We start from the raw sequence: 64307 nt of genomic DNA, 5'->3' as shown, positions 1-64307 counted from the left end.
TCATTGTGCCGTGATATTTGCTTGCGTTGGGATGTGCATTGTGCTAGCCTGGACATTGTGTTCTGGAGATAGCAGTGTATGTTGTGTTGCCAGTCAGGCTGTTCATGTTTTTTTTTTCAAATAGCTACATGTTAAATAAAATATTGTTACTGTGGAGGCATTTTTCATTTGATATTCGATATTCGATTCGATATTCGAAGGTGGATATTGGTATTCGATTCGTATTCGAAAAATTTGATATTCGCACGCCCCTAATGAATTGTAAAAATGGTTGGTGTGGCATGTCGGAATACCAACTTTATGACGATGGTAGATGTGGACAGATACGTAAGAAGTAGGGGTTATAAATTTATTCTTGAGGATCGGGCTGTCGTAATATACCATGTGGAACAGGCAGAGGCGAGATATTTTCCTACGTTCTGAAAGCAGAGGTAACGATAAACTTGTTTTCATGGAAGTGACGCTGGAGGTGCGATGATATTTAAGAAAGAATGAAACGAGCAGCCCGGTTCCGGATAGATTCAAGCAGTTCTTCGGTGACGTACGCTGCACTGTTGCGTAGTGTCTTTGAGCTCGTGACGTATGCACGATTTGGGCTTTCGAATTGAATAGCAACGAAAAAATGGCATTTGCTAACGCTAGCTGTGGAAGGCTTCAGCGTCTGAGATAGACATTGCGGTTTATAAAATAGCTGAATAATACCGTGCACGTAGGCCGCAACAGCGGCGTTGGTAGCGCCATCGTGTCTATTTTTGTTCAATGACGAAGTGTTATAAGCTTGTGCTGCTTGTTTTATTTTGGCTGCAAGCCTTTTTTTTTTCTTGACGAAGAAAAATAGAAGAGCCGTCACACATGCACATACACGTTGCTTTGCGGCAGAAGCTAAGCAGCAAAAAATCTGGTCATTTGAAAATTAGCGCTTATCTTTAGCACTAAGAGTACTCAGAATCAGAGCTGGCGCGACCGGCACTGGTTCTTACGTCTACGCCGCCAGTATTGCGAAAAGAGTCGCTGACAGGCTAGCGCTCTCTTAGGGGATGGAACTTGTGAGGGGAGTGTAGATTGTCACGTAACACCGACGTATCGGAACATTTTGTTAGCTTTCTAAGGTAGCTTGGCAAGGAAGGCCTCTACTCTAGACAAATATAATTCGGTTAGATATCGTGAGATATCTCTGTCGTGCTGTGTTACGAAAAGTGGTCGGATGGGCCCTAAGATGACATGTACTTCATTTAGGCGAATGAGTAGGGTAACACACCGCTTCTTATCAAGAGTGTTTTAGTATATTTATCTTGCGAGACACGTGACATTTGCTTCTTCTTACGTTTTCAGTCAGCTGAACTAGCGGAGAAGACGCTGGTAGAAGAGGCGACGGAGTTTTTCACCCGGAAGTGGACCAAGGAAGTGGCCCCAGGTAGCGCTAGGGAAACGATGGACAAGGAGGCAAAGGAAGCTCGTCGCTCTTCCGCCGTCGACTCCGGAGAAATCACGTCCGAAGGCGCGACACCTGACGTCAACGAGAATTCACGCGAAGCGGATGAAGACGGTGAGTTTAATGACAGCAGAGTGCTTAGGCAGGCAGCGTTACTAAGGCGAAAGCCTCGGATGCCTCATCAAACGCGAAAATTGCCCGTCGGCGTCAACGCAAGTGATGCAAAAGATCATCCTCACGCGATGACGTCACCGTATGACGTCATCATGACGTCACAGATCACAACATTTTTTTCATCATCGTGACGTCATCACGACCTCACTATAACGTCGCACAGCGGGACACCACATGATTACGTCATCACGTGACGTCTCTTGGTCAAAGGTGGGCCGATCCCGGAGGCACTGAGAAACCGCGTGAGATGTAGAAAGCTAGCAATGCCCCCGATCCTGGAGGCAGTGCAAAACTACATTAGGTGCAGAAAGAGTTCGGGGGAGGGGGATCAGTAACATCGACTGCGAAGAAAAATTCGGCAGATACCACGTACCGTGGGAGTCGATGTTATGCGAAGCATGCGGCGGGTAGGTGACTGTGGCGTAACTTTTTTTTACTGAGCGACACGTTACAAAATGACGCTGAAGATAATTTTATACGCACACTTATATATGTTGAAGAGCCGCATATGTGTTATATAACCAGTTGTGTACGGTTGGCTAACGCTGCCAATGGCAGCGTGGGTATTACCAACACCAGAAGCGGTAAGCTGATATGTAGTGCTTATGCGAGTCCCGAGAGAACGCCCGCACGTTTCACGAACACGTGTGCATGTGTGCAAGAAGTTCTTGACAGTTCTTGAACAAGGGCATCATCACTGTGATCAGTGAGCACCAGCAGCTGGTCATGGCTTGTTATAGGATCCGGTCGTGGTCGTGGTGACGAGGGGTCCATGTGTAGTGAAATATGTGGTATAATAGAGCTGTTGGAATTCATGGATACCTCGGTCATTTCGTCGACAAATTGTCTGTCGACAGAGCCGGCGACATGCCGGAACCTGAAGCCACCCCTCGTGTTGGTGAGGTATAGGCCGTCGAGGCTGGTAGACCTGGATAGTGCTACGTAGACCAACATTAGTGGATGGTTTTTGTCGTATTTGTAGACTACCTGGGCGTATGTGGCCTACGTAACCTAGTCTACAAAGCGGCTGTCAATCAATCTGGCATCATCCTCGGTAAGCATGAGGCCATCGCCCAGCCTCGTAAGAAGTAAAGAGGACACTGCGTCGTTCTGGCGGACTAAGCGCACTTTACGGTGTGGTGATGTGGATATCATATGTAACTTTCGGTAATGTATTCCTCGGGGGTCGAGCAATGCTTCAATATAGCTTGCTGAATCATAGGAATACAAACCTAATGTTTATTAGACTGCTATAAAAGCGGAGCCAACACTGGAACTACAGACTTTAATCTGGTATGACGCCTGTATCGTAGGAGTAGACATCGTAGGAGTATCATAGTGTTTATTACTTTCTTGTAAAATTAGATAGCCAGCACCACAACCACAATTGACGTTGCACCGCTATTACGCCTGCGTAGGCTGTTTTTTAAACCAATTTATAGACCTGGCGTGGCTCAGTGGTAGAATACCTGATTGCCACGCAGAATGCTTGGGTTCGATTCCTGCTGGGATCCTAATTTTCATTCTTTTCATTCATTGAGTCAACGCTGCCGATATTGGTTTTCCTTAACGCTCTAGCGTTTAGGTTAACAATGTCTGTTCTCGCCGTTGCTGGGTAGATATAAACTGTCAATCACCTGTGGCGCATACCCGTACACCGCGGCCCGTGGTAAACGGGTATGTGCCACATGTATCTAGTGGAAAGGGTTTGACGACGTACGCGACAAGATTTTAACGTTCTTCATGTCATGACCCGGCAGTCATATTCGTCAAATCCTCTTACCCTCCCATGCATATTTTGGTCTACACCAAGTTAAAGAGGCGATCATGAGAGCACCCACACGTAGGCGGCTAGATAGATAGATAGATAGATACGTAGATAGAAACGCCCAAAGTGCCAGAGGTTCGCTAAGAAATGCTTCGCATTTAAAAAGAAGATGGCTTTTGCTTTCGAGTCTTCTTGAGCAAATAATGCATAAGGAACTGTGAGTTTTTGTTACACCGTTGCGACTACGGCGTCCACCGCACTGCGCATGCGTGGTAATGACCGCTCATGCGCAGGGTGATGCTGACTTTTCGAACACTGGTGAGCTCTGAGTAACTACTAAGGGGACCAACTGCAATCGCGACCAACGTCGGTCACCTGTATTGCCTGTAAAGCGTGCACCACCCTTAATTACAGTGCAATAGGTGAAGCGCACTTTAAGGGAAGCGAGTGAAAACGTGCGGAATTAGTAGAAAGGTTTGCTCGAGCGACGTTACCATATGATTCGTAAATTATCAAGCGAATCTTCTTGGTGTGCGCAAGAATGTTAACGGATGAGTTGCTTTTACACTGGGATAAATATAAGAATAAAGACTGAAGGTATAGTAGAGGAATGAAAGAAAGACGCAAATAATTAAAAAAAAAAGAACAACTGAGGACGCAGGGTTCTGGGCTTGTCGTAGCTTCGCTAACACGTTAGTTAAGCGTGTGAAATGTAGGAAATATGGTAAAACGCTCAAATATCCGTAACGGTTCTACGGGAGCATTTTTCCTGACGTACTCTAATAATTTCTGTTACTTTGCGTCGCAGGGCTACATAACATTTGCTTTACAAGATAGGTCAAAGCGGAATATTTTATTGGCGGAGCTTGCTTTGTTTGCAGTTACTGATCTAAAACGAACGAAAATAATACCAGAATTTTATTCTTTCTTGCGGTGAGTAGTTGACTTACTTTTGCGCGCTCCAGTGAAACATTCCCGCGTGAGGCTAAATTGACGTGATCATTCCTAACGTGAAAATAGTTGGTACGATGTTGCGAGATGTAAGCGAAGCGACATTCATGTGATGATCTCTATTTCAACACTGCCTGGCTCTAAGTAAATATTGGGACCAACTACAATACGCACAAAAATTGTTGCCCTAGTTTATCCTGTAAAGCGTGCACCACCTTTGGTTCAATAGCATTAGGTGAAGCAGACTTTCAAAGACACAAACTAACGCGTTAGCTGGATGTTGACATAAAGGGCGCAAATTTGGCGTCTGCACGTCGTGCGTTACTCTATATTTGTTCTTGTGTTTTATGTGTTTTAAGAGTTGCTTTTCTTTCTGCGATAGATTTTTCAATCACGTGCTTCTTCTGTATGCGCCATATGTTGTCATTCGCGGTGTATGAAAAACAATGACGACTGTGCTTCGAGAACAAGCGCAAGAAATCTTTTGAGGATGTATGCTAATCAAACAACTAATTCATCAACAACATCAAAGTTATATAAGAAAGTTACTGTTTAAAAGTCCTAGTCTCATTGCCTTAAATCTACGATAGACATTGCAAACGTGTCACTGAATATTTAAGCTTTCTGAGTGTTCTTTCGTTTTTCATTTTAAGTCATGTATAAAAGGAAAAGGAACTGCGCAGAACAAACGCGGTAGCAGGGCAGGGGCGTAGCAAGGGGGGGGGGGTGTTAACCCCCCCCCCCCCCCTTACCCGAAAATTTTCAGTTTTGCTTGCGTATATATACACGCACACATACAAACGCACGCACGAACATACATAAAGTATGGTTGAACCCCCCCCCCCCCTTCCGAAAAAATATTTCTGGCTACGCCCCTGTAGCAGGGTACTAAAATTGATTTGAGACAAATGATTCCCGACTGCATAAAAATGATATGATAAGGAATAATCTTGATCTGGAAGGTTTGCAAAGAAAGTTTCTTTGTTGCCTGAGTGTACGTTGCTGACGGCTTGCTCGCGTTGTTTCTCATTAGTTTGTTTGATCGACGCTGTTGTCCGTGGTCGATTTCGCTGCTTTTCAGTCGCCGAATTAGTCCCGTAATCGTTCAGGTGCAACACAGTCTTGTTGACAGTGATGCAGTTCACGGAACCACTGAATACGTATTCGGTCTTTTGTTTCCCACCGACTCAGAGGAGAACCTTCTGACGTCAGACGATTACGTTCCCGACGAGCAGCTCGCTTGCAAGATTGTCAAGGCGGAGTACAAACCCAGCGTTGACAGCAACCTGCACTTCCCTTCATCTTCGAAAGGTGTGTTATTTTTGTGCGGTAAGAAGCGAGCGAAAGGGAATTTGTGATGTCTGAACGATATGTCATAAGTACTGTCAATAATGTGGAGAAACATTTCTGAAGCGCGGAATGTGTCGTGCGCTTTTACTGTTTGAGCACTCAATATAATTTCGGATAAAAAAAAGCCGGTAAACATTGGGCACTGTAGCTCCGACGTAGCTGCTTGGACTCATCTTTTGCATGCGGGGCGCAGCTGCACTGGACCGATGGGTCGTTGTAAAGCGTGAGAGGAATGCCATGAAGCAGGTATAAAGAGTTTGAATGAATGAATGAATGAATGAATGAATGAATGAATGAATGAATGATGCAACTAGTATGATAGAAACGCTTGCTTGAACCAAATGTGGTTACGATTGACCACAGTAGCTGAAATAACGATTCCATAGGAAATTTAAAGGAAGTTTTCGATTTTCTATAGAAATTTGTTCGCGTTTAGATCTTTGCTGCTTATTAACAGTTCTTGAAACCTGCCAGGGGTAGCGTTTGCCTTTTATCAGAACACAATTGAGTCGATAATTACCGATGAAAAATTAACTAAATGCGAGCAGAGGCCGTAAATATCTATGACTACATGGGAACTTAGCGGCAGCTAGAATGCGGCAATTTCCGCCCACAGTTCTTGCATTTTCGCATTTTTTTATGGCTTGCCGGGGCTCTTGCTACAGTAAAAGTAAAAATTTTTGGTATTAATGTATTTTAATTTAACGAACGCGGTTCGAATATTTTTTGCCCCTAGTGCTACGTTACTGTGACGAAGACAACTTGAGATCTTGATCTTGGGTTTAATGAATTAACGCGAACGGTTAGTGTGTTGCATCATAGAGGAGAGGGATATCGAGCGCCGCACTTCGATCAAAACAGACTGCGACGCCACGTTAAGATATGTGACGTGCCAGCTTCGAGTTGATGTAAAGTCAGTGAAGTTGGTATATAGTGAGAACTTGACATGTTTTTTTTTCGCAGTGCCTTTGTCTGCAAAAGTGAGAGACGCACATGGAAACGAGGATGACTCGAGTGATCGCACTAGGCCAGGTTCGCTGATAAGGAATAATCTATGTCGCTTCGCGATGAACCAGATGGAACACCGGTTGATAAATCAAGGCGTGAGTCATAGTATCGACTTTCATGAACAAAACCAATTTGGCCTCGCGTTTATAGACACTCTTCCGTGTTACTACTTACTTTTGTTCCCGTCTATGTTGTTTGTTTAATTTCCCATTTTCTTTCCTCCTATCTTTATTCCCTCTATGTTAACCCTCTCCGAAGGAGTGGGCAGGCGTGGTGCCCCATTAGGTGGTAGTTGTCAGCCTGCTCCTTCCATATATACTCCGCGCCATTGTGATTTTGTTTGTTCAAATCAAATAATAATAATCATAACGCCGTATTTGACGGCTTTCCCAACAGATTCGTAGCAATCGGCAGCCCTTCGTTTGCTCGAAAACGAAACAGTCTTCGTTTGCTGTGTTTTAGGAACTGCAGTGGTTCAACAGTGATGGGACCACGGATACGTCGCCGATTACGATTGCTGATAAGCCATACCGCCTTCGGAGTTACGACGATAATGCCGGAGCTTTCGACCCGAAATACACGAAGGTGGGATTTTTTTTAACAACATCTTCCAACAAAATCAGTACATTACGTTGCGTTGGTGATCTGTGATAGCGCCAATAAAACTTTTTACAAAGCTTTTGCCATTCAGGCGCACGTGAAACGTAAAGTGCTGAGGCAACTGCCTAGTCAATATAAATGAAGTTCTCTGTATGTAGGAAAGAAGTAAACGCCCCTGACAACGACATCTAATTCCACCTGTGTTTCGTCGAAAAATGACTTCATCATATATACCTGCGAATCTCCTAATCTAACACCTATCTCTTTTCCCTCATACACGGCACTCCCTCTCTTTTTGCACAGATTCCTTGAGACTACCGGACCACCTGCTATCTGTTCTACACACTACATGACCTGCAAGGTTTAGCTAGATTATCAGCCGTACTTGTTCAAAGGGGTACTGACACGATCATTTTTAGTTTTTTTTTTCGTCAAATGAAAGGCCAGGCCTTCAATAGACTAGAAATTGTACTGGTAAGCGTGAGCGCGTGCTGAGAAAATGAATTACAGCATGCTTTTAAAAGCTAGTTTCGCGTTTTACTGTACCCTGGCGTCACGACATGGTATGAGCTTCTCGTCTTGCGCTCGCTCAAAATATCGTGACTTTTCCACGGCTGCTCCGCTCCATGGCTGCGTTGGCGACGCACATGGGGACATTTTGAATGTCTTGGTACCTGAAGTCATCACAACTAGCCATACCGGTGCGTGAATTCACAAGAATTGACACTGTAGCCTGCCTTCACGCAAGTGCCGATGTCAGTAGGGGCGCCATGCGAAAATCGACTTTAATGTCGAAATAAAATATCTTATCAGCATTTACTGAGCTTTATACTTGCTCAGAGCTGTCTTGTATGCAAGAGGTCTGTATGATGTAGTAAACTCTGCTTCGAAACTTAGTGTCAGTAACCCTTTAATCCCTAATCTACGCCTCCTAGTGCTCTATTACTGGTATCTTTAATGTCCTTTAATGCACCGTCTACGGCGCAGGCGATGCACTGCGTTCCGTACCGGTGCGACTCCGAGCCGGAGCTGGAACTGGAGCTGGACGTGTCCTCGCTGAAGTTCCAGCATCACCCGTTGTTCAGCTCGGAGCATGTGCTGGCCGCACAGCTGACCAGTCTGTACGACGCGTACGCCACGCTTGCGCTTTCCGGAGACCAGTCGCCTCCATCCTGTAAAGAGAAGGCGAGTGATATATTATAGCTGCTTGCGCATTTGGCTGCTTTTGGCAGAACTCGTCTTTGAAGAAAGAAATAGTAGACTCCTTGGTAGCAGAATATAGTGCGGAAGCTCAGTGTCTGCTATGATTTGATCGACAGTACGAAGTTTGCTTCCTCGTTTATTTTAGCCAAAACGCCCCCTCTTGTGCGGGCATTATGGTCCCCTAAGTAACACCGTACTCATCCCGACGGCACAGTACTAAGATTGCCGTCGTAGCGTCGGTGCATCATGCAGAATTTTTACAAACTCACTAACTAATACTAACTGTATACGCATGAATAGACCATTCCATGTTGCAAACAAATATATTCAACAACCAGCGTAGATATATTGACTGGTCATTCCCATTTGATAAAATTAGAAACATTAGTGAATGTTACATCAACGACCTCGCTTTTTATATTAAACTGCTGAATCAGTGAATAATGATGAAATGAGCTACGTGCAACTTGTGTGATTGACCCTTTGAATGAATGCAGCTAATTGACGAAGACTTACATTAGTAGTAAAGCTCTCATTTGGGCTAGTTGGTGCACAGGTGAACACATAGCGTAGGGTTGTTCTTTCGCGCAACCCTACGCTATGTGTTCACTTACATTAGCTTCACTAACACACACGCTTCTGTACCGATGGTGATAATGCTCCCGCAGAGGTAAATATTACAGTACTGTATATGGTATTGATGATAATGATTGTTAACTCCGTTAGTCTCTCGTTTGGTTTACATTGAGCGAAGCTCTCCTTTATGTCGAGATTCTGTCCCCATTCTGACAGCACGCGAGTGCCTGTTCTTAGGCTTTATTATCATTCATTCGGGAGACGAGTACCGGCCTAAGGAGTTGGCGTCCACCGAGCACTGCATCCGTCCACGGCCTAACGTTAAATATACTATTAAATTATGTAGGGGTTCTCGTCGTCCGGCCAAATGACGGGATACAGCGCTGCCTCACAACTCAAAAAAACATTTATTAGTGAAAGAAACGGCCAAAAGTTAATCTAACAACTGAACGTCCTCGCGGCCACAACACATGCCATCAACGGTTCAGTTCAGCCTTCGCCACGCCGGCCGTCCACCACTCGCGCGCATACACTTCGCCAGTCCGTCGCCAACTGCCTGCCCTTCGGGTCGGCTCGCGCTTTTCTAGGCAATCTGTAGGATGCGCGCATCCCCACTGCGCAGCACGTGTTATCGGGTGGTGATGCGCTCGATTCCCACAATTAATAGAGAGGGAGTTGAAGTGGGTGAGATAGCATGTGAAGTTTCTAATCTGCTTTCGCGAATACGCCTTATGTCGCCAATTCAGACACAATATCTCACCTACCTTTAATAGGTGAGATATTGTCCTTTGGCCTTGAGGGTACTAATAAATGAAATGAAATGAATTGTTGCAGATGAATTCACTCAGGGAGGACTTGGACAAGCTCAACGAGGAGGCCAGCGAGCGTGAATTTTCTCAAATAAGGCGTAAAATTATGGACGTTATGTAAGAACTTTTTCTTTCACTTTCGATAATTTGTTTCTATAAAGATGGCGAGTACGAAAGTGCACTTCTGGTTAAGTAGAAGCAAGTGAAATGTAATGAGACATGGGACGTTCTGGCCTAAACTTATGATCTGAGTCTTTTACGGCTTACACGACTAGATCGTGAATGATCTTGAACGTGCCGGTGAGGATGGGCTATCGTTTACAAATATATTGGTTATTCAAGTAAACTGTCGACTTTGTCAGCTGCGCTGCATACCGCTGTCTGTTTCAACGGAAAAAAGTTATTCTAAAAAGCTTAACACGTCGTAAATTTAGTTACATTATTTGAAGCGTTACTGTTATATTTCTTTACTAATATTATTGACGATGCGTATCTTATGAACCTGCCATGGATCGCTATAAATAAAATGAGTCATTCGAAACTTTTTAAAAAGTCGGTCAGCACAGGAGGTGACGTATATATGAACTAAACGCAGTAAAATTTACTTAAGCCAAATTAACTCAAGATAATTAACTCCTGCTCTATTTAACTCAAGAGAGCCCGGGTAGCACTTTCCTTAATTTATGGTAATATCACCAAGGCAGAAAAATGCCACACATTCTTGACACTTACTGACTGATGCGGCTTCGCTAAATGTATAAGATGGCGCAGACGACTGCAAAAGGCATTCATACTCGTCCGCATTAAAATGAAAGCGTGCTTTGGCATAGTATCCTATATGTTATATTGGAGGCCATGGTTTGGAAATGCTGTCACACATACCGATTCAACCTATAAAGCATGACGTGTGTTCACTGTGACTCGTGTTACGTCCAGAGAACAGCGGCAGAAAGCGGACGCTCAGACGGACACCTTGAAAGCAGTCGTGGAGAAAATGAAACGCGTCTGGGAGGACGTGGAGCAGTTGAGGAGGACGCAGGGATACACCAGCACCGCTCTGACCCTCAAGTTCCGCAGGTAACTATGGATTAACTAAGCTTACTTAACTGTATTGAACTTAACTGTATTGTCAGTAAATGCGTCGGGTTCGCGCGCCGTGTATTGCGTACTTTTGGAATATGCATGCAAAAGAGGCAGAGCGGAGTTTCAGAAGACAAAAGTGTGCTGATAGGGACAATAACGACTGTAGATACTTATGAGACCGTTTGCTTACGTCGTAAGTCTATAGGAGGTGACCCAGAAATTAAGTGCGGAAAAAAAATATATTCAATAACTTGAAATGTGTAAAACACCACTATATAAGCAGCTTTTTTTACAAATGCATAAATACGATGGGAGTTGTTTTTATTAGAACTAAAGGACTTAAGGCGGATATGAACCATACTGGCGTCATTTCAAAGCGACAAATAGGACTCTTTCAGGTGTAGGATTTTTTTTTATTACATTCGTGAAACACTTTCAAGTTTTTCTTTTTGTACTTACGTTAACTCCGCATGTTTACGTGCGGCGATTACTCAGAGCTATACGTGAAGAACTTTATTGTTAGACCAGAAAATGTCGCAAGTAGTAGAGCGGAGTAATATCGTAAACAAAGTGCGCAGTTTTTTGAGCGGAGCGAGCGTAGATAGCCGGGAGGTCGATACAATGCTATCACGTAATCTCCAAAGCCCATACCCAGCAGATCATGCAGATCTTCAGAAATTTCTATTAAACGTTTACACAAAACTGCTGAAGTAGCTTTGTGTGCGTGTTTTGAGAGAATCAGTCATGTAATTCAGCATGACATAGCAGTCAGCCGTAACTGTTGTTAGGTCAAGTTGCTTAAGCTAGTACTTTTTGAAATAAAAATAAAAAAGTACACATAATAAGGCTTTCCGGCTGCGTTGATACCTGGCAACTGTTCAAATTATGGTTTTTTTTACGCGGACGTATTTATGCCGGTAATGCGACAGGACGATGAAAGTAGCATTTGATCATAATTTGTTTGCGCCCACTATTGCTGATAGCTTTTCTTTCCCGTTGTTTTTAGAAGGTATAAAGCGACGGAGAGTGAAGGGGCGGCGGAAGATATACCTCCTCAGGATGCCCCAGTCGAAGAGGGACTGTTTTCCGAAGAAGTCGAACTAAGGAGGTTGCTCCAACAGGTTGAATGGATGGAATACGAAAGGAAACTGCACCTCTGGCACCAACACAAGCGGCTCAAGGTATACGCACGAATTCGCTAACTGAATTTGTGTTTGATGATAATAATCACAGCTAAGGGAGCCATATTAAAAACAACCTTGTACGGTAGCCTACAGGTCGAGTGGGTTTCATGCACGAGTGCTTCTCGACTCCACCTCTGGCGCATGCCTTATATCTAAAGTTCCTTACTGCTCTGTGATAAGAAATTGTTGAACAGCGAACGCCGCTGCATGAGTCAACGACGTTTCGACAAGTGGACTTGTCTTCGTCAGGGCTTACTTAAGATAACTCCTCTTGTCGAAACTTTGGCTCCAGCGACATTTCCTGTAGAACGAAATGTCATTCCTTGGAGCCTTCATATTTACCTGAACTACTGTATTGTTTACTGCTCAGCGGAAAGACGCGGTCCAAAAGTACTTCCCATTTTAAAGTAGGTACCCACTTACTTAAAGTGGCAAGCATACGCACGTATGAACCGTCCGATTTGTCTCCCGTCGGACAACGCATCGCTCAGATTGTCGGTACGGCTGTGGCAACATGGAATATAATCTGTTTGAAACTTGTTGGGGCTTTCTGAAAAATTCTTGAAAGTGTTACTGGTATCGACCAGTTTAGAAGTGATTGAATGTTTCAATTTTTTTGTGTGCATGCGTATTTCTATCTTTTCCGCGTGACTACTTATTCGTGTCCCCATCTGTGTCATTTCCTTTTCTTTCCTCTTTTTTTCCCTTCTATCTTCTTTTCCTCTGTCTCCCCCCTTCCCGAAGGAGCAGGCAGGCGTTGTGCCCCTTTAGGTGGCAGTTATCATCCTGTTCCCTCCTTACTTCTGTGTCCTTGTGTGTTTTGTGTATACAGACCAAGTGATGATGATAATAATAATAATAATAATAATAATAATAATAATAATAATAATAATAATAATAATAATAATAATAATAATAATAATAATAATAATAATAATAATAATAATAATAAGAAGCTTCACTCCTCGTTATATTTAACAGCAGGGGGAAGGCGTTGATGGCGAGGAAGCGGAAATGAACAAGCCGGAACCTCCGGCGGACATCGTCGAATCGGAAATCGCCGATCTCGTTCGTCGAAGGATCGAAAAACAGAGAGAGGCGACAGGTACGCCGAGTTCTCAGTCAGTGAAACGGTGCTGCCTGGTTGCAGTAGAGAAGCGCTCGTTCGCCAAAAAAAGAAACAAAGAAAGAAAAGTCGACGTTGACCTCTCGTGAATCTAGTGATCACGAAAGAAAGGCATGTTTGGCTTGGTACTGCAAAGGCTACGCACACGTGCAGCGGCTGCACTAGCTTCGATTGGAACGCTTTCGCGCTTGGTAAGCTTCTCTATAACGTGCTCGTCTGGCCTCCCTTTACTACGGTGTTTAACTTTGCCTTGATTTGAGATTTCATAGCTTGCCGTCTAGTTATATCTACTGGATGAACCTCCGCCTTGCCACGTGTTACCACAGCAACGAGGCTGCGAGCGAGGCCAGCTGCGATGCCTCATCCCCAGCGATTCACGTGGCGTGACGTCACAGCTGCTAAACTTGCGCTCCAGCTGCTCAAGGTCATTGCGACGCGATGAATGACCTTGGGGGACATGGCGTAGTAGAGCTTTCGCTCTAAGAGCTGAAACCTTACCACGCGATTTCTGTTCGTCTCAGTCACTCTAGTGGACGTCGTGCGGGGAGCAGTTTAAATTTCCGGTTGTAGTGGTGTCGCGCCTCCAGCAACGGTTACTGATACGGCTTTATAACTATGAGTTCCACTGGCTGATTTAAAGGCTTCGCTAAATATCGATGAAGTTGCGGTCACTTTACCCAGTCATGGTTACAAAAGCACAACGACAAAAAACGTGCTGAGATATTTCTGGAACTATACGGGCCCCAGCGATCAGGGAATAACGAGATGAACCTTTATCGACTGCTGACGTGTGAATCTTAGTCACGAAGTGTAAGGACGGCGAATTCTTCGTTACGAATGGCTCCCAGAAATTATTTCAGTGAGTGTAACTTCAGAACATTCATCTCGTAGCTGTAATATCTCGTGATGAAACTCCCTAACATGTCGGACTGGAAGTAACATGACTCATTTTTGTTGTTCATTTTTTCTTCTTCGGGATACGATGCTGTTAGAGTGCGTATTCTACCTGACCCGAGGAAAAACCACACCGGCTCACCAGTGCCCCAGGTAAAATCTTTCATGGCATGCATGTATTGTTTTTTTTTCGCGTAGAAAGTACTTCTTTTTGTCATAACTAGGTTCTGTACACGTTTTGTATTGAATACACAATTCTTGTATCAATCAATCAATCAATCAATCAATCAATCAATCAATCAATCAATCAATCAATCAATCAATCAATCAATCAATCAATCAATCAATCAATCAATCAATCAATCAATCAATCAATCAATCAATCAATCAATCAATTTTACATATCTAATGTATCTATATATATAGTCTATTTCGTGTTTTCTGTTTTTGGCAGCGAGGAGCAACAGAGAAGACAAGACGTTGCGAAAACAAGCGTTCATCTCAGAATAATGTTCAACGAGAAGGAGGTCTGCAAGACAGACACGAGGTTCGTGACGTCACCGTACAGCGCGTAAAATGAACGCGATCCGATCCGTGTCATGCATTTCAGACCACTCGGCGAAGAGTTCATGGTGGTTTGGGGTCAGATATTTGCTCTGCGAATCCTTCAGTTCCCGAGGACAATCAGCCTTGAGGTAAGACGTTGTCACAAGGCGTTATTTTGTTGCGGAACGTGCGCGTGTGTAAGAAAGGCACGGGGTATATTAACAGCGGCATATCAGCAGCAAGCACATCCGTGCTTGAGCAATTCCCGGCGCGGCCACTTTCTCTCCAGGTGTACGAGACGAGGGGAGTGCTGTCCCAGAAGCTGGCCGACGTGCTCGTGCCGGTCCCGGAAGCCGAACAGACCACGTCGAACACGCACCTCGCGGCAATCCACTTTGCCAGCGAGAAGACCGTATCCACGTCGCACGCTGGGGTCGGCTGTGGTATGCATGATATGACCTTACACTTGGCCACACTCACTCACTCGCTTGCTCGCTCTCGTGCTCTTGTCTCACCAAGGCGTCCGCCTTGAAGTAGGCCGCGGCGGTCCTCTTTGGCTTAGCCTCAACGGCGAGCTCACCTGCAGTCTAGCCTGGGCGGACAGCGCCGCTGGCCGAAACGTCGTCATCAGGACTGGTACCGCCATGAACGCTCGGTACGTGTTCAACAGAGAACCACGTAAACTCGGTAGCAAAATTTAACAATCAATCGAGAATTATCCATCTTCGACAAGGAAATAGTATTTGAGTTATTAAGGCTTATTAAAGCATCTCGGGGCATTAAATTCAGTGTAACATACATATATGATACATATGACAAAAAGATTTATGCAGTTTAACCTTTTAACCGCCACCGCGAACGCAGAGCGCGTGTCACACAAAGGAGGGCCGGGAAAGGAAGGCTCGGTACCATCCTCAACCGGTCCAAGCTCAGAGCACTCTCGCAGGAGCCTCAGGAAAATCTAAGGGGCAGCGCAGTAAGCCTTGCGTTATTTTTTTCGTTGCATGTCTTTTGCACAACGAACCTGCATGCTCCTTGTTCTTTGTCTACTTAAGGATACTTAAACATGTCTCAATCCTAGAATATTACGCTCCAACGAGTCGAACATTCCAGATGCTCCCACCGAAAGACAAAGGCAGCGGCGGTGGTCTGGAGTTCTGCGACAAGGCCGAACTGGAGAGGAACCCGCGGTTCTCGCTGCTCCTGCTTCGAAACTCGGGCGTCGCGGAATTCCGAGACTTCGCCATGGTGCCCCTTATGACGAACGAGTACACCGTCCCGCTCATGGAGGTGAGGAAGCGTGGCTATCGCACTTGCGTACGCGCCAAGGCAGTCCACATGGTGTGGACGGTAATTCCGCTGAATCACGAAGATTTAACGGCCTAGTTCTCGAATGATAGGTTTCTTTATCATGGGTTACACAAAGCTTCACATTGCGCAGGCGTCATACGCTAACTCTTCGGTACGCGAAGCCGAAATTGAGTGACGAAATGAAGAATATCGAAGGCGTAAGTGGAATCAGCTCTCGCAAGACAGGGTCAATTGGAGATCCATTGGCCGAAGCCTTCGTCCCTATAATGATAGGCTGAGGACGATTGTGCTGAGCGGCTGTCGCGAGCTGCTTTATGGTGTTTGATGTTGAGCGTCGTGTTTTGTCGCAGAAAATCTACGCGAAGGAAGCCCGCACGGAAAGCCTCCCAGGCCACCACGATCCAATCGAAGCTCGGCAGGCGAGGATGTCGCACGCCATCAAGGAGGCCAGTCTCTCTTTCTTGTTTCAAAACGGACAAGACTTTGTAGTTGTAGCAGCTGAACTTCTCACGCGCCTGTGGTCGTCCGTAAAATTATAGGACAAAAAACCGAGCGTCCTTTTTCGTTTTTTGTTTTTTGTTTGTGCAGATGCGGGAGCAGGTCTTGAGACAAGTGTACGAGTCTCAGACGCACAAGGTCTTGGAAGACGTTGTGATCGAAGAGAAAATGCCGTTCATTGGGTGAGGATCGATGTTTGTGCCGCTTGACCGTTGTATTGAAGGGGGTTTGCGTTTTCCCCTTCGTATGTTTTTTTTTCTTGTTTTCATCTCAGAGCGGACAGGCTTAGGCAAGCCTAATGTCCACAGGTGCGAAATGAGCGATTCAGCGAAAAAATGATTGACTCGAAGAGATAGAGGCGAAATTACGAACGAATGATTTAGAGAGCAAACGCATGCTCCACTTATGTTCTGTAGTTAGTATGAAGATGAAGAGGAGCAGACGGACAGGTCACGTGATGCATAGAGCAGACAACCGGCGGTATGTTAGAGGCGGCGGGATTGGTGCCAAGGGAAAAGACGTGCAGCTGTAAATGGCAGATAACTAAGTAGAGTGATGAGGAAGTTTGCAGGCGTAGGGCGATGCCAGCTGTGGCAAAACAGGCGTAACTGGACGTCTGCTGAAAGAGGCCTTCGTCCTGACGTGGACAAGTCAGTACCACGCTTACGCGGCATCTCTGATCAGAGATGTCGCGTATATACATCTCTGACCAGAACAGAAATTCTTGCGAAAAAGTACTACGATGAAATCTTTACCAGCAGTCATGGAACAAGACATGCCACTGTAGCCAACGTTTTGACGAAGTCACTCGTCTTATTGCCAGGGAATGTCGAAAGACAAGAGCCAAGTTCTTGCGTTATGAACGTGGATATACCTTAACTAGAACCAACAGAAAACCAAGCCAAGGACAGTATAGGGGACGTTATTTGCAGCAATTATGATATAAATGTGGATGAAGAGAAAACTTGCGACCGGCAGGGAGCGAACCTGCAACCTTCGGATAACGCGTCCGATTCTCTACCAATTGTACCAACCTTTCATCCACTTCAATTTCTTCACATTTATATCATAATTATTGCAAATAACGTCCCATGTACTTTCCTTGGCTTGATTGTCTGCTGGCTCTCATTAAGGTTGAGTCTAACAAAGAAGCGAGCCCTTAAATTGCCCTTCGAATGTTAGTGCAGGCATTCTCTAAGCGTTGCAGATAACACCTTCGAAGCCCTAGATATCTATGCTGGCCAGTTTGCACAGCATTCTGCGAATCGGAATAAGTGCGTTATTCAGTCATGTGGTTCTAATCAACTACACAGTTCCCTGGGCTTCGGCCTTCTGAAGCTGGCCAAGCGGCGCCGTCCCCTGCGTCCAAGTCGCCGAGAGCGCCGTCGTGTGACGGGTCAGAGCGCGGCGGCCGCCGATGCCGAGATCCTGGTCACCGTGCTCAGGGCGTCCAACGTTCCCGTGCGAAGGGACACCGAAGTCTCCGCCACGCACAGGGCGCCGAGGACGACCTCAGGTGAGTTTGTAAGACCGCAGAGAAAGAGATAACTTCATGAATCTGGGAAAAATATTGCCTGTAGGGGAGCGTGAGGTGGTAGGGGGAATGCATTTCGTAAGTGCTTGATAAGTGAACCGTCCAGTTAAGCGCGTGGTCCCACAATGATTCTAAGGAATTAGAGAGCCGTTGGTAGCGACTGGCGGCAGTTCGCTGGCTTTCGAACTTATCCAATCAATGCGTGATCAGACGGGCAGTCCATTTAGTAGACCTTCACATGTTTCCCCACGAAGAGATCTTGTGTCTGGCATGCCTAAGGGAGGAAGAGAAGAAACGCAGGTAGCGTACAGAACTGCATAAACTCTAATGAAGGTAGCCTACAGAACTCTAGATGACAATCTCAGTGAGTCCTCGCAACAAGGTGGAAATGCTTTTTATCTTCGAAATTGTGTTTAGGCGGGCTCGTTGGTACTTATACATATAGTTTTTCGAACAGCGCAGAAACGGGACACCTAGAATAGACAAGACAAGCACCTGTGTTGTGTGGTCTATTCTCGGTGTCCCGTTTCTGCGCTGTTTGGAAAAACTACGCTTTTTATCATCTGCGCGAGGGCCGACATCGTTCACTGCGCAGTCTATTCTGGCTTGCTGGACGACGTAGTGGAGTACCAGGTGCGCCCTTTCGTCGAGATCATGTTCCAGCAACGCACGGCGCGAACATTCGTCGCCGACGGACCACACCCCACGTGGAACCAGGAACTGCGGCTGCCCATCACGTGAGTCTTCCTAACTAACTAACTAACTAACTAACTAACTAACTAACTAACTAACTAACTAACTAACTAACTAACTAACTAACTAACTAACTAACTAACTAACTAACTAACTAACTAACTAACTAACTAACTAACTAACTAACTAACTAACTTAATTTGATCAGTATATCAATCAATCAATCAATCAATCAATCAATCAATCAATCAATCAATCAATCAATCAATCAATCAATCAATCAATCAATCAATCAATGGATTGATTCTGTAGGACACTATGAAATGAAGGGCCCATGTAGTAGGTCAATTCGTGGGCGAATGACTCACTAAGTTATTCAATCAAATAATCGGACGACCAGTGAATACGGTAGTTAGTGAAGAAATCGCTATACGAGTCAGTCGATTGATCGATTCTTCATTCACTTTCACATTTTTTTAGTCCCGAGCAATGTGTGGTGAAAGATGTCATCTACCTGAACTTGTTCGACGAAGTGGTGCTCGACCTGTTGGAGGACGACCGCGAGCGCCACAGCACCGTGCACCAGCGGCTGGAGAGACGCTGGCTCGGCAGCCTGAAGATTCCCTTCTCCACGCTCTACATCAACGCCAAGGTGAGCTAGTGCGCTTACGCATGAAATCGAATGAATACCTAGTGGAAGGGAAGGCTGACCATCGGCATCCTGTATGCGGAAGGTTGTGGGTTAGATTACCGGATACACAGTTCTAGCTAACGTAATCTTGTCGCAAAGAATTTATCATATTTCTAAACTTGTGATCAAAGTAATGTCATTTCCTATGCTCTGTATGACATCCAGAGCCTCATACGGTGAAGTTACGCACTCCGGCGGAGAACCGGGGGACACCTCTGGTCCATCGGCCACCATTAAGCCCAGAAAAAACGTTCATGGTTGATCCTGTCTAAAGAACTGAGAGCGCAGGAACAAGAACGACAGACCAGGTAGAACCACACAATTATCTACTAGCCCACATATCCATCCTTTTGCTTGGTCCTGTCTACCCAGGCTTTGCGGCGCCTTCAAATAGCACGATTCGGGTCAATTTCGAGTGCAAAATCTCAAGCCTACCGAAAGTGCCCGTAAAAGAAAGCAAGGCGCACGGACACAGACACAAGAGAAGAGAGACTTACAGTACAAGCGCCTTGTCTTGCGTCCGCGTAGTGGCTTACATTTTTATACGACGAATGCTAACTAGATGAAAACTAGCTGAACATATCTGTTGTTCAGACAATTGCGAACGATCTCTCGCTGTTGGTCACGTTGTGAGGACTCGCTGTGACAGAATCATCAATGAGCGTTCCCCAAAAGCTGTCACCGGTGCCGTCTATGCACTCCGTTCGGGACCTATAGAGGGCGCCTTGAAAGACGCACGCAGCGCCACTTGCGGTGCGGCGAGCGTGCAACGTTGAGAGCCTTAGCAGACAACAGTGCCTCATTGCTTTAACAGCTATGGCGGCGCAAGCGCCCGTCGCTGGCGCGTTAGTGCTTCGAGCTGGATTTAAAGATATCGTAGTCGGGTCGTTCTTCCGCGATGCCACCATTAAAAAAGAGGAAAACCTGCACGAGAGCGGCCACGTTTTTGACGTGAGTGAACGCTTTGCTATGGCGTCGTCAGTACTGACGGCTAAATGCGTGCGTCAGGCGTGCGTCCCACAAGAGGCTTACTCCATAGCTATCGAGGCAAGCTGTCATTCTTTCATGCTTAGAATATTATTGGTGCATGCCCACTGTCCGTGTACTTGCAAAATGCTCAGAACATTTAGAATTATCCACGGCCACTCGCCGTGGAAACTTCGGCGAGTGGCCGGGCGGCGTGGTTATTTGTTGGCGGCTTCGTGTCATGTAGATTCGCTGCCACCAAGTATTTTGCTTAAAATTGTCGCGCGTAGCAACGACCTTATTGCAGCAGCATCATCGCTCATCATGATCGTTTCTACCTCGCCGCTCGCGCGGCTCATGCTAAGAGCTTGAGGTGCGGGCGAGAAATAAACGTGTTACGATCGACCCCGCTTCGTCTTTCGCTTCAAGTGATGTGGCGCCGACGACGGCACGGTCACGATTGGCCACCATCAGTCCACCTCATTCGCTACAACCTCCTTCGTTGTTTATGCTTCTTTCCGAAACAAACATTGCGCTTCCGTCGCAACAGCGTTCGGAGAAAACTGCAACGACGGCCAGATCTAAGATGAAAATAAATAGCCTCGATTTTAGTTCCGTGTGCACATTTGTCTACATGCGGCACACTGTGTTTCGTCAACGCCGAATGATTACAGGGTCAGCTGTTTACTACAAGTACCAACCACTTAAAGTGCTTGCGCACTTGGCTCTCTCGTCTGCGCGAGCTCACCACGCTTTTATAATTCGTGCAAACTCTGGTGTAACCAAAGCTACGCCCTAGCGCAGAGGTGCGCAAACATTTTCGGTACCAAGGCGTTGGACTGGGCTAGTTGGTACATTGTCAAAATCGATAAAAAACCAGCGGTAAACACAGGACACAGTGAGTGTCCCGTCGTTTCCTCGCACTGTGTCCTGTGTTTACCACTGTTTTTTGTTTTTTTATCAATTTTAACATTTTCGGGACCACGAACTCTCGAAGCGTCCGAGTGTCATAGGGCTACCCCAGCCGTAGTCTTTCTGCTTTAATCCTAGGACCTATCCGAAGAGCCGCGACCACCTGACATTTTTGTCCCTCAACATCTTGGGGGAAGGAGATCGACTCCCAGTTAGCGCATATCTAATTGAACAGCTGCGCTTCCGCCAGTACTAAATTCATGACTGCAGGAACAGCGCGAAAGCACAGGACGTAGAAGACACACATACGACGACACGAGCGCTGACTATCAACTTATCTTCTGCAAGCACGGATGGTTTACGATACTCGTAAGAAAATATCGTTGACACGTACGATGGGGACGACACATCCTTGGACGGCACACCCCCAACGAAATGTGCACTGCATGTCTTCGAGTGCCGAGAGGGCTCCGAGTTTGTTCCGTCATGGCTGAAGTGTACTGATCCTAGCGGCACAAGAAAAACAAAACCGCAGAACGCGAGACGGCAGAGGGAGCGGGAACCAAGCTAACTTTTTTCGTCGCACAGCCGTGATCCACTTCTGCCGCTGCCCAATGAAGCATGGACGAGTTGAGAAACGGTGAACGTCGTTCCCGCAGGGCACGACGTGTACCTGTTGGTACAACCGACGACGCAGCAGTTCATGACTGCATTCACAGAACACCTACAACTGCGTGCTAGCGGGCGCGGGAGAACGTTCGCTTCTGCTCGGGCTCTCAACGACTGCCTTCTCTGACGGCCGCGCGGTGGCGCGCCAGTCGCAGTGAACGGAGTGCATAAGATACGCAAGTGGTGAGCACTGCGGTCATGCCGACGGTGATTCTTCCCAACTGAAGATGAGCTGAAGGTCATTGTTGCTCCTTTCCAGATCGAAGGGACGTTCCGCATCGACGTTCCCGTCGTGCTCCTGGGCTACGCGCACGAGGTCAAGCCTTGGTCACCGGCACAGGACGCGCCTGCGTCGAGCACCTACGTGTCATTCTACATGACGGTGGAGCCGGGGCTACAGTCGCCCGAGGTGCTCAGAGCACGGGTGAGTGCTCCACGTGATTGTCGTTCGGTTAAGCCACGACCGAACAGGTTCAGCAACTTGTAGACATCATTACGAGCCATACTTAGCTTAGTAGGTTGTTCGATCGGGCTAATCGGTGATTCACAATCTTTGGTTTAAAGCGCAGTTTAAAAAAACTCAAATGGTTCCTTAAGCATTCGCCTAAGACGATTGAAATGTGAAAACCACCTTATTCTTCTTTTACTTCTCAGTCGATATACTGATCCTCTCCCGCCCCCCTTCGAAAGCTTTTTGCATCTAACGTGGTTTTACACTGCCTCCAGCATGGAGGCATTGCGAGCTTTCTGCATCTTACTTGGTTTTGCCCGGCCTCCGTGATCGGCCCACCTTTGTTCAAGCGACAACATCATGTTACGTCATAGTGATGTCTATTGCCCAAGAGCTTGAACCACAGGGAGACGTCAGTGCGAAATCCATCTATAGGAATCGATGTTCTGCTCTCAGTGCGACAGCAACGAGCCTCCTCAGCTGGTGCAGCAAGCCGAGGAGTGGCAGAGCTCGTTGGAGTCCCGCTACCCTCGGCGCTTCGTCAAGGCGCTCGCTATGGACGCCTCGGGCAAGTGGGTGTTCGTGCCTCGCTTCCTGCGGCCCCTGGCACCGCCCCAGCAGCTCCTGGACTCGGCCAGGCGTCCCAGCCTCGTCGAGGACGTCTCGTCTACGGCCAAGGAGATCACGGTGGGTTCAGATGAAGATACGACAGCGATCGACTGCGACCGCGCGCAGTCGCACAGTCTACAATGAAGTCGAGTACATCTTAGAATGACAGAAAGCTTAGCTAGTTAGCAGGAAGAAGGAGATAATGTCTAATGAAAAGAAAGGAGGAGAACTTGGTCTGGAAAGCGGGTTTCTAGCCTGCTGCTCCTCACGGGGTTAAGGGAAAAAGGGAGTGAAACAGAAAGAGGTTGGCATGATGATAGGTACAACCTTAATGACCCTTAAGAGTCCTCCACACTAGAGAGTTCCACACTCGCCGTCATGGTTATGAGCGGCACTGACTAACACTCCCAGGTCGCACACTGCATTTAGGGTTTTGCCAGTTGGTAGGGATTCATGAATAAGGTCCGTAGGCTGCAAACACGGACACAAGAGACTCAAGGACTCTCTTGTGTCCGTGTTCGCACGCGTGCAGTCTTTTATAATAAAGTCGAACACAATCGAACGCCTGTACAACGAACGCTTCTACAACGAAATGTCTTGTTTCACAAAGGATTTATTAATGTAAGCACGGCGGTGCATGATCTTTGCAAAGAAGTTACATGTATGACGAAGTATTTTGAATGTTCCAAGCACGTCGCTGAAAGGGCGTTTAACTGCAGTGACGTTTTGTAAAGTGCATGAATTAGATCTTCTGAAGCGTATGTTCGATGTACTAGCGTAGCCATTTGGTGTCTTGATGGTGCACTAGAGAGAGAGAGAGAGAGAGAGAGAGAGAAAGAGAAAGCAAGGGTAAGGCAGGGAGGTTAACTAGACGAAAGTCCTGTTTGCTACCCTGCAGGCGGGGTAGGGGTATAGGGGCGAAAAGAGAGACAGACGAAAAAAGAATGATGGACAGACCAGCGGAGGGTGCGGTAATCTCGATTAAATTCATTTTTTTTTAATTTTCTGGAACATGTTAGGAATAGTATATATAGGCGGGTTAGATAAGAAAGTCGGATCCTAACAGCCGAAATATTCCATTCTATTCTTCCGAATGCGAAAAATTTCAGTGAAAATAAGGTCAGTGGACGTCCAGCAAGGTCGTACAACTGTTCCCATGTAGCAATAACCAGGACGTTCTTCGTGTTCACTCAGTGATGAGCTTTCTTTTTTCAGAGCGCAGCTCTTAGGCAGCCGTTCCTGCGTTGAGCGACGTCGCCGTTGGCGTCGGCGGCGTAACCCATAGAGCGAACGAGGACGAAAGAGAGCGAACGCGGAGTCTGTCGATATCACGAGCCTCTGACCTCGCTTTCTTCCTCCGTCAAGCGCTTGCCCCTCGGTTGGAGCTCGTGCGCATGCAGGGCTGGCAGGCGCACTGCAGCTGGCTTCGCTTGTCGTAACGGGGCAGTCGGCGTTTCGCTTGGTTCGCGACGCCTGCAATGTACAGAGTGGTGTGCGTAGCCATCGAGCGCTGGCAGTTGCTGAGGCAATATGTAACGAATGAAACATTGCTACAACTGCGGAAAGCCAAAACTTCAGACAGAGTTGGCGTCGCTCCAACACGGAGCTGCGCTCAGAATTCCCGTTAGGCAGTATCGTAATAGCCAGTGCATATTTTTAAGTTTTTTTTTTGCAGGCGATGGCTGCTCGCTTTGTGTCCCTGATACCGACGCTGTCAGACAGCGTACTGTTTCCAGGCCTTTGTGACATCTGGAGCACTTGTGACGTAAGTACTACTTCGACAAAGCCAATTAGAAGTTCGACTACGTGACGCGCCTACAGATGTTCATGCTATGAATGCGTAAAAAAATCAGTAAAGAAGCACTGCGATCCTTCATGTAGTGTTTCTCCTACTGACGTTTTCTTCTTTTGCAATACAGTAGCCGGTTTGGCATAATAATAAAAGAAGCAGCGGCGCTCATTTTTAAGCAGTATGAATAAAACTGCCTAGTTGATAGACAGCGGTGGCGCGTAAGCGTGAGCCAAAGTTATTCTGCTGTACGCAGTGCAAGGATTTGCTTCAACTTACTGTAACCTCCGTCTTATTTGAGCTTGCTGCGACGTACCGATAAACGAGATCACTATCGGTAAGAGTCGTCATGTGCGACGCGACGGCGGCACTGTATGCGCCGTTATCGAATAAATGATGCTCTCTCGATCGCAGGCTTATCGGCTATCGGCCGTTAGTGATATGACAATCTGATCTTTTATCGAGGTCATTTGACGTTACCACACTTCATTGTTGCCTGGATATGACTGGATGACTGTAGTTGTTGCCTGTAGCAAATGAAGTGTCACTCAGCTAAGCACGTGGATGAAGGTCAGATCCCTGGCATGGAGGAAGGAAACGGCTAGGAGGGAGCACTGAAAGAAAGAAAGAAAGAAAGAAAGAAAGAAAGAAAGAAAGAAAGAAAGAAGGAAAGAAAGGTGCGTCAGGCATGTACACACCAAGCTTCGCTTGCTACCGTTATCCCCATAGGGCAAGGGATCCTGAATTCTTTTTTTGAAATTTCTGTCCTCTTTGAGGTTACCGTGGCACGCGGGTAAACAAAATCGCTGTCGGTCAGACACATCATGTGCGTGTCAACGGCGGCACTGTATCGCATTTGCAGTCAACGTTTTCAATTCTGCATCTTTTTTCTGACTTACAAAGCCTGCGTCTGTCTGCTTCTGTGCGTGTGAACGCTCTACCCTATACAATTTTAGAATAGGGCTCGTGGATTTAGCGTTCGTTGTGTACGATACACCATTTCCGTAACTTAACGTGGGTACCCAAGAAAACAGCGCATGACGCATGCGCAGTGGCGACGAACGCTAACGCAAAGCTTTACGTACACGGCTTGTGCGCGCTGCCAGGAACTGGACGACTTTGAAACGGTAAAAGACACACACAGGGTGAAGCGCGTACTAACAGCTGTTCATTTTCGTGCCACACACTTCCTTATATCTGACACCGGGAAAAAGAAAAGAAAGTAAGCCAAACGAAAAAGCCCATGTTGCGCAAAGTGAAAACGTCGCCGCCCACGTCGACCACATGCAAGGCATCATATCTAAGTTGACATGCCTGCTTTCAAGAAATCTATTTCTTTTTGAGAAGGGATAATAGAAGGTGTGCTAACGCAACCTTCACTTGTGTGACTAAAATAGGCTCCTATTATTTCTCTTTCTGTTTGATCGCCTGCTCGCTTCAACACTTCTGTGCCCGAAAAAAGCCATGTGTTCGCACCAACTAGTCCCCATAGCAGCTTTACTTGCTTTACGTACGCTGTTCTAAAACTGCCTACTAGAGAGCTTTAGAATACGGTTAGCATGCACCATCCTCTTGGGTACCCACGTTAAGTTACGGAAATAACGTATAGTACCCAATGGACGCTAACCCTGCGTACGCTGTGCTAAATCTGCCTTCCATCTCCCGCAGCAATTCCTGCGCGTACTGACGGGCGACGAAGAGGAGCACGCCCTGTTGCTCTGCAACTACTTCCTGCACCTGGGAACCGAGGCGTACCTGCTGCTGGGCAGCGGCATACCCGAGGGCCAGACCGCGTACGTGCTCACCCGAAACTCCGGAAGGAGCCGCGACGGTGACGTGCGCATCTGGAACGCCGTGACGGGACGCTCGTACAGCGTCACCGACAGCTACGGGCCGCTGCAGACCGTCGGCTGCCTCGTTGGCGTCGACAACGTGAGTGCCCTCTTCGGGGAAGCTGGGAATATTGATGTGTCCGAAAATGTATCGATCTTGGCAGAAGAACGAGTTTGAGAGTAACCCCACAAGACGTGTTTTCGGGCAAGTAGTTGGTTCGTACTTACAGTAAAACAATGCGAAAGAACACAAGGGAAGAGGCGAACAGGAACGACGTGGTGAAGACGAGCAGCGCGAAGCACAGAAGTGCGGAAGGACAGACGGGCGAGGAAGGAATGAGGAAGCGAAAGAGTGACGAACACGAACGACATGTACACAGGGCAGATTTGCAACTGAAAGCCTGGTCTCTTGTGTTCTTTGGCGCTGTTTTACGGCATGTTTGAGAGTTTTAACACGCGCGCAAACTTTTTAAAGGGACTGTCTACCGCTCGGAAACATTTTTTTGGTTGTGGTGAAAATGAGAAGATCGTTCGTCACATCGGCGGCAACGAGCGCGCTTTCGTCCCATAAAAAAAGAATTATAATTTTAATCTGATGTTGAAAACCGTGAAAGAATGACCGCTAGCGTCACCCAACAGCAAAGTTGTCGCAATTCCCGCAATCTATAGGTGTGACAGACTATCCACGCAGGTGGACTTATTTTGCTTAAAAACAAACATGTAGAACTTCAGAGTGTATTTTCCGCTCTTGAAACAGCTTTCGATTGCGTCAAAAAGTAATTTTTGCTGTATTTTTTTTTATCTCACGCGCCCAAAAAGACGCCTGGCGGCGCTGCCGACGCCGCCGCTTTCGAGTTCGTCTGCTTCAACACCCCGCGCTGGTTGTACCGTTACGCTGCGCTGTCGTTAGGATGTCTCGTGCGTGCTGCGCTGTCAAGGCATGCATTTATCATCGCTACATCAGTACAGGAGTTTCGCTACATCGTTTGCCTGCAAGACCGTTACAGAAACGTCTGTGGGAAGATTGCGGCAGCAGTGCTAAAATAAACGCATAGACTGCAATCATAGCAAAACGAGCGTTCTGTAATCGTATAATAAGGCTTCATTTAACCGATGGTGCGCTTAAAACGACTGTTACATTCATTGCATTAGTGTTCAGAGAAAAAAAAGAAATCCTACAGAAATGAAATGTGCTTTCGGTTTTAAGTTTTACCGGTACTACAATCGTCATCGCGTCCAAAAACCAGTGTTGTGGGGCGTATTCACACCAATGGAAGAAGACCGAACGCAGATCGAAAAATTATGTTTTAAAATTTTCTACTCACTTTACAGAGAAACTGCTGCAAGGTTGGACACTTCAGACGGTATGCTTTCGAATGCGGTACAAAACAGAAAGGCGATGAAGGACGGTAGACAGTCCCTTTAATGCTTTGCAGATTACCGGAGGTGTTAACGCTAGCGGCCGGGGTGGTTGCGCAACCAACTTGCACTTAAGAGAGTTTAATCCTTGAGGACGATGCAGTGGGCCATTGGAATGAACATGATAGGTTTAACTTTAAGCGACAAGGAGAAAGCAGAGTGGGTCCATCTTAGTTGAAATCAAGAAGAAGAAATGGAAATGGCAGGGCATGTAGAAGAAACCAAGATAACCGATGGTCAATAAGAGTAACATATTGGATTACTTGAGAAGGCAAGTGCGATGGGCAAGATAAGACCAGGGGGACGGGCGAAGTAAGGTGGGCAGATGAGATTAAGACGTTTGCATCGATAACGTGGCCACAACAAGCACAGGACCGGGTCGATTGGCGGAACATGGGTGAGGCCTCTGGCCTGCAGTGGGCGCAGTCAGGGTGGTCATGATGATGTGTCAGGGAGGACACACACCTATAGATTCAGTAGCGGCACACGCCGAGACGATTTGAACGAGTTTCCTTTTTGCAGATATAAAAATGCTCTTTACTTGGCGGTTTGTCAATGCCATCTATGTCTTCTTTTTTGATCTCTGCTTGGCGCCACGATAGCCGATGTTTCCCTACGGGCCGCAACATCGTGGAATACCATCCCGTTCTGTCGTTCCAGATCTGGGCCAACGTACAGAAGCACGAGCATCCTTCGAGGCTGTCTTACAACTTGAGCAAGTCGAGTCACTGGAAGCCATTCTTCGCCAAGGGAAAAGCACCCCCATCCCTCGATTCCGTTCAGGTGCGTGTGCGCGCAAGTCGTACAAAAAATTAGCGAAGGAAACTGATTTACTGGTGTCTGCGGGAGCTACAAGAATGACAATTTAGCCGGCGTAGTACACGCGAATTTACTGAACTTCGTCCTTCTGATCACGAGCTGCTTCGCGACTTTGCAAATTGAGTGTCACCAACAGTATACATTATGTTATAGATGAAACAATTCGGAACGATTATACACGTGCGAAGAAACTTATTGCCTACAAGCGCCTAGATATGACGGCTTTGACACTGGGAATCTAAAACGTCACAAATGACAACGCAAAATGATATGAAGTGACGAGTAGAGATATTAGACAATTTATGGTATGCGCGTAATTTTCTTTCTGTAACAGTGTGCAAAATTGGGCTAGTTGGTTTAACTTTATTGTTTAAACAGCGCAAGAAGACGAAGACACGAGTGTGTCTTTCTTTTGTTCTTGTCGTTAGCCTGCGCTACCATCAAGTATATTTGGTATCTATATTATTTCTTTATTGAGGTGACTTGTCACTACAGGCCATGGTCGAGCAGTAGAGACTCGAACACGACCGGTAATGAATCTTCGACGCTCAATTTTTCTATTCCTCTTTCACCAGAGTAGCTGCCAATCAGACGCATTCTTGATTACCTTCCCTGCCTTGTGAATGTCTCTTCCCATCTTTCCCGAACTCTGCCGCAGCCGAGCGAGCTGTCGTACGAGCCGACGGACCCTTTGTACGTGTCCCGGCTGCAGCAGAAGATCGAGTACGCGCTGAAGGAGAGCGTCATGAAATGGCGCAAGCGGTTCCGCACCTCGTGGAACCGCTATGCGAGCCAGGTGCTCCGCAAGATACTGCCCAGGCAAGTCACGTACATCGGCATTCCATCTCGTTCTTAAAGGGACACAGAAGAGAAACAATGAATCGGTTTAGATCGATAAATTTTGCTCTGAGAACTCTAATGTCGTTTATTTCGCCATCTTACGTTTATTAATAGAGGATGAAAACAAGTTCAAAGTTTCATTTTTAAATTTCGCGCCAAAATCTCCTCGCGTGACGTCACGGATTTCAAAGTGTATTTATCGTAATTTGGCGCCATTGGCTCTACAAAATTACCCCAAACTTGGTATATTAAGTCTATGGCCCCCTCAGAGGACAACGTACTTCTTCTTACTGATTAGGAACTACGTAGGCTCTAGTAGGCGCCGTCAAAACATGTGACGTCACGGTGAATGGTGCGGAAACTTCAAGGTGGCGTCGCCACCCAAATTTTGTTTTTGCACGTTTTCTCGCTTACTAAGCGTCTTCTCGCAGCAAGCGTGGTGTTTTTGGTATCGTGGAAGAGTACTTTACGAATAGGAGAAAAATCGTTTTGCTCTTTAGTGTCCCCTTTAAGGCACTCATCGCCAGTCTGCTAGCTGCTGCAACCCGCTTTTCACGCTTTGAGAGCGTCACCTGATACCTGTGTGAGTTCATGGACTTGCGGTACAGGTTGGCAGTCTCATTCACAAGTGCTACATTGGTTCATACTCAGACAACTCATTTTATAGGCCCGAAAAATAGCCTTAGTGAATGACGAAGGGTCTAAGCGGACGGGAGTAGGAACGACACTGCCTGCTAATGCGTGCATGAACGTGCTATTAAAGTGAACGCGAATAATACAGGCCAGCGAACGTACATTCCTGATTCCAAGGGAGAACCCCACCTTTTTTCCCCGAGCAGATGGTTTCGTCAATAACAGAAGATGTTTTTACAGCAGAATGCGTTTGCTCAACTTTCGCACTTTTTTTCAGGCTCGAGTCAATGGCGTCCGCATCAACTATCACCGATGACATCCAAGAACTCTCTGAGATACTTACTTCTTACAAGGTCAGTTTTCTTTTTCAGTTCACTTCTTCGTTAAAGTGGAGAAGAATGATAGTTAAAAAGACCGACAACTGGCCAGAACGTGTGATTAGATCCTGGTGGAAATGAAAAGACCGTGAATTATAGTGAAATATTGAAGCATTCCTTTAGCGAGCGATTTTAGTATATGTACATTGGAAGTACATATACTCCGTTGCCAGCTTGCTCTCTCCCTCTTTTTCTCTGTGTCCACGTGTATCTATGTATGCAAAATAAATAAATAAATAAATATTAGCAAGCTGAGTAGGATTTATATTTTTAAATCGCATTAAAAAACGGTATGTCGCGCAGCCTAGCGGAAGAGCCATGAAACTGGATTATGGAGTCGTTCACTTTGGTGTACGTATATATATATACGTATATATATATATATATATATATATATATATATATATATATATACGTATATATATATATATATATATATATATATATATATATATATATATATATATATATATATATATATATATATATATATACCATTTATTGCGTTTGTACTACCTGTTGCACTGTCTTTATGTTTCGCTTTTTGAATTGAAACATGTATGCTGTATGTTTAAAACTTTTTGACATTGTATAATAATGACCATACTGTTAGTGAGGCTCTGCCCCCCCCCCCCCCTCACCTCTTGTGCAAATACCCTGAGTAAGGGTCTTTAAGGAACAATAAATGATGATGATGATGATGAAATGTCGGCTGCAGCGATACCCTGTGTTCACGAATCGTCACCTCTTCAGGCTTCCATTTTCCCCCGTACTTATGAGTGCATCAAGACCTTCTTGTATTGCAAGAGTGTAACACCTGCCGAACCTTTATTGTTACTTTGTCACGGCAGCATAAACTCATTCATTGCGATGCAAATCCAAACAAAGAAGAAGTTTAGGAGAAGGTGGAGGCTTGAAGATATCAACAATTCTTCAACAGGAGTGTCGGTATAGCCAACGTTTCGACAATTGGTCTTATCTTCTTCAAGGCAGCAACTGTAGAAGCGTGGAGCCTTGAAAAAGACAGAGACCCACCTGTCGAAACGTTGCCTCTAGAAACACCTCTGTTCAAGGACTTTTCATTGCAATACAAAGTGCAAATATTCTGAATGTCGAAATGGTCGTGCTGTTTCTTTTTTTACAGCGAAAGCTGTTATGAGATTATTTCAGCGGCCGTTTTTGGCGCCGTAGTTGTCCGCCGCCGCCGCCGTTGTCCGTAACCACTATCGCTCGAGATAAGAAAAAAAAAACGAATTAAGAAAAAAATTCCAGGATGGAGTGAGGTTCGAACCTGGGCCCTCTGCGTGGGAGTCCAGTACTCAACCTCTGAGCCATGCCGGTGCTTGAAACTGCGTTGCAAAAAGATGCTATACAGGCTTCATGTCGGGAAGGAACCACATTACCATATGCAATATAGCGTGGTGCACCGCACGCGTTGTGCGATGCACCAAGCATCGCACAACGCGAATTCTGCAAGCAGGCGTCACACAATGCGAATTGCGCAACGAGTAGGTTGTTGAATGCTTCCAACCCATTACAAAGGGCTCCGCCATAATTCTTCATCGTCATCAGGAACAGCATCAACAAAGTGCGCATAATGCCTTACATGCGTTTAGCAGGTACCACGGCTCTCCGTAGAATGACAAAAAATGGCATAGTGCCTGCCTCCGTACTTCTCAAAAACTGCAATGATTTATTGCGTGGTGGGTTCCTCGCAAGTGCACTTCTATTAGTTGCCAAGGAAGCCCATAAGCGCATGATCCATTTCCTCGGGGTCTCAATAAAGTTCTCCCCCCCCCCCTCTCTCACGTCAACGTATCTTATACAGCATGGCGGGAGAGGGAAATAGCGACCGGGCGTCACCCAATGCAAATTACATAACTGGTGGGCCGTTTAAAGCTTCCAACCCATTACTCGCTTCTCCGCAGAATGAAGAATAATGGCTTAGTAGTTGCTTCCCAACTTCACAAAAATTGTGATTTATGGCGTAGTGGGTACCGTGCTAGTGTACTTGTATTAGTAGCCCCAAGAGAGGATACAACGGGCTCTAGAAACGCCGCTATTCCAGCTTTCGCTGTGACTGTGCTCCGGTTTCAGCGCAGGCCTCGCGTTTTTTTCTTTTTTTTTCAGATGAGTGGCTTTCCACTATCTATGAGCTTCACGGATGTGGAAACGGTCATAGAGACGGTGCTGTCCACCGGAGTTCACCTGACCGAGTCCAGGAACGTGGAGTTCGCCTTGGCAGTCCACATCCACCCTTACCCTTCCGGAGTGCTCGCAGTGTGGGTTTACATTGCGGCACTGACGAGGAAGTCATGAGCACTCCAAGTGTTGCGATTATTGTTGAAATAAAAGGATCAGTCGCCTACATGAGTAACAACGATAATCATGTCCATGGTAAGAGTTTGCTGAAAGTCATTTAAATGATTTTACATTAACAGTACAATTAACATGTTACAATTGTCCTCTTAAGGCGAGTTTATTAGCGCAGTTTGCGTACCTGTCGTACGAGTCTTCAGAGAGGACGATGATGCGAAACATAGTGCCACCTACCCACTCAGGTTGATCTCCTTTAGTTAGAAGCTAAAAAGCTCATCTTCATGCCCCCCTTTATTGCTTGTTTCTCTCCGATTTTATCGCTTTTTGTTAGGCATTTGAGACTATAGACCAACTGGCGTATCTACAACAGCTGCTCTCAACTGAGCTTAAGTTTTCCAAAGTTCGAATGCACTCGGCGGTCACACAAAGGTCAGCGTTAATTTTGGTAAAGGCTAGAGATGGTATACGTTTATCAACACGTCGTTTCTGCAGCATAGGGAAGGAGTACCAGTCTTTGTTTTACTTTACGAGAGCCTAGTTCATCACCAAATGACACTACATTTTTTCTTCATCTGTAAGGGTGCGAAAAATTTTGTTTTATTTTGAAGTTGTCCCGGAGAATTATGCGCTTGGCACCAGAGGGATGTGGTACATCCTACGCCAGTAGCGCGGCTATCCCTAGCTTTCTACTTCACTCTCATCATCGTCCCCATCCTTCATTCCGGTCGAGCCTTTCCTGAAGACGACTGCGATGGCGAACTTGAGTTCTTGACCCTCGACGACTTGACATTCGCGCTTCTTCACCGCCGCGACGAGTTCCGCGCCCGAGCGAAACTTCACCTTGGCGTGTCCCGTGTTGGTGACCATGAGCACCCGACCCGTAGGGAACAGGGTGGCCACCGTCGCCACCGTCCTGTACTTCCTGGGCAACCGCTGGACGTCCAGGGTGTCGTACAAGTACCGCGGGGGACGTTCTGGGCTCGTCCACTTGTCGCCGCAGTACCACGCCTTGATGCGGGAGCCTTCCAGGACGGTGCCCTGAAGAGCCCGCGCGGCGGCTGCCGCATCCTCTTCACTGGCGTAACGAGCGAATGCCCAAGCCAGCTGGTTGCCATGGAAACCGGTGCGTATTTGGAGCGCGCCCTTGCAGACGTTGGCGACCTGCCGTAACGAAGTGCGATCTGCGAAAGATGACAGCTTCACTTCGCACCGGTCTCGCTTTTCATAGTCGATGACCTGCGGCGCTGGAAGGAAATCCTCCAGCCTGATCTTCTTCGAAGGCGAGCAGCAACCACTGTCCGTGCTTCGGGGGCGCTTGTAACTGGTCTGTTCCGGTCCCCTGCACGTCTCTGTTCCGTTGCCAGTGGCTGAATTCAGGTGCTGGGCGTCACCTACGATATCGGCCACGTACCGACTCGAAGAAGCGCAGCCGTCTTCTGGCAGAGAGTTGGCCTCGCGTCGGTCGTCGTTGTTATCGAGCGACTGCGCGACGGTCGACTTCTCGAGGCCAACTTTGTCGTCAGCCATCTTCCTTAGGCCTGGAACGCCCGTTGAAGGTCCAGCCTTCCCGTTAGGCTTCGTGATGTCGTCCTGATGACGGTGATGATGATATTCATAATCGGTGTAGGCTCGCGCCGTGGAGCACGATATTAAAATCGTATGGCATTATGATTTACAAAAAGAAAGAGTGAAGAGGAACTACAAAATAAGCTAACCATAAATCAAATAAAGTGATGTGTAATGCGGCGGTCGAAGAGGAAGGAAAAAGAAGAGAAAAAGAAAGTTATTCAAAGGTTCATGACGGCCAGCGCGAACGGAATATATATATATATATATATATAGAAAACTCGCTAGCGCCCTCCGTGGGAAACGAGGTTTTGTGGTATATCGCTAGTGGAAGACGAAGAAGACGTTGACCTTGGAAGCTCTCCTGCTCGTTCGCCTGTGTGGCATGCGAGCTCATGTGTCTATAGTAAATTATCTTTCTTTTCTACAACACATCGTGTCTTCAACGACGGCGAAGACAACAGGTGGTTGCGTTTCGCCTATCGCTTTGCAGTCCAAGGTGGTGCACGCTTTACAGGAGAAACTAGGGTTGATTTACGTTATCATCGCAGTTTTCCATCTTGTTTTACTCCGGGTTCATCAGTGCGTTCGCACAAGCATCGCTTCTCGTTCATCAGGCAACACTGCGCCAGGAAAAATTATCTATATTTGCAATTAGACGGGAATGTTTCACAGCAACACACTGGAATAAAACAGGCAACAACTCATCACAAAAATAACTCATTTTCACATGTGACCATTTTTACCTATAAATTATTCACTTCTTGGCCGATCCCCCAGAGTGGGTGTGAGCCACTCTGAAGGATTGGCTCTGGGGGATAAAGGTCATCATCATCATCATCATCATCATCATTATCACGAAGGGTGACAACGCGCCGCTATTTTTACTGAACAGTTAAGATCCGTCGTCCTCCTCGAAGATGAAACCGGACCGAAAAGAGGCCGCGAAGTCCAATGAGGACTTAGACACGGTAGCGACCGATACGGTCACGGCCAGCACAGGCATGGACTCGGACGCCGTGAGGGCTACGGCGGGTGCCACGCCACCACGTCACGTCCGCGGCTCTTCTTTGACCAAGAGCAAGCCATCCAAGGACAAGAAGACCGCGCGCCCTCAGACCAAAGCCCACAAGCAGGCCACTGCCCTGTCGAGGTCGCGATCGCACTGCAAGGTCAACGCGTCCAAGCGCAGCGGCACCAGAAGCGCCGAAAGTAAAATGGCCACGACCCTTGTGGCGTCACTTCCTCCTGCTCCGTCTTCTGCTCCTTCTCCTGCTCCCTCTAAGCGGAAGAAAAGCAACGAGGTAAGACAAATGATAGTGATAGCATGACCCCCGTGAACGGCACCATTTGTGCGTTATATTCGCGTGTTTCACAGATCGACGTGCCGCCATTATGTCGTCAGATAATGTGACGTCACATTATGACGTCATCACATGACATCACCACTTGGCCAAACGTGGGCTGATCCCGGAGGCACTGCAATAGCCCGTGAGGTTTAGAAAGCCTCCAATGCCTGCGATCCCGGGGGTAGTGCGAAACCACGTTGGGTGCAGAAAGCTGTCGGGAAAGGGGGAGGGGTTGGAAAATAAAAATGAATGAATGAATGAATGAATGAATGAATGAATGAATGAATGAATGAATGAATGAATGAACACGATCAACTAAGGAGAAGAATCGCCAGGCTTGCACCGAACACGCAGCACAATCACAGCGAAAGCTTGAAGAGCGGCCTTTCTAGAGCTTGTTGTAAACACTCTTGGGGCAACTAATGCCAGTACACATGGAAGGTACCCACTACGCCCAAATGATAACGTTTGTGAAATAAGGAAGGACCCGCTACACCAGGGGTCTCGAACACGGGGCCCGCGAACCTCTTGCTTGCGGCCCGCACATGGCTGTCTTCGTACCCCATTTTTTAAACGTCTTAATAAGTACGTTCGTGAGCTATACAGGCATGACCGGTCCAAAGCATCGTTTTCGTGCCGCACCCCATGTGGTCACCATGTGTCGAAACACAACCATGAAACAAAAACTATGTTTCAGAATCGGCGTACAGATGTCCAGATTTTGGAGATCGGTGTCAACATGTTGTAGGAATCCTGGCGCTAAATCTTCACAAATGACCCGTACATGAGATATGGGAAAGGTTTTAATTCGAATGGTTTGCTGGTTTTATTTCAAATGGTTTCAAACGTTTGCTGATAATGTGTTCAAACGGCAATGGGAAACTTCAACGACGAAGCTGCGGTAGACCAAATGGGAAGATAGCCGTCAATGGGGAACTTCAAAAATTATTTTCATCCTTAAAACAAAAGTTGCAATGACAAAACTTTTCATCTAAGAACTATCTACTTGCTTTCGATTAAGGTATAAAGTTTATTTTAAATGGAACATCACGTGGCGTAAATTGCGTCTTAATATGGACCAAAATGATGATTTTCTCAAATTTGTGATTTTTTTCTCGTAAAATATAAAAACATCAGTTGTCTGAAAATATTTTTAACGCGAAATATGCCTTCTGTAGAGTAAGTATTCATTACTCAGATATTCATACATAGAGCAATATTATAAGGAAAGAAAGCGAACATACAACATTTTGGCGAAATTGAAGGCGCATATGGCAGAAAAATTGCAGCAATATTATTGAGCTTCGAATACCTTACACTTTGCTTAATATCTGAACCAAATTTTAATTTGAAACAAGAAACGATGCTCTCACAATAATGTTTCTCAGAAACCACACTCAGACGACATTCTGCAAAATTTGGAAGGCTCCCACGTGACCAATTTTTTTTTTCTCGCCGAAATATTCTAGCAGTTCACTGTTTTCAATGCACTAAATGAAGACAATTTTTTTCGAGTACACTTGAGCTGGTCGCCGAAATAGCTGGGACGTTCGGCGTGGAATGACCCTTTAGTTTTTTTTTGCCTAGACGCCATGCTGGAAGTTCCTTTCTGATCGCTAAATGCATGCGACGCGCCTGTCCACAACCGCTCCGGGTGGGACGCTAAAGGCCGAGACAGACGGTGCGATTTTTCTTCCGATGCGACGTCCGACCCGGTGGTGCGGCAGCCAGAATGGTGGCTGTTCGATGCTATGAAAGGTCACTATTCCGGTTTCCCCACCGCCGCGTCGGACGTCGCATCGCATGGAAAATCGGACCGTCTGTCTCGGCCTTAACGTTCCATCCAGCGTTTCAGCGGCCCTATTGAAAACTTCACGTGGCGCTTCGGAGGGGGCGTCGCTGTCGCAAGCAGAATATAAAGAGGAAAAAAAAACGAGATAAGTAGGAGAGGAGGCGGTGGAGTAGAAAGCAGACGGCGGTACTTTTCCGTAGGTAGAGGGGCTTTTCTTTGGCAAGCATGGACGCGTGGCCTAGTGTTCAAGACATTCGCTTTCAGATCGCAAGGACCCGGGTTCAAGCCCCAGCCCCAGAAAGAACATTTATTTTGTTTTATTTATTATTCCTGTGGTGCGCGCCAGCTGTGGGTGAGGAGGGCGTTCTGGAACACCGTCACCAGCTATTCATCACCAGGTCATTTAACACTTTGTGGGACAACGGGAAACATACGTTTCACTTTTCCGCCTGCAGAAAAATGTTTCTCCCACATCATTCATTTCAATAAGCGCGACGCTCAGTCACTCATATCCTACCTAGGTCTTCGCAATCTCGAGGAAAATTCTTTTACTACGCTTTCGAAGGGCGGAGGTAGCGTTACGATAGCGTTGAGTTTCGATCATTTTTTTTATGATAGCTTCTGAATTTTCCTCTTCCTCAGATAGAAAGAACCTGCCAATCTAAATGCCAAATAATTTCCTATTTTGCTGGTTTTTCAGAGAGGCGATTTTAGCTTCCAGCCATCACACGTTTTTGCAAATTTGCACAATAACCTGACCGATAAGTGCATCGAAACACAATCCCCTGCGAAATTGCCACGCTCATTCCTCATTGGTGCGTGGAAATATTTTTCCTGATATCATTAACCTATTGAAAAGCAGGCACATATTCAGGGACAACACCCGTACTCGATAATTTCGACAGCCAAAGCAAGGACAGGCAAATGGACAAAGAAATGGTTGGTGCATGCGGTGAAGTAAGCTTTACAGGAAAAGACCACAGCGCTAGGAAGGCTCACAAGAGGCGCAGGTGCAGGTGGTGTTCTACTGCTGAAAATGAGGTCCGCGCAACTTTCCTCAGCACAACTTGAGAAGCGATACTCTGAGCCACTTGCTTCGGCCGTTCCATCCCAAATACCCGTTGATCAAATGGCGACATGGTGCCTTCATGAGTCAGTTGGACAACATTCTCCCACTTTTTGAAAACACTCTCATGAGTCAGTGGAACATATATGTCCCACATTTTTTCAGTAAACTACTGGCTTGATTTTGATAAAACTTGCTTTATACTATTTCTTTGTAGTTTAGATCAACATAGCACAGCCGGTTTTTTATTATTTTGTCAAAAATATAGGAAAACCTACAAATGGTTAATGTGAGCTTCGCTTGAAAAGAAGATGGCACGCTTGTCTCGTGTTTTGTTTCTTTCAAGTCCCGGGCGTTTGGCGCGAAATGCCATTCAGGATGGATAACAAACTCGCCCAACGCCCCGTTCTTCAAAGAAGATGGCTCTCGCCTTCAAATTGTCTTAGGCAAATGCATATGGGACCTGCAACCTTATTTTTAATTTGGCGGCCCACCTAACCATAGGTCGGCAAACTCACTCATGAGTCGACTCACTCAGACTCACTCAGACTCATATCGAGGCGTGAGTCTGAGCCTGAGTGAGTCCGGGTGAGTAAATGTTTTGTGAGTATGAGTCTGAGTGAGTTCTGTTGGGAAAAAGTTTGGTGAGCCTGAGTCCGAGTGAGTCTGGTTGAGGAAAATTTTGGTGAGTCTGAGTCCGAGTGAGCCCTAAGGGCAAAATATATTTCTTGAGTGAGTCTGAGTGAGCCCCATATTTTTTGCCGACCTATGCACCTAACACATTTTACGTCTTCAACACAGGAGGATCCGGCCGGACCGGCACTGTCGTCCCCAAGCGCTAGCGAGTCGCTCGTGACGTTGTCGAAGGAAGGGAGCTACGAGGAACAGCCGCCGCTGCCTTCCTCAGTTCCGGGCTCGAGCCAGAAGGAAACCCCGAGCTTGCCGAAGGAAGCGGTGAGCTCTAAGAACGCCCTCATGCGAGTCTCGATGCCGACACCGTTGAAACAGCCGGCGTCAACCAGCGGTACTGCTAATCCCTTGGGCCAGCGGACGTGTCCGGCTTCCACGATATCTAGCCTACGATCCACGAAGCCGTTTCAGATCTCCTTGACGTCCTCTATGGCCACAGGTTCGTTTTATTAAGGCGAAAGCCTCAGGTTCCTTATCAAATACGAAAACTGACCGTCGGTGTTGACTCGTGTGATGCAAAAAATCGTGATCACACGATGACGTCACCATGTGACGTTGCCGTATCATCATGATGTCACAGATCGCCAACATTTCTGCTGTCCCCGTGACGTCACTGTGACGTCAAGTGAACGCGCTGTCACACAATGACGGCATCGCCTGACATTTTCGCTTGATCAAAAGTGAGCCGATCCCGGAGGCAACGCAAAACCAGGTGAGCTGCAGAAAGCTTTCAGAGGGTGGAGGGGGGGGGGGGGTTAGAACATCAGCTGAGAAGAAAAACAAAAGATGCTTTCGCCTTCCGCTCGTCTCAGCCGAATGCATAAGGGATCCCCTGTGAATTTTTTGGAGAATGCAATATGTATGTTCAACCTGATGCAAAAAGTGAGGTGCACTAACAGAGCGGGACAATGGAAGAAAGAACTACGACACAACTACGACCCTGTCTTCCTTTGCCCCTGGTTGTTAGTGCGACTCATCCTTCGCGTCAAGATGAACAATTACCAACTAGCCAAAATGGCTGTTTTGCTACAGTATGTATGTATGTATGTATGTATGTATGTATGTATGTATGTATGTATGTATGTATGTATGTATGTATGTATGTATGTATGTATGTATGTATGTATGTATGTATGTATGTATGTATGTATGTATGTATGTGTGTGTGTGTGTGTGTGTGTGTGGCTACATCTGTGCCGTAAGCATGTGTACGCTGTCAACACCACTCTGAATGGACCCTTGTCATCAAAGCTTCAACCAAGCGCTTACCGCGATCATGTCCTTGCCTAATAGTGATTAAACATTCCACTTTTGTTTTTGGTCCGTATTCACAAAACATTTATACTTAAGGATGCTCGGTAACGCTTCTTGAACGCAGTCAGAAAGCGTTGCAGATGTGCAGTCAATATCTGGGGTTTTTTCGTGCCAACACTGTGATATCATTACGGGGCACGCCGTAATGAAGAGCTCCGGAAATTTCGACCATCCGGAGTTCTTTAACGTGAACTGCATATCGCAGTACACTGGCCTCTAGCATTTCACCTCCATCGAAATGCAACCTACGCGGCTGGTATCGAACCCGCGACTTTCGGGTCAGCAGCCGAGCGCCATAACCACTGTACCACTTATGTGGGCGGCTGACTAACCATACTGCGTCATTGCTCTCAATACCAGTGATTAAACTGGTGACCGCGTCCCTTCGTTTGGTACTCTAGAATAAGACGGCAAGCTATCCCTGGAAGCTCCAGGAGTGTCTTCACGCAGGGTACAGCCAGGATGGGAGCAGCGTCTCGCCGCAAACGAGGGAGCGGATGGAGTCGGACCCGCACCAGACGGCGCCCTTCATGGACATCTTGGTGGAGAACCTGAGAGAAGTGGCACAAGGCCTGGGCGGTAGCCGCTGGTCTTGGCAGTTGGGCGCCCCCGAAGAGACGTCAGCTCCGAAGCCGCATTTCGGCTTCGTCGCCAGGAGCAGCAGTAAGCGAGTCTCACGTTTACAACCTTTAGGGGAATCCTGCAAGACATATGGTCCAGGTAGTTACCATTGAGCACTGCGGTCTTCCATTCATCTTGAAGTATACATAACGTTTTAATTTATTTCAAGAATGCCCCTAAATACCTCCAAATTTACACAGGTGGAGAAGTATACCACCTCACAGGGGAAGTTTACAGTTAAAGGAGTACTGACACGAATTTTAAAAGTTTTTAGATTGCTGCTCTAAATAAAAATACCGGTGTAAAGAAACCTAAAACGAGTATTGTGGTGGCTAGGAATGCATCGTATATATTTTAATTACCGCTACCTTTAAAAAGAGACGTTCGGTTTCGATATCGAGCGGCCACTTCTCAGTGACGTTTCATAGCAGTGCGACGTCACGGGGATAAAGAAACTCGCCACTTTACTAGCGGCGAATCCGTAATGTGCTCGTGGTGCACATAAGCAACGATGAGTGAATTGTCGTCCAGTGACCCTCACTGATTTATACTATTTAGGCTGCATGCAGGGCGCAGAACTTGCGAACTCGGGGGAACTGTCTTGACTCGTCGAGATAATGTCGATTGCAGTGGGGCTGGCTTGCAGATGCTCAGCGACGAAAACTTCAAAGTCAAATTAAGATATTTTATACGTGTTCTCCGACTCCGGTGTACGGACAGCGTTGACGCTGCATACCGAGGAAACGAAAACTGTCCCTATTGCGATGTTTGAAAATCGTGTCAGTACTCCTTTAAAGCTGAAAGTTTTGGCTGCTGCTTTTGACTTGGATACATATTTCAACCGAAAATAAAGCAGTGACGAAGAAAGGTGCCCGCAGGACGATCGCTAACCCTGAAGTGAAACTTTACTTCGGACACGCGACATATAAAGGGATAACTACCACAAAGGAACAGCTAAACTGATTGTAGCGTCACCATTCCTCTAACACGTGCCAAGCTACGTCTCGCGGATGCACCCTTGCAAGAAGCTAATCTCGCTTTTTGTGAGGACACTTGCGGGCACCTGTATACCATCCTGTGTAGGCGCATAGTTTACCAGATCTCTCGTCGAATGCAACGATAGCCCTGCGTGCATTTTTGTTCGCCCCTGTTTTATTTTCGCTGGTAATATGTATTCAAGGTAAGTTTATGGACAAACTAAGACTTTTCATTATATTTTATTTAAAGGTGCCCTGCAACACTTTTTCGGCATGGTCAGAAAACGCTGCCGATCGGTAGTCGAGGCTCCCGAGAAAACGCGAGCCAAACGTTATAGCGCAGCACGCGGCCTGGAATTTACAATAAATTCTCAAAGTCAGCTCAAAATCGCTTCTTCTTCTCTCGACAAATGTTGCTATTTACTTAAAATCACTGCGTCATTGACTCAAGTTCCACGCCATTGGCCGATTTGAGCATGGCGGGCTCGGTAGTTAGTGCGGGCGCCGCGGGAGACAGCCACATGTCCCCGCGCGCGCGATCGCACTGAAAATAAGTTGCGCGTTCAAAGAAAAAAAGAAAAAGCAAAAGTGCTCAATGTCATGAGGCGCGCGTGACGAACCTTCTTCCCCTGTGCCATCCCTCCCTGCTTAGCCTCCAACGTTTTCATCGGTACGAGAGAAGACAGAAAGCAATTACAGCCTGCAACAAATCTTTGTAACTCCGGTCGTACTGGACGGATTCTATTAATTTTTGTGGCGGTCTCGTGAGGCGATAAGCTGCTTCAGTGAAGCCATTCCATGGCTACTTCGACAAAGTGTTGCAGGGCCCCTTTAAGTGTAAGGAGCGACGACAGCAACGGACAGATGCATGCGCAAACACGGAGCGCCACTTGCAACAATGTTTATTGCCAATGTATCCCGAATTTTCGCACCGGCTCTGTGTGCGCCAGAAGCCACGATAAGTGGGTGAGATTGATCATTGACTCTAAGAGAATAATCGAAGCAGGCGATAAGAGTGTCAGTGTGGAACCCATTTCATGATTACCGAAAGAGTTGTCCTACTGCACTGCCACGTAATAATAATCATAATATCTGGGGTTTAACGTCCCAAAACCACGATATGATTATGAGAGACGCCGTAGTGGAGGGCTCCCGAAATTTCGACCACCTGGGATTTTTTAACGTGCACTTAAACCTAAGTACACGGGCCTCAAACTTTTTCGCCGCAATCGAAAAGGCAGCCACCGCGGCCGGGATTCGATCTCGCCACCTTCGGGTCAGCAGCCAAGCGCCATAACCACTAGACCACCGTGGCGGGGCGTTCTGCGAAACATGATAGGCCGCATCTGCCCGATTATTGACAATGCCCTGGCGGATAAGTAGGTGAAGGGCAAGTGCACTTTTAATCATGAGAACAAGTATGTCGCATGTGTTGAACAAGCTGGGAATGTCATTCCATTGTCTTGCAGCATGCTCTCTTAGACGGACATTCATACAACGGTGTGTGAATGTCCGTCTAAGAGAGCATGAGCTATCATTTCAAGTGGTTGCGCGACTTCATCTACCGGAGCATTGCAGGTCATGTGGTTGTCGTCCCATCTTTAACAATAGCGCCGTCATTTTTAAACACGCGAACCAATTGACAAGAAAGATCTCTGAGGCCTACAATATAAAGATTAGAGACTAGAACTGTATCAGTGAACCGTCAGTCACTCTTCATGAGAAGGAATTCAGTTACCTGAGCCAATCTTGATTATCTGTAAGTTTGACGATGCTGTCTTGATATTTCTTTGTGTCTTGCGCATGTCGCGGGTGATGCACTTGCTACATATATATGTTTCACAATTTTTCAGTAAAGTATCAGTTGAGAGTCAGCGCCGTGTTGTTCGTTTCCTTCTTTTTGTCCTTTTCTAGTGTTCGGCTGTGACCTTGTTCGAGATGACCAGCACATCCATTTGTATACAGGGTGCCCCAGCTATGTCTAGCCAGAGTTTAAAAATGTGCGTACGCACTGTATGACAACGCGACAATATGTATGCTTCTGACTATTGCATCGGGCATGTCACACCATTCCTTTCTTCTTTTTTTAGGCATTTTTTTAGACATTTAGGCATTTTTATGAACTAACATTTCAAGAAACGAAGCTGGCGACAAAATTTCCAGTGAGAAAGTTGTAGATCGGTTTGGAAAACACCCGATTACAAACTTTCGATTTTTGTATCTATTAAGCATTAGTGTTTTTCTGCTTACTACGCATGCCCGCGAAATACAAAAAAAAAAAAAACACGTGACAGGCCCGCTTGCGCGCTTATGCGCGCCGTTCTTGCAGTAATCCCGAACGTTCCGCGTGCAAAGAAACCACAGCATTTTGCTGGGTGTGCTGCCTCGACAGGACAGCAGCGATGGTATTGGCGCATTAACTCTGCGATGATGCACGTTTTGCTAGCGGCAACACAAGCGATAAACGCGGCGTTTGCTTATCGCTGTCACGAATCGTCGCGAGGGACGCATATTGTTTGTACATTCTCTTTCTATTTCTTTCTCTCTTTTTCTGTATTTTTTTCTGTTGCTTCCCTTTCTTTTTATCTTTCTCTTCTTTTACATGTCTTTCTCTCTTTCTCTTCAGTCTCTCTCTTGCCTTCTATCTTTTCATTTCTTCGTTCCCTTCCTTTTAAATGTGAAGCATTTCTTAGCGAACCCAAGGCCCTTTGGGCGTTTCTATCTGCGTAAATATCTCGCCGCCTACGTCTTGGTGCTCTCGTGATCACCTCCTTGACTTGGTGTAGACCAAAACTGGCATGAGAGCGTAAGAGGATTTGAAGAATATGACTGGCTGGGCATGACATGAAAAACATTAAAATCCTGTCGCATGCGTCGTCAAACCCTTTGCTCGAGACACGTGTGGCTAGGGTGGCTAGAACCCTAGTGTGGCACATACCCGTACATCACGGGTCGCGGTGTACGGGTATGCGCCACAGGTGATTTTCAGGTTATATCTACCCAGGAACGGAGGGCGTTAAGAAAAACCGACATCGCTAGCGTTGACCCAACGAATTCAAAGGATAAAAATTAGGATCTCAGCAGGGATCGAACCCAAACATTCTTCGGGGCATTCGGGTATTCTACCACAGAGCCACGTCACGTCTTTTCGAAAAACACCCTATGCAGGCGTAATGTCGGTGCAACGTCAATTATGGTTGTGGTGCTGGCTATGTAATTTTATAACAACGCAATAAACATTACATATGTACTCATACTATACAGGTGTCCTGTCAGGTGAACGTCTGTGGTTCCAGTGTTGGCTCCGCCTATATAGCAGTCTAATGAACATCACATTTGCATTCCTATGATTCAGCAAGGTATATCGAAGCATTGCTCGACCCCGGAAGAATACATTGACGAAAGTTACGAATGAAATTGACATCATCGCAGCGTAAAGTGCACTTCGTTTCGATAATACTGATATATGTGCCCCAACTTGAGTTCTGACGTTACGTCAGACAATAGAAGTTACCGTTGAAGGGCCAGTGTAGTCGACGTGCCTGCTAACTCCACGATGCGCGCACAGCTACTACGCTTACAGAAACACGTCGATCCACCTCGTAACGCTTGGCTCAAAGCCAAGAAAACGCAGTATAGAACTACTCGCTGACTGCTTCGCATGAAACCGATTCCCACAAGGCGTGGGATCTGCCGAATTTTTTTATATATTTCTCTCTTTCTCTCACTCCTTTTCTTATTCTTATTTCTCGTTTTCCCTTTCTTTCTCTGTATTTTTCTCTTTCTCTCTCTGTCTATTTCCCTCTCTCTCTCTATCTGTAGTCGTTCTCTCACCTCCTATATGTTTCTCTCTTTCTTCCCTTTCTTCCTCTCTATTTCTCTCTTTGTTTCTCTCCTCCTCCTCATCCTCGAATTTGTCCTCCTCACTCTCACTTTCCTTTCCCACGTCCTTGCTATACTATACTTGAGACGCTCGCCTTCAGATCGTGGGTGCGCGGGTTCGAATCTCGCCTCGCCAAGAAATTCTTTACCCAAGGATTTCTCTGTTTCTCTATCTTTATTTCTCTCTCTGTACTCGTTGTCTCGCCCATGAGAGATATTGCATTCCGCGCCAATGAAATCGGCGCACGTGTTCTGGGAGCTAAGGAGATGAAGGAGATGACACCGACGAAGAGGATGAAGACAGCGCGTGCTGGTTCATGATGATGATAATTTCTACTCGCTATGCATGGACTAACGGACGGCTTAAACAGTTACACTGTTGAAAATGGGTATGTCATAAATTGGCACGCACTGCAACTTTCTGTTGTAAGCGACTGCTTTCAAGAGTTTAATTAAAAGTTAATTAATGAGATGTATTAATTATTTACGTCAGTGTCATTTTAGTAGCGGCGGAGTATTTCTGACTCGACATTGAGTTCGTGTGCGAAAATTACCGGGGCCTGACTGCACACACACACACACACACACACACACACACACACACACACACACACACACACACACACACACACACACACACACACACACACACACACACACACACACACACACACACACACACACACACACACACACACACACACACACACACACACACACACACACACACACACACACACACACACACACACACACACACACACACACACATGCACACATGCACACACGCACACACACACACACACGCACACACTGTAGGCCGCCAGCATCATCGATAATGGAGCACGAATAGTTGCAAGAGCGCGTCGTTACAATATTTCTTAGTGGTTCAACATCGCGTTGCGGTGACACTGAACCTCACATGCCTTATCAATTTATGAACAAACTACGAGTCGAAACAGTGCGCCCGTGTGCTTTATCCACGCGCCAATGTTTTCAGCGTAGATTTATTCAGCGTAGACTTAAAACCATCTAACAAAAAAAAATTGATGCCTGAGCATCCCTAACGAAACAAGAATGTGGCTTCCTACGCGTAGTTTTAATGAAACGAATATTCATACAGTTCCTGTTCTGAGAAGTGGCGCGTAAGCATTGTCGGCGTCTCGACTAGTGGAATCGGCGGATTCTAGTGCATTAGTGAACCGTGCTGATGACGTCATGAAAAGCGGGCTGACATCGGAGACAGCATGACCCCGCGGTTACGTAGATAACGGGGCTCACGCGTGTTGGGCGTTTTCGCGTCTCAACGATTGCTAGGGCAAAATCCATGATGGTGTTATCTATCTGCTTGATGAGAGAAACTCTTGATTTCACGCGGGTGCATTACGAATTCACAGTCTGAATGAAAGCGGAGTTATACACATCCAACGAGCGCATTACATCGGAGTTTTCCGCCAAGTCAAGCCGTCCCCTTATCACAGTTACCTTCACCCTATAGAAATACAATACCGATAAGGAAACGAGCAAAAGATAATGCAGCTAGAAACGTCTTACGTGCAAATTTGTTACATTTAGATAAAAGACCATTCACAGTAAAAAAAAAAAAATGCTTAGTCAATGACCAACATCGGGCTTTCAGAAAACAACGCTTGACGCCTTGGACAAATTTCTCGAAGAAACAAATATTTTATGGAAACACTAAGTAACAGTTTATCCCGTTCTAAAAAGAGACAGGGCGTGCAAACACGGACACAAGAAAGAGATCAGGACACCACAAACGGCGTTTGTGGTGTCCTGATCTCTTTCTTGTGTCCGTGTTTGCACGCCCTGTCTCTTTTTTAGAATGAATACGTACCAACTAGCTCAGCTCTCTGTTATTCTAAGTTTATCCCGAAAGCAAAATACGTAACATTAGGATCAGAATGTGTTCAGAATTGCATGACGTTGTGATCGTGTGCTTTATGTTATGCGCAATAATTTGTTTTTTTTTTTTGTGTTTTCCAGCGCATTTTAAGTCATACAGATCATGTGGGCTTTGTACGCGTATATGTGAAATTATTTTGCTTGCCGAAAACCGTGCTCGAATATTCGTCACTCATGTGCTGTTGGATTGTACTGTGTTTGCACATATTGTGCTGGAGCGCCAAGGAGGCCACTATTTCAAGGACGCTTCAGCTGCAAGAGGGATGTTCGCCTTCTGAAGCACACAAGTATTCAACGGACATTTCGTGATCATCGGCTGATTCGAGCAACACGAAGTATAGGGCTATTGCATAGTTATCATCACAATACAGATAGACACTGCAGTGCAAGCGGTGCTAGAAAAGTGACAGCGGGTGTTTATCATTCAGAACAGCACAAGTCAGGTCCCAAGGTATCAAACCGCGTCAACCACTATCATGGCGCGTTACTTCTTTAGTCTGACGTTATCACCGGACCGGTAAGAGTAACAAGGTCCATATAGGACCACCCGAAATTGCAGAAGGGTAGATGGGCGGGCGAGTTGGTATGGTTTCCCTATAAAACATGGCAGCGGAAACAAACAAGCGCTTGTCTGCGTCCAAGTTTTATAATGAACCACCGGAAAGCCTTCGCGGACATCAGATCCTGAGCGCTATTCTGGGCATTACCAAATACCCGCCACGTTGTCAGATCCCGCCATTGCTCAACTCTGATTTGCCCAGAGAGCTGCTACACCCTCTGTGATTGGCGTAAAATGCCGCCATTACGAAATCTTACAACATGGCGGAATTTGGCAGTGTTAAGAATAGCACCCCCTGTGTCTCCACGCCCTTGCATTATCCTATCACCAAGCGATCGTGATAGACGTATCTCAAAGATGACGTCGCCAACGCCACTGACAGCTCTTCTTTTCCTTGTGCTCGTTGGTCACCAATTCGTCTCTGGAACCGGAATTGCAAACAGCTGATCCTTACAACTAAAGAACGAGCAGGTGCGAGTGTATGCGACCGGTGATATTCGAGGTTGACCACATAAGTGGCCGCCGAACACTTGTTGTGGCAATGATCGGAAAAGCAAAATCTGAGGAAATGCCCTTCTGTGTTTCATATGGTACTTTTTTTCCTCCAATTTTCTAACCCATCCGGGCAAATGCGACACTGTCACAGGTGGGGGCGACGTTGGTTCGATATTGCTTCCGAGATAACAAAAGCGCTGTCAAGTTCTGCTGGACAACTTGGAGGTGAAAGACGTGTTACTCCACTAATCACTACGCTGCGGGACAATGCCCGTGATAGCGTTATCCATCCGCTTCGTGAGATACGCCTCGTCATATCGCCCCGCCATTCCGACGAATCCTTTCTTTGAATGAAGCCAGAGACAGACGCCTTCCAGAGGCGAAATGTTTCGAAGTATTGAGCAATGTCTAGCGCACCTCTCGTGCTCATCCATCTCTCAGTAAATCCCCCCACGAACTCCCCACAGCTATCGTCACGCTGCAAAAACAATAAGCAAACAGCCAATAGATAAGAAATCGCAAGGCTCGTCTTCGCCGGACTAACGTCACGACTTTGTGAGCCCACGAGATCTGTAATATCTCTATGAGAGTATAGATGGCGAAGGACAATGCACCCTTTTATATCACCCTTTTGTGTATTATAAAAGTTCGATCAGCAAGGATAACGTTTGTGTTCGATCTCTCGGCTTTAGCGGCACCTTCGCCCGAGTTGCACGGTAGCTTTGTCACGTCAAGCGTTCGCGAGTAACCAGGGGGTCTTTTGGGATATTAGCGCCCAGAACGCCTTGCTTGGGCCATTTATGTGAAAGCCCACGAAGACCAGCGTGAATCGAAGAGCTGCTAGAGGAGCATTCGGACGTCAATAGTTCACGCGCTTCAACGGCGAAAAGGATTGTCGCCTTCTGAAGCGCAGAAGTATTCAACGGACATTCGTTATCGGCTGATTCGAAGAACCCGAGGTAGGGCTCTTGCATAGTTATCATCAGAATACAGATAGACGCCGCAATACAAACGGTGCACGAAAAGTGACAGTGGGTGTTTATCATTCGGAGCAATACAAGTAAGCTCTGAGTGCATGAAACTGTATGAACCACTGTCCTGGCGTGTTCCTTTTTATTGTGTCTGGCGTCATCACTGGAACGTCCTGTAGAACATACAAGAGCCACAGGGGACCACCGGAAAGCCTTTGCAGTCATCACATCCCGTGTCTGCTAGAAGAAAGCGTCTCCATATCCTAGCGTTGTCTGATCACAAGGCGATCGTGATAGACAAACTCCAACGATGGCGTCGTCCGCGACACTGGCAGCTTTTCTCTTCGCTGTGCTCTTTGGTCAGCAATTCGTCTCCGGAACCGGAAATGCGAACGAAGGAGCGAGCATCTGCGAGCCTCGACCAAGCGGGAGCACCCTAGGGGAGAGGTCCACCTGTCCGTTCACAGTGACCGAAGACAAAGTCTTCAAGAGAGTCCCCGCGACAATATACCACTTCAGCTGCAACTGTCCCACCAATCGGTGCAGCGATCGTGACGACTACCGCTGTGTGCAGGTGAGAAAGGCCCTGGAGGTGTCCGTTGAAAGATTCAGCACGGTGAAGACAGTTGTTCAGAAAAAGGTGGTGCAAGTGAATGCATCCTGCGTTTGCGCAACTTCCAAAACTGGGGTACCGGTTCCGCTCGCCGATAGACCGCTCGACGAGAACAAGGACAAGAAGGCCCCGCAAGATGTCGAAGGCATCACCCATATACACGTCAATGACACAGTTGATGAATTTGATGAACTATATTTCTAAGCACTCTCTATATGTTACAGGCGCGTCCTAGAATGCGGCATGTGCGTCTAGCCGCATTAATTTAACCGGTATAAATTAGAGCCTCATTCCAAAGATGCGCAATGTACTTTTATCTGGACAAATCAAGCCTTAAGATAATGAAGTTGGTTCCTTGAACGGCGCATCAACAGGCTCATCGTCAGAAGGGCAAAAGTCAAGTTGACAAGTGATGCTCTACGTTTATATTTCTTGAAGAAGTTATTGTGACGGTATGGTTGTAAAAGCATTATTTATTTGATTGCGATAGCAATTATATGGACCGTCTCGGCTGGTTTTTGTCCGTACCCGTCGCCGCCGCCGTCATGCACCGTATATGCATATATATATATATATATATATATATATATATATATATATATATATATATATGTAAGCCCCAAAGAACAATAATTAAGAAAAATGTGTCCAAGCGCGGAATCGAACCAGGGACCTCTCGCTCTGCAGCGCGTGGCGCTAACCACTACGCCATGAAACGCAGATCCTCCAGGTAGCTAACGGCGAGCGTTATATACATACCCTTTAGCGCTGGCCGGACTCGGAGACGGCAGGAGTTTATAAGCGTTTCTTCATTACCAGCGAGATGGCGCGAGGAGCGCAACGGGCGCATTTAAAAGTCGACGGCCAGCTCGCTCGCTTCTTCTAATATTTGCGCAGGGAGAACCTCGCCCTTCCGCTGTCTGCTCGCGCGGTAGTTGCTGCCGGAAGAGGGGGGGAGGTGCTTTTCTTGCTATCGCATTCATTGCTTCGCCCTTGCAGCGAAACTGTCTTTTTTGTGCGAATGCGATTTTGTCTAAATGGAACTGAAAATTGCCAGTACAATGATTTTTTTATCTTTAGAAGTAGAATGTAATTTGTGTTTACCGATATAAAATGAAGTCTGACTTTTGTTATCTCTATAACGTGCCATAGTTGAAAATCATGTGTTCAGCTTCCATTCCTAACTAGAGTGCTGCAGTAGCCTTGATCATGAAATTTAATTAGCGAGTTGCCTTTATTTTTGTCAGTTGATGCTTACAGCGTGCATTAGTCGAATACGTGTCATCTTTAAACTTTGTGCTGAATAACGCAATATGTGATTTTTCTGTCAGTATATACATGATGTTTGAAAAATATATACGTATTGTGCTGTTATTTTGTACGCGCGTATTGCAGAAGTGTTTATTACGAAATGTAATTAGTGAGCTGACGTAACTTGACTGTTATTTATAAGGCGACTTTTCTCTCAAACTACTTTATTCCCTTCATTTATGTGGCCTCTCTGCTCCATGATGTGCACCTACTTGGATGGTTCTGTAAATAAATAAAAAACAAGTGAATAAATAAACGTCGCCTGAGGGGTCGTTTTAAATATTTGTGACGTCACGATGAGCGAAAAGAACGGTACGTAATGTTACCAGTTGCCCTAAGTAATATCTAAGTGTACAGATGAAAGTGTATGATGGCTCGCGTAATTACTGCACGGCAATCGTTGGCGACGTAGTTTAGATGCACATTCACCAAAACGAAAACAAGGAAAAAAAATTCAGGAGCTCTTATTCCATCGTGGGAATTGGGGGAAGCGAAGATTGGCGTGTTCGTGCCTACCGTACTGCTTTTCTTTGCAGAATAACAGTTAGGTGGACAAGTCGGTCTGGGTTCATAAGGATGCAAAGGCAGCGCCTGAATGAACATAAAAGGCACAAGAAGACAGGAGATGCGCTTTTTTTTCTTTCTTGCGTCAGAGACTACGTTCTTGAAAAATGCGGGCGGTGAGAGCATTGTTCGAGTCCCCTCTGTTTGTGTGACCGTTCCCTATCCTCACACGAGCGCATACACCGAACATCTTCTAGACTCTAAGGCCGGTGGGCTCTGCGCATTCAGAGTGGTGACGTCACTAATCGGAGGCGGCGAGGGTGGGAATCCGGTTTCTCGCGTTCCCGGCGGCGCGCTTGAGTGGGTCGCACGGGGGAGCAACTCAAAAGCGGATAGATACAACTTGACACGTGACACAGGTCGTCGTTTAGAAATTCTCAGCATTTCTTTGAATAAACACAAATGGCGGAAGAAAGCCACAATAATCGTGACAGCTATGTTTGAGTGAAATTTCAGCATCTAGCGAGAAAACGTTGTTCTCAAGAGCGCACTATATTTAATGACGGATGACAAGTGGTGCGGCGGCACACCGGCACGTCAGTTTGTTTCTCGCTACCACACATGGTACGTCGGTCCCCTTAGTGCTGTGTGCCGATTTTCCGAAACTGCGAGAGCGTCGCGCGTGCTGAAGCGTGTGTGGGTCATTGAATTCGTCATACCGAACAAATGCTGTGTCCCTCAGTGCAGTGACCATTTCGACTTAAAGTGCAAGGTTCGCGTTTTCCTATACCCCCAAGACGTGGAGCTGCGCAGAAAATTGCTGCACGCAGTTTCGCGTGACAATTTCAATCCCTCGCAGTACTCCAGGATCAGTTGTCTTGCAGAATTTTATCCACATTCTTCCCAGCGTAATTAGAAGTACGACGGTCGCGCACTTCTATAAATGGCAATCAGGAAGACGAGCAATGATATGACCTTCAGAAGGAACGTAACTTCGTGGCCTGGCTGATACGTCGTTGTCCTTGAAGAAGAACTATCAAAGATTTAAGGATATTATCCCGGTATTAGTGTAGGTGGCAGGGTATGCAGTCTACGCCCCAGTTAAGAAACTCAAGTGTGACAAATGCAGAAAAACACTGACAGCCGTGAATAAAGAAATGTCAATTTGTGTTGGAGAGAAGCACATTGACTTCATCAGAGCAATGGATCGAGGAGCTCTCCTGCATTCAGCGCTGTTTGGCGTCAATGCTGCTGCGCCTAATTATGCAGTCGTGGAGCCATTCTCAAAACAGGAAGGGCTTTTAAAGCTGTCGAACCAGCGCCAAGTGGTTACAGACATCACCATGGAGCTCATAATCAACCACTAGTCGTCAGACTTTCATACCTGCGACCATAGACACGCTAGAGAGTTGATTCTGAAGCCCGTGTTACGGTACAACTCGAATCTTCTCTGACAGTTTTTCATCAGAATGAATGATTAGATTTTAGATGCTGACTCCACATCAGAGACGGGAAATCTGGAAACGCTCAGCTAGAAATAGCTCTGGAAGTGATTTTGGCTCCGCTGTAAATAAAGTTGTGAAGACAAAGTGACATCAGTCCCCCATTCTTGTTTATAAAGCACGCTCGCAACCTGGCAAGAGATTTCCTCTACTTTATTTATTCAATCCCCGTAAGTTTCCCTAACAATGCAAAGGGCAACTCTAGAAGGCAAATGTATGAGGATTACGCATCTGCGCAGTGACAGTTAACCTTGCAGTTTTACAAAGCGTCGAACGTTAGATTGTTAATAGGAATCGTCTTTTTAACACGAAAGTGTTTTATGCCGGGGTCCACCAAGACTTCAGTGACGTATTTCCGTCACGGAAATGACGTGGAAAAAAATATACACAATCAGATGGCAAAGAAAAAAGTTCCGTCGACGGGAGTCGAAACCACGACCGCTGGGTCCGCAACAACAGATGCCGGGCACGCTATCCACTGCGCCACGGTCACATACTCTAGAAGCTTTACAAACGCGCCTTTTATATCTACCAGTCTCCCGGTCGGCGGGGTGGTGTTGGCCTCTGGGAGCGGTGAAGTAAAGTAATTCGTCATTACTGTGACCTCCGCGATTAGCACCTGCAACGCGTTACACGTCCCTCCCTCCCAAGTTCAATTTTGTCAATGCCTTAACACACCGCGAGGTGGCGACCTTAGCCAAGCGTCGTAAAAGCGTCGGCCTCGCTCATAGCTCTGCGACGCGCGCCTGCTTCACTTGGCTGTAAACATCGCGTTCCTCGCTCACGCGCTCGCCCCTAGAAAAATCGCGGCCGGGCTACCGGGACGGCACGACGCGCTTTGCGTTTCCCTCTAGTCCGGCCGTGGTGTTCAATCAAATTTTAACATGCCGCGGAATGGCGACCAAGTTCTGCGTCCAATATGCGACGCTCTTCTGGCTATCACTCCCTCTAGTCCGGCCGTCGTGTTCAATCAAATTTTAACATGCCGCGGAATGGCGACCAAGTTCTGCGTCCAATATGCGACGCTCTTCTGGCTATCACACCTATTCCTCTGAAGACGCTTTCACCGTTAACTACTACACCACAAGGGTTTGTTTGTCACACAGCAGGGACGTTAGTCGTCGGGATGGAGATGCACCACCAACCATCAAAGTGGGCACATCCACGTTAAACGGTGCTATAGCTGCCAGATATCGATATACATTGTGCAAGCTCTGTTATATCAATGTAGAGTAAGCATTCAGTTACTTCTGTAAGGGCACGCTTTACTTTCGTGTTATTCCGATTCCTATGACGGAGGGATCAACCATGTTTTTTTTGTTTGTTTGCTTTTTCTTCGAGCTTTTCTGAACATTTTACGCAGACAAAATTCTTTTCGAGCGGCGACTACGTATTCGTACACTTTTCTGGTCGATATATCAAGCAGTTGCAAATTTCTGCTACCTACCGGATCTATGACCGAGAAGCGATTAACAAAATTATGCGAAGTTTCTGGACATTTGATATAGACTATTTCTGCTTACTACCGAGCATAAATGTCATTGCTAATTGCTCGCAGACTTCTTTCACTGTTCGCAAGAGAAAATAAAAATGTTACAGTTTCGCCGCAACGGCGAAGCAATGAATGCGATAGCAACAAATTGTAATGTAACGCGAAGAACGGAAAGCAGCTCGAAATTGCCCGCGCGTCGCTCGAGCCCAAAGGACGCACGAAAAGAAGGCACACAGGACGAGCGCGAACTATCATGCGTCACAGCTCGATACTTGAAGCGCACTGCTGAAACATAAAGCAGGACACACGAAACGAACGAACAGGTACACACAGGACGAGCGCGAACTAAATGTCTCAGTTGTTACTTATTTCTGCTTGAACAGCGCGCTCCTTCCACAAACGCGGCCGCTGCAGCGAGCGAAGTGCCCTTCGTACGTTCTGTGGCTTCAGCGCGGACATCGCGGGGAAAGCACAAGACACACAACCCCCGCTCTACCCCCGCCCGCCCCCTTCTTGAGATAAGCGCACGAAGGCGACCACGCCCTGTAGGGCGAAGAGCCTCGGCGTTCGCAGGAGCGGGGCTCCTGCGAACGAGACGAGGAACGAGACGGCGCGCACGGATATGTGCCGCAGGGCACATATCCGTGCACATAGGGATATATGCGCCGTATATATATATATATATATATATATATATATATATATATATATATATATATATATATATATATATATATATATATATATATATATATATATATATATATAGAGAGAGAGAGAGAGAGAGAGAGAGAGAGAGAGAGAAAAGCCACAAAGAAAAATCATTCAGAAATACTTTCCGATGCGCGATATCGAACGGCTGACCTGTAGCTCCGAAACGTATTATATATATATATAGTCCGACAAGTTCAAGAACTTAGCCATCGCAAATATTAGTGTCTTCAAAAAAACGCTGGAGCAGTTTCCTTGCTTTACGGTTTATCCTAGTCGGCGATGGGCCGACTAGGATAAACCGGTCCAGTGGTCCAGCGTGTGAAGTTCCTGTTCGAGTCGCTGTCTATGTGTGTCGTGCTTGGGACAGTCGAGCAACAGATGATGCATTCTCTTCTTGATATACTATACTATACATAGATCTCCAAAGTCAAGAAGGTAGCCGACAGGTGGATACACGAAGTGGGATAGGTTGAATAAACATTCAACCTATTCATGCTACACATAGCTGTGCTATGCTTCACCATATCCCCTCCTCCTCTCCTTACTTCTCACCCTCACTTACCTCGCGCCCATTCTTTTTACATTATACTATACGCGGCTGTGGTACGCTTTTTTTGTATCTCTTTCTTTGATTTTCTCTATTTATCTCTTTCTTCCTCTTTCCGTGTTGGTCTAGGTTTTCCTACCTTATTTTTCTGTTGTTCCTTTCTATACCTTTCTCTCTCTGAGCATTTCTTTTCTGTCTTTCTATCTTTTTCTGCCTTTGTTCCCTTCCTTTCTCTTTATTTCTCTCTCCTTCTCTGTACTCGTTCCCTCGCCTATTTTTGTTATTGTATGCGACGCCGAACAAATCAGAACAAGCAGGACTTGAGGACGAAGAGCGCGCGCGCGGGTTCTGATGACGATAGTTTTTGTTCGCGACGGACGGATTATCTCTATATCGGAGCATAAAGAGCTCTGCTGTTAAAACATGGCTAACGGTGTACACTGAGAGAAGACAATGAAAGTTGCCAGACTTGTGAGAATTCTTGTGCTTGACTTCCGCCTCCACGAGTGCAAGCAGCGGATGCTGGTGAATGCGCTGTAGCGGACTGGCCTGATGGCGTCATAAAAAGCGGAACGAAAATGGAGACGAGACGGCGACTGTCACGTGGATTCATATGGGTCGTGCACGGTGGCTGTTGCCAACTTTCGATGATATGCGGGACAATAGCCACGATAGCGTTATCAATTCGCTTCGTGCGAGCTACGCCTCGTGATATCGAAGCACGTATATCTGACCAATTGTTCCTCTGAATGAAGCCAGAGGAGATAGACGTCGCCAAGAGGCACACTGCTTCGAAATATTGTGCAATTTCTAGCGAACCTTTCATGCTTATCCATTTCTCAATAACTTCGATCAAGAACTTGTCACAGCTATCACCACCTTGAAAAAAGAAGACAATGCCAATATGCAAACAAGCTATTGATAAGGAATCAAAAAGCGTGACTTCGTCCAATAACACTCTTGAGCTTGTGGGCCTACGATAGTTGATATATCGCCATGATAGTAGAGATGGCGCAAAACAATGTACTTTTCGGACTTCCCTTTTGTGCATTATAAAAGGTTCATCGGCGACGATGGCGCTTGTGTTCGATCTTCCGACTTTCGCGGTACCTTCGCCAAGAGTTACCCGGCCGCATTGAAATGTGAAGCGTTCGCGAGTAACCTGAAGGTCTGTTGGGATATCACCACCGAGGAAGCCGTGGTGGGCCATTTACGTGAATCCTACGAAGACCAGCGGGAATCGAAGATCCACTGAAGGAGCATTCGGACGCCTATAGCTCACGGACGCTTCAAGAGCAGAAAGGATGCTCGCCTTCTGAAGCTCAGAATTATTCAACGGACATTTCGTGATCATCAGCTGATTCGAAGAACACGAGGTAGGGCTTCCTGCGTTCTTATCATCAGAATAGACAGATACCTCAATACAAACGGTGCACGAAAAGTTACATTGGGTGCTTATCATTCGGAACAACACAAGTAAGCTCCGAGTGTATCAAACCGATATGGTTAGGTAGCGCACTTTGGACGGGGACAAAAGAAACAGGAAGGGCACGACACTCGCTACTTCCTGTTTCTTTTGTCCCCGTTCAAAGTGCGCTACCTAACCATACAGGTATAATGATCAGTCACCAACTAGCCCAGCTCTCAACCTTGTTGTATCAAACCGCATGAACCACTGTTCTGGCGTGTTCCTGTTTTCAGTCTGGCGTCATCACTGGAACGGCCCGTGGAATAAGAGCCGTAGAGGAAGCATCGGAAAACCTTCCCAGCCATCACATCTACTTTCTTCTCAGATAGGGCTTCTCCATATCCTGGCATTATCTGATCACAAACCGATCGGAAGAGACATATTCCAGTGATGGCGTCGTCAGCGACACTGGGAGCTGTTCTCTTCGCTGTGTTCGTTTGTCTGCAATTGGTCAACGGAACCGGAAATGCGAAACAAGGATCGAGAATCTGCAAGCCTCAGCCATACGGGGCCACCCTAGGGGAGAGGTCCACCTGTCCGTTCATAGTGACCGAGGACAAAGACTTCAAGAGAGTTCCCGGGATAATATACCACTTCAGCTGCAACTGTCCCACCAGTCGGTGCAGCGATCGTGAGGACTACCGCTGTGTGCAGGTCAGAAGATCACTGCAGGTGCAGGTTCAGAAATTCACCTCAGTGAAGACAATTCTTCTAAATAGGGTGGTGCAAGTGAACGCATCCTGCGTTTGCGCTGTCTCCAAAACAAAGGGACCGCAGCAGTTCAACGATAGACCGCTCGACGAGAACAAGCGCAAGAAGCTACCGGGACCTGTCGAAGGCGTCACCCACATACACGTCAATGACACTGCTGATGAATCTGACGAACTATATTTCTAAACACTCTCTACGTTACAGCCACGTTCTAGAAATGCGACATGCGCGTTTAGCCGGATTAAGTATCCTGTATACTCATTAAAGCAGCATTGCTGAGATGCGCAATGTACTTTTATCCGGAGAAATAAACATTTAACTAATGACGCTGCATCCTTGAATCTCGCTTCAACAGGTTGAATGTCAGAAGGCCAAAACCGAAGACGGGAAGCGAAGCTCTGCGTTTATATTTCTTCAAGAGGTGATTGCGACGGTATGATATTAAAAGAATTATTACGCTGTTTTGTCTAAATGGACTTGAAGATTGCCAATTCAGTCATTTGTATCTCTAGAAGTAGAATGTAATTTGCCTTTACGAATATAATAATAATTCCGACTTCTGGTATTTATACAAGATGCCATATTTCAAAATTATGTATCATTCAGCTGCGATTGCAACTAGTGTACTGCAATAGCGTTGATCATTAAATGTAATTAGTGAGTTGGGTTGAATAAACTTCATTTGTCCAGTGGTTATTGCGACTGGCACCCGGGGCTAGAGAGCCAGGTGTCCATATCCCGAGGAACACCTTCCCAGGTCTCCGGTTAACGTTATTTCATGTTGATGCTTACGACGTGGATTAGTTCATTTCGTGTAATCTTTGTAGATTGCGGTGAGTAATGCGTTATGTGATTTTGTTGTATGTATAAGGATGATATTGATGACTAGCCAAGATAACTAACTATTCACTGTTATTTACAATGCGAATTATCTCTCCTACTCGTTTATTAACTTAATTCACGCGGCATTCACTCATGAAACATATACTCTGGTGGTTCTTTAATTCAATCAACAAATGAATAAATAAACTTCGCCTTGGGGGACATCACGTTACGGCGAGTAGGCAAGAAAGGCATGGAATGTTACCGCTTGCCATATGTAATATCTGGGTATACAGATGAAACTCTGTGGTGGCTCGCGTAATTATGATACGGCAGTGCTCAGTGACGTAGCTTAGAAGCACAATGACCAAAAAGAAAAACAAAACAAAAGGAAACATCTACGTCCATATGATCTGCTCGCTTACCTCCAGCTCTTTTTGGATCCTGGAACACAAAGTTATTTCTATGTGTGGAGAACCTCATCTTTGAGGCGGTCGTTGGAAATGCGCTTTCAGGCGGTAATTCACAATTTCGCGCAGGTACTCAGGCTAGTTCTTTCTCTGTACGAAGCTGGAACTAAAACACGTACAACGAGCTCATTAGGGACTTTTAGCTCGTACTTATACTTTTCAACGTTACCGTGTTACCGGAATACCGGATTGCGTTTACCGCGTTACCGGAACGCATGTTTTGAAAAGTTTTAGTTTGCCATACATTAAGGTTTACGTACGTACGTAAGCGTATACCTTTACCTTTGCGCAAACCACTAAATGGTGATGATAACTGCATTTAAACTACATTTAATTTAGATAATATTGAATTACGCTGAGGCAGAATCATAAAAGAGGTTTTTAGCGTGTGCAGCGGGGCACGCTACGAACTAGTGGTGCGAAGACTGAGGAAACAGTGGCGCTGAGGGCGTTCTCTTCCTCCTTTCCATCCTTCTCATCCTCACTTCCCCTTTCCACCCCTTGCTATACAATACTATACAAGGATATGCTATCCTTCACCATATGGCCTCCTCCTCGCTCTGCTTATCACTTTCGGTTCCATTACCCACCTCCTTGCTATTCTATACTGTGACTATACTATACTATACTCGCGGCATACGCAAAGGGGTGTAGCAATACCGGGTTACCGGACGATGGTGTCGACATCTTGTGACGCTTCGTGCAACCACAGTCATGGACACGTTTGCTTTCGCTTAGTGTTTTTGAGGGAAAAAAATAACAGAAAGGCAACTCATTCGTAATTGTGCCGCTGCAAGGCATTTACATGGGAAGTAGAATGTCGGATGTTTCTGCGATAACAATATTGTGCCACGGCCGGGCTAGACCGCACGCGCGCTTCTTTTCTTACGGCCTTCTCACCCGCCGCGAAAGCAATTCGAGAGTTTCTGTTTCGCCGCCCGTCGGCGCTAGGGGCGCTGCGACCCTGACCGTGCATCTCCTGCGCCGCGCACTCGGCACAAGAGCGTTGCTCGATGTGAAACCGCGTAATGGGGGTTCTCGACGGAGAGGGGGATTATTCAGGAAGTCGGGGGTAGTGGGAGGATCGTCTCTTAAAAAAAAAAAAAAAAACTAATGTTATCAGATGGCTCGCCGCATAATGTAGGTATGCATGTGCCCGTGGAGAATACAAGCTTAAACTCAGTAAAACTGTGGAAGAATCGGCTAACGAGGCATAATGCAGGAGGGTAGCGAATTGGGCGAGTTGGAAAATGCTCATGATGGTTAGCGCAAACGCAACACGGACGAAAAGAAGAAAAAACGACGACACAAGCGCTATCTAACAACTGAATATTTATTGGAAAAATCACAAATATATATGTAAAAGAAAGAGAAAAAACAACAAACCCGCACATGCGCCAAAGATAATTGACAGATAAAAACGTGTATGCTAACAAACTACGCCCTTTCCAGGAAAGACACTTCCTCATCAATCAAAGCGATAGAAGGGCAGCTAACGCAGTTCTCTTTCTTATACCTCTGTCACACGGGCAGCTTTAACTGCGGTTATGCTTAAGCGTGGTTTACGGGACTAACCGCAGTTAACGCGAACGTGGGTTTGCCATTGCTACATGGGCTCAGTTAGCGCAGTTGAGTAAGCCAACGAAATCACGTGCTGGTCATGTAGACAGCACGTGAATGTTTTGTCACCTTCGACTACATTTCCCCCCCAAGAAACCAGCAGCGATAATACAATACCCTCTCGGAACCTTGCCTTCGACAGCACCTTTGTTGGCCTTTCCACGGCGAGCCTCGTTTTCGACGAGTTTTCCTTGGCTATTGTTCGCCGACTGTAGTCATGTTCCGTGAATACCCTCCGTGAAACTGTCGATTGACTTGCGCCAGTTCACGGCTGGTGCACCAGCAGCCCCTCTGTTTGTGAGGGTAAATCGTGCTTGCCTAGCTTGGTTTGCAAAGACTACGGTTAGGAGACTAACTGTGGTTACTCCTGCAGTGTAGCTACCTCTAAACACGGTTAACCGTAACCGTAGTTAGCTTAACCGCAGTTAAGGCTGCCCGTGTGACAGGTGTATTAGACATATATATTTGTGATTTTTCCAATAAACATTCAGTTGTTAGATAGCGCTTGTGTCGTCGTTTTTTCTTCTTTACGTCCGTGTTGCGTTTGCGCTAACCATCATGAGGCATAACGCAGGAGGCATGAAGCACTGGCAACGATCAGAGAGAGAGATAAACGGTGCACCTAGCTGTTCTGCAAGCAGAGAGCATCAAATACCTTTGGCCCTTGGTCTCGTTGGACAGCGAGGCCGCAATTAGAGGTCGCTTACAGAAATGACGAGCACGCCTTCCCCTTGCTAGCTATTTTCTATTTCTTTATTTTTTGCAAATATATTTGGAGTTGTTTTGCAGGGCTAAAAGCTGCAGTGTGCAGCTTGACAGCTCTTTGAAACACGTACGTGAGTTATATCTCTAAGGGTTGAAAATAACTGCGTATAGGGAGAAAGAAAGTAAAAAAACAAGAGAGGACTCTTGCTGCTGAATAACCCCTTCGGACAGCACGCCCCGAGAGTGGTGGTGTGCATTGTCAAGGTGTTAACACCACCTGGAAACATATAATTCCGGGGACCCCGAGCTCTTTCGCGTTCCTTTTGTTAGCGTCAGTATGGCTGGGCCGTAAATTAAGACAATAGAAAACGCAACGCACGACACACAGTTAAAAGGGAAAAAGAAGTTTACATTTAATTCTCAACAACTTGGTTACAACGGAAAACTCATAACACAAAGTCGCATACGCATATTCGCTCAAATCGCACTACTAACAACGCACAACCACTCTGATCGCACCGCTCAAACGCACAACCGCTCAAATCGCTCGCACTTTTCAGACTCTCCTCGTCGCTTATTATTATTACAGACCTCGGATGTGACTCTCGCGCTGCGCTGCTGACGACCAACAACAGGCAGCATCAGCTGTACAAGCTACTGCGAGCACAAGACAGGAACGAACTACACTACCCGAGGCCTGAGTTTCGAGCTCTTTTGGTCAAGATAGTGGTCTTTTTTTGATAAGGCCTCTGAACGCCTGCCACGCAGGAATGTGCTAGAAGCTTTAGAAACAGCAGTCCAGCCCTGCTTGCAACGCGCTCCTATCTTAAGCTGCCCTGAAGGCGTTGACGAAAGCCATTCCCGACGATCCGCAGATCTCATAGCCGAAAAATTCCCAAGATTTTTCCTCGTCAATCACTTAAACCAACTGACTGACGCAAACGACAAGCCTTCTACCTACGCACACAAGCTGACTAGGAAGCATTTTAGGTTGTGAACGAGACATTTGTGAAGTCCGGAAAAGTTTTCACTTGAAAGGGTTCAACTATTTGCGAGTGCTTACCCCCGAGCAATAAATATATATTTCTAAACCTCAGAATGTCTACACGTTTGACGGCGGAGAGCTGTACTCCCGGCTCTTGCATTTATACGTTTTTCGATAAGCTTAAGCTCGATGCACGTTGCGCATATAAGAAGTCAAAATAAACCATTTGTGCGTCTTCAACGATTAGGCAACTTGTTTTTCAATGCGCGGTGAGTGAAGAAGCGCGCCCGAACTCATGTGCCGGCGTTCCGCGCGCTGCACGGAGCGGTGGAGGAGGGTCTAGAATCACTGGAAAATCAGAGTACCGCAAAGGTAGGCTGCACGCGGGCAACATTGGGTGGCGGCGGCCATGTCCCTTCCAGACCGTCCGGCGCATTGCTAGCGTGTGTTGAGAAGTGAGCGATCTTTTAGCCTCAGTGCCGTATTACACTCGGCAGAACGGCATTATGTGTGTGTGTTTCTTCAAGAGGATATTAGAAGTGATTTCGAGTCATCGACAGGTATGGATCGAC

The 64307-nt window shown here is 46.5% G+C and overlaps 1 protein-coding gene across 1 annotated transcript; it reads left to right on the top strand.

Moving 5' to 3' along the window:
* The first annotated feature begins 6642 nt into the window (after positions 1-6642).
* Positions 6643-33102, top strand: LOC125760146 (coiled-coil and C2 domain-containing protein 2A-like). Its single transcript, XM_049419878.1, has 25 exons — positions 6643-6778; positions 7146-7268; positions 8271-8468; positions 9897-9988; positions 10808-10948; positions 11961-12135; positions 13120-13243; positions 14257-14311; positions 14613-14705; positions 14769-14853; positions 14994-15225; positions 15786-15994; positions 16366-16461; positions 16604-16695; positions 17827-18033; positions 18620-18784; positions 19221-19392; positions 22238-22402; positions 22886-23116; positions 24714-24803; positions 26496-26759; positions 28739-28861; positions 29556-29716; positions 30648-30723; positions 32878-33102. The coding sequence occupies exons 1-25, from the start codon at positions 6743-6745 to the stop codon at positions 33064-33066; spliced, it is 3594 nt and encodes a 1197-aa protein (XP_049275835.1). The 5' UTR covers positions 6643-6742; the 3' UTR covers positions 33067-33102.
* Positions 33103-64307: the final 31205 nt, after the last annotated feature.

Source organism: Rhipicephalus sanguineus, chromosome 10 (genome assembly GCF_013339695.2).
Source record: "Rhipicephalus sanguineus isolate Rsan-2018 chromosome 10, BIME_Rsan_1.4, whole genome shotgun sequence".
Classification (NCBI taxonomy): Eukaryota; Metazoa; Arthropoda; class Arachnida; order Ixodida; family Ixodidae; genus Rhipicephalus; species Rhipicephalus sanguineus.
This window is presented reverse-complemented; position numbering and strand designations above follow the sequence as displayed.

Excerpts from the sequence above, each read along its gene's own strand:
- LOC125760146 (XM_049419878.1), top strand. The coding sequence starts at position 6,743 with ATGAACCAGATGGAACACCGGTTGATAAATCAAGGC. Across the intron at positions 14,706-14,768 it reads GTCTGCAAGACAGACACGAG|ACCACTCGGCGAAGAGTTCA; the intron begins GTTCGTGACGTC and ends CATGCATTTCAG. Across the intron at positions 18,785-19,220 it reads GAACTGCGGCTGCCCATCAC|TCCCGAGCAATGTGTGGTGA; the intron begins GTGAGTCTTCCT and ends ACATTTTTTTAG.